Here is a 63416-nt window from a genome sequence, read left to right as displayed (position 1 = left end):
CACAAAAATAGAATTATTATTTTATTTTTGTTTCTTTATTTTTAAAAAATAAAAATATGATTGGTAACTATTTTTGTTTTTTGTTTTTAAAAACAAAAAATAATAAACACGTTTGATAACTTTTATTTTTATTTTTTGTTTAACAATATGATGTGTTGATTTGAAGAAGAGAAGCAAAAAAATAAAGGAAAAATTGAAAACTGTTTAAAAAAAATTGAAAGTGAAAAAACTTTATTTTCAAAATTTTAATTAAAATTTAAAAAAATAATAAATAAAAATAGAGTTACCAAACACATTTTATATTTAATTGTCAAACTTTTAATTAATTAAATAAAACACTATTTTTTTAAGTGTTACCAAACAACACCATAATAGAATCACAAAATACAAGATTAGGGTTTGAGAGATACAACATTTGTATCGATCAACTTGAATCTTCAACTTGGGGAACTTCTAAGGCTTATACACAATATGAATATTGTTGTCCAAAATCTCTATTCCAAGCCTTTCCAATTGCTTGAAGCTTCAACTAAGTAGAATGAGATTTTGGATTGAACAAGCCTTGAAAACTCATGCAAGTCAAGCAAGCTTGATGAGTTTCTTGGAGAAAACTTTGGTCATAGAGAGCTAGAGAGAGAATGAGTTTTAGAGAGAGTTGAAAAGTGTGATCAATGCTTTTCAACTCTAATAACCCATATATATAGTGTAGGCATCATCATTAGTCTAACTCATATGATTAGAGCATTTAAAACACATCATTTGGAGCATTTAACGTAAACTGTAGACCCTAAAAGACTGTCCAGGCGATGGATCGCCTGCTAGGGCTTTTGAAGCCCTTCGCATTTAGGCGATGCCACGCCACTTAGGGGGCGACGTACCGCCACCTCTCTAACTTTGGACCCCTCCAACGGTCGTAAAATTGCTCTAAATGCTACCAAACTTTCTAGGAATGTTTGGATACCTCATTGTATCACTTTAGACCCATAAAAGTCAATTTTAGATGCCTTCTACACAATCTCATGTTTTCACTTCTCTTTAAGTGAAAATCATTTAGTGTTTTGCACCTCAACGTGTAAACAACTTAACCATTATATTTAACCAATATCAGCAATCCCCCACTTGGTTAAATATAATCATCTCTTCTTAGCTTAACAATTTTGGTGCATAAATAAAGTGTCTTTCGATTTGAACTTTATCTTAGTGAAAGTATTACAAAGTCTTATCGAAGTCATTGGTGTCCTAAAGATTGAACCAAGTACTCCTTAATGATAAAATCGGTAACTCTACATACACGTCCACTTGACCATTCATTTTCCCACTTTTCTCGCTAAGCACTCATATGCCCATGTGCTCATCCATTTCATGAACTTTCTAGGGAGAAACTCCAACTCCCATGAGAGGCGGCATCACTTCTAAGTTCACATAGGTGAAGTTCTTCTAGTATCTTTCCTACCTTTAGAAATGCTGTTGCACACAACTGAACTTCATTAAAAGCCTTAGGCTTAACCCTCACTCGGTAGCAACCAACACTAACCATCCTTGGATGGAACTCATGATTTTGTTAGTGTTGAAACAATTCACCCAATAATTTGTTCTTACCCATTGAACTTGTAAAATCATTTATTGGCATATTTGATTAAATTGACAAAATTAATTATGGATGTATTTTCGAAATATATTGTGTGGTATTTTCAAATTGTGTTGTTTCTTGTTTTGCTGTGAAATGTTTTCTAATCAGATTATTCTATATATGTTAATAAAATAAATATATAATTTCCTATAAAAGAATATCTTTTCTTGAATTTTGTATATATGAAATTATTGGTATTTATTTTAATTTCTTGATCTGATTTGTTTGTCTAGAAACCGTGTACAGCTTGCAGAGATAATGTATATATTGTTTCCTTATTTATTTAAGGAAACTAGGTTTAAAAATTGTCCAGGTTCAATGAATCTGTTTGAATGGATTGCCAGTTTGTTTGAACAGATTCAGACTTTCCTTTTTGGGAAGATTTTCATTTATTGGTTGATTGGTTTCTAATTTGTTTTCCATGGCCTAAAGGGATTCTAAAGGGTATTGTAACGACCTGAATTTGCTAATCGGGCTTAGGGCCCTGATTAGCGTGCCTGGAGGGCAATAAGGGGTTTAATATGCTTATATGTGGATTTATGTGTATATATGATTATGATGCATGTTTAGTTAAGTTAAATACGCATGTGGAACCCATCTGGATATTAGGGGTGTAAACGTGATAAATGTTATATATATGTGATATGTCTGCGCAGCACGATCCGAGACAGTCCTGGGGAGCGCTTGGCCAGAGAGTCACAACGGGGTTGAGATTCGGACTCGGGGTGAGTCGAGGGGTAATTTGGGTACTAGGTGTTATGGGATTATCGGGACATGAAAATAAATATTTGGAGATATATTTGAGGATAGAATATCTAGGCGGGAATATTTGGGAAATTTACCATTTTTCCCTCGGGGACGTTTTGGTACCCCGAGCCTTGAGGTAACCCTTTAGATTTAAGTCAAATAAAACAAAAAGGGGAAATTACTTAGGAACTCTAGGGAAACCGACTTACTCTCTTTTCTTTCAGCTAAGGATAGTTTTATCTCTTCCTTCTCATTCACTCTCTAAGATAAACACAAGGGAAACTTAAGGGAAATTAACTTAAAGCTAAGGGATTTCAGCTGGGGAAAACCAAGGGAACTTAAAGCTTGAAGATTGAAGCTTAGGAGGGACTGGTTCAGAAGCTTAATTCAGCAAGAGGTGAGTTCTAGCTATTAAGGTTTGGTCTTGAATTTCTGCTGGTTTTGTGGATTGCATGTTAGTCAAGCTTAATATGTTTTTGGGTATTCTAGTAGGATTTTGGAGCAGATTTCTGATGGGTTTTAGTGTTGATATTGAGCTGGTATACATGTGTTATTTATCTGGGTTTGTTAAGTAGGCTTTGAGTGGGTTAGCTTGAGGAAAAGGTAGGGAAGAAGATGGAAAATTCCAGGTTTGGAGGTGAGAGCCGCAGCCCTAGGAGGGGTGCGCCGCGGCCCGTGTGCGCACGCGGCCATGGGAGGCCGAGAAGCTCATGCGCGCCGCAGCGCTTGGTGGGCGCGCCGCGGCCCGTGTGGGGGTCAGTGTGGTGCTAGCCTCTGTTTCGAGGCTAGCCACAGCTCTTGTGGGTGGGGTCGCGCCCTTAGTACCAATCTGAGTTTTTAAGGGTATTTAGGCTTGGGAACTTAATGGGTAAGGCTCGGGATGGATTTTATCACCCGGATTGATAGAATTCAAGGTCCCGGAGGTTAGGGTTATGGCTCGAAGTTATTTATTGGATTAGAATTTGATGGATGGACATTGTTAATGTGTTGTGACTAGGGTTTCGGTGAGGCTCACGTTAGAGGACTGTGCTCGGGGCATCGGTGCTCAGAAAGCTCGGAACTCAGGTAAGAAAACCCTTGTTCCCATAGAGCTTGTGTGCAGGGCTGAGCCCAATGTATTTGAATAGAATTGATATGCAGGGCCGAGCCCAATATGTTAGAACTGCTGGGCGTAGCCCTTTAACTGAATATGCTAGAATTCTATACTTGCTTGTTATGTTATGTATATTATGTTGTGAATGGTCGGCTTGAGCTAGGAACGGTGTAGACCGAGAACGGCAAGGGGCCGGGAGCAGCGTTGAGCACGTGGAGTGCGAGTTGCCAGGGCGAGTCCCTAGAAGGATACCTGGGATATCCTCACAGCGTGGTCCGCGAACCCAGGGCTTGGTAAACGCCTAGGACGGCTAGGCGTATGTGTTTAGCCATTGGTGGCCTGTTTATATGCTAGATATATGTGTTGCATATGTTATATGTTTGTGGGTTTTCTTGCTGGGCTTCGGCTCACAGATGCTCTGTGGTGCAGGTAAGGGTAAAGAGAAGATCAACCAACCATGAGTACAGCAGGCGTGAGGCGGCGTGTACATGTTTGGCCAGCCTGGCTGCCACAGCCAAAGGATTTTGGGAGATGCTTGTAAATGAATTTAGATTTTGTCGTTTAGTCGACTTAGTACAGTTTTTATGTTGTAAATATTTCTAAACTGTATTTTGGGATCCCAGGTGTCAAACTTTTACGATCTTCAAAGATATGGAGTTAATTCTATATTTTTCTTCTGTTTATGGCTTAATTACACTGTTTGATTTAAAACCTCGATTAGCGAGTTGAAAGCACGTTTTTAAACTCACTTAGTAACGACTCTAAGGAAGTAGGGCGTTACAGGTATATAGTCATCCTTAGGTCGTTGGATTTTTTTCATCTCTCTTGGGTATTATTTTCCAAATAGTTTTCAAGTTTTAGAGAGAGTTTTTATTGTGTGAAGAACTTGAGTCCAGCAAGTTCTTAGTGGTTTATTACAGTGTAATTCTGTATTTTTTTCTTTGTGCTAATTATGTAGGTTGAACACACTTGGACATTGTTTGTCAAGCTTCGGGAGAAGTCTTGCTCGTGAGTCACTTTTCAGGAGGAAAAGTGCAAGTGTTATGATTTGAAGGGAGTTCAAGATCTTAGCACTTCAAAAATTTGATTAGGAGTTTAGATTACAACAGTTGCGAAAAATTCAAGAGGGAGTCTTTATTTGTATAAGTCAATTTGGTTTTGTAATCGTTTAGATATTCTCCTAATAAATTTCATTCTTTGGGCGTGGCCCCGTGGACTAGTAGCAATCTGCAAAGATTGTTGAAACCACATATAATTTCATGTGTTCTTTACTTTATGTTCATTTTTATCTTCTGATGATAAACTGTTTAAACATATCTGGTTTCTGTTCAAACAGTCTCTGTGTCCGTTTAAACATTTCTATAATAGTTCAGCAATTAATTATTTAATTTGAATAATTAAGTTGGTAATCATAAAAAAACGGAATTTCAAAACTCTTGCCCTTGATGCTCACAAGTTTGGAGTTGGGTTACCATCATTGGTGAATATATTATTCTAGGAGTTTTAGTCCCATCCCTTTTGAAATAGAACTTACTAACCTCTTCGCAAGAGGTTTTGTAAATGGATTCTCTAAGTTCTCACTTGTCTTAACATATGAGATCGATATGATTCCTCCACGAATCAATTGTCTCACATACTCATGTCTTAGACTTATATGTCTAGACTTCCCATTATATACGCCATTATATGCTCTAGCCAATGTGGCTTGACTATCACACAGTATCGAGATCGTCGATACCTCATCCACAGAAATTTGGATCTCCAACATGAGATCCTAAGCCACTCAACATCTTTGCTGGTTGCCTCTAGAGCTATAAATTCGGCCTCCATGGTTGAGTGTGAAATACATGTTAGTTTCTTAGAACCCCAAGAAACTGCTCCTCCTCCGAGCATAAACACCCAACCACTTGTGGAGAGATTATCTCCTACACTTGATATCCAACTCGCATCGGAATATCCCTCAAGTATCTTCAGGAACTTTGAATATTGGAGTCCTAGTTGCTTAGTTCTTTTAAGGTACCCTAGAACTCTCTCAATCGCTTTCCAATGTTCCATACTTGGATTGCTAGTAAACTTACTTAGTTTACTAACCGTATATGCAATATTCACTCTTGTACAATGAGCGACGTACATTAGACTCCCTAATGCACTTGCATACTCAAGTTGAGCCACTGCTCTACCATTATTATTTTCAAGCTTTATGCTTGAATCAAATGGTGTATTTGCCTCTTTGATTTAGAAATGACTAAACTTGTCAAGCACTTTCTCAACATAGTGTTCTCGACTTAAGGCATAACCCCCACTATTTCTTCTCACTTTTATACCTAAGATGGTATCAACCTCTCCAAGGTCTTTCATCTTGAAAGTGGAAGATAGAAACCTCTTCGTTTCCATTATGCCTTTCATATCATTACTCAAAATCAACATATCATCAACATACAGACACACCAAGATGACATAGTCATCACAAGTCTTAGAGTATAAGCATTTGTCCACATTATTGTGTCTAAACCCATCCGAAATTATGGCTTTATCAAATTTCTCATGCCATTTTTTCAGTGCTTGCTTTAAACCATATAATGATCTAACAATCCTACACACTTTATGTTCATTTCCCCTTAGAACAAAACCCTCTGGTTGTTCTATATAAATCTCCTCATTGAGATCTCCATTTAGGAATGCCGTTTTGACATCCATTTGATAAACATAAAGGATATATATTGATGATAAGGCAAATAGTACTCTTATAGTGGTTGTCCTAGCAATCGGTGCATACATGTCAAAATAATCGACTCCTTCATGTTGTTTAAACATTTTGGCTACTAGTCTTGCCTTAAAAGTTTGTAATGTGCCATCAGTGTGATATTTCCTCTGAAATTGTAGAGTCCAACAAGAACTTTACTTAGCTAGTTAGATAGTAGTAGTAATAGTAATAGCTAGTAGTAGTTATAGTATGTTTATTACTGTGGATTTTGGTTCAAGCCGGGACTTAGTTGGAAACTCCTAGCAATAGTTATGGATTTTATAAGTTTAACATATAGTTTAAGAATATTAATTATAACATAAGGTTTGATTAATATTGCTGGTTATTAATATGATAATTATTATAACCTAAGGTTTAGATAGGCCAATAAGAATATGACACTTGTCATGAGCATAGTTATTCCTAAGGTTTAGATAGAGCCAATAGGATCATGACACTTGTCATATGCATGATTATTAAGGAATTATTATTTTAATGATAAAATAAGGGAAATATAAGACTTAGTCTTCACCAGAATCTGTTAGGAGCATGTCATTTGTCACAATTTTATTTATTTGTGGATTAGGTTGTTATTTAGATAATTAAATAGATTCTTCGTAACTTTAGGATACTATAACTTCTGACCTATTTTTGACCCAGTTATGTTATGAATTTCGAAAAATAGTATTTCTAGAAAGTTATATATAATTGAATTAGCTTTCTAACGGTATAAAGATGGTCTAAATCAGAGTTCTACAGCTTTAGTTATGTTGATTTTACTGTATGTGAGTTTAGAGTTACGAGATTTAGGGAGTTAGAAGTTAGGATTTTATTTGTTTTTATTATTTTTGTTTTTAAAAACCAAGCTTTGACTCCTTAAACCTCTCTCTGAACAATTTGACCAAGTCCTAAGCCTTTGGCTGAAGAATATTCAAATATTTTTAATTAAATTCATTATTTTTATTCAAAGCCAAAACGAAGATTTTTATTCTTAGAACACTATAAATAGGACCTAGCACCAAGCATTTTTATTCATTCTTCAAGCATTGATCAAAGCCTTTCAGGTGCTAGTGAGACTATAGAGTGATAAATACTTGGGTTGGGGTTATAAGCTTTATCATTCTAAGCTTATTAGACACTTGGGAAGTAAGGTTCATAGTGTGTATTTCGGTTTCGAGATGTAGTTCGGTCATAGCAATTTCAAAGGCATCTAAGTTCTTTAAACTTGAGGTTCTCGTTGGTAAGTATCTTCTCGATGGTTTAGTTCATTCTTTTCATCTTTTTCTTTTAGAAAACTCACCTCTCTATTAATGGTTTTTAGGAGTGTTCCAAAATCCTGACCTTGTTCTCATCATCCCGGTATTTTGGTAAGGAAAATAGGATAGTTCTTATGTGATATGTGTTATGTGCTATGTTTATTTAAGATGTTATGATTATGCTATAGTATGATTTTATGTGTATGATATATGTATGTTTGGGGCTTATAGTTGTTATATAGCAAACCCTATCACATTTATGTTTTGGGGCTTATAGTTGCTATATAGCAAACCCCAATAGTTATATGTTTTTGGAGCTTATAGTTGCTTGACTAACAAACATCATTGTAGTCTGAGGCTTATAGTTGCTTAGTTAGCAAACCCCAATAGTTACCATGTACATGGGTTAGAATTATGATATATGTGTTATAGTATATGATAGATGTTCATAGTTTATGTGTATGATTATGTTTCATGCTTGTAGTAGATTTTCCTTGCTGGGCATTAGGCTCATTCCTTTATGTTTTATATGTGCAGGAAAATAGTTATGGCGGCGGGAAGATTCTTGGCAGTTTGGAAATGTGTATTGAGGGAGAATGAAATCGGTGGACTGCGCAAACGATTTGAGGATGAAGTTGTTTAAGTCCTTTAAATTATGATTGTTATGTATTTTCGCACATAATATTGTAATCATTTTATTTAAGATTTAAGTTATGCTCTATTTTATTTTCAAAACAATGGGATCCCATATCCTACTATGAATTTTGTGTATTTTAACTTTTTACAGTTTTAATAAAGTTATGGTTATTTCATATATATGTTTTCTTAAGATTAGTATCTGTGTATAGTAGTTATTAATGGTCCAAAGTCTAGAATAGTTGGGTCATTACAATTTGTCAAGGTTGAATACATCAAGCTTGCGGCATATAATAAGAGGGAGTCTATTTATGCATAAGTCAAAACTTTGTATTTTTTTAGATCTTTCTAATGAATCTTATCTCTGGGCATGGCCCCGTGGACTAGTAGCAATCTGCAAGGATTGCTGATACCACGTAAAAAAAACCTTGTGTATTTTTATTTTCTGTACTTTAGTTCTTTTCTGGTTTTCTAGTATGTAGTTACAGCACCCTGGTTTGTAGCTACAGAATATCTATTTCAGTACCAACTTAATTATTTCGCATTTAATTAATTGATTAATTAAATAATAAGTTGGCAATTATAAAATATGGAATTTTAGGAGTGACCAATTATGTGATTAGAATAAGTTACATTTATTTATTTATTATTTTATTGTGTGTGCCGAAATATGTGTGAGTGTTTGTGTGGAATTTGTTTTAATTTTATTTAGTTTAAATTAAGAAAATAAAAAGGGAAAAGATTATTAGTTGTCATTTTTTGGGATAAAATGACAAAGATTATCCATTTGACTTTGTTCACATTTGGATAAGGTTTAGATGGGGTGTAAAGAGAGGAAATTGTGGGATTGGATTTGAGCTTTCACACTTGGGTTCTTTTCACTAGGGTTAGGTCACTAGGAGTTATAAAAAGGGAAGAATGTGAGCCTTGGAAACCCTTTTTGTGGTTGTCGAAATTGAGAGAGAAAGGAAGAGAGTGAGTGCACCAGAAAAAGAGGAAAAGAGAGAAAGGATGAAAGAAAGAAAGAAAGAAAGAGAGAAAGAAGGAGAAGAAGTGTGGGGTTCCAAGATCTTTAGGTATGTGTTCTTGTTTTGGTTTTGGTTTTTGAATCCCTAAGTCTAAGATTCTTCTTCTCAATTCTAAGAAGTTTGTTCCTCTTTTCTTTTGGTGGTGTATTTCGAAATCCCTAGGTGCCCAAGATTGTTTTGCTTTTGTGTACTTGAACACTACCAAGGAGGCAATGAGATTCCCTAACATTTTATTGATTTGATGTTGATTTGATTCTTGTGTTATAGCCATGGATTATTGTTTGATGTCTTGAGAAAATATGTCTATGTTTGATCATTTAGTTTTGATGAGTATTATGTATATGTTATTGCATTATTGTTGTGATGAATACATGTATGGTGATGATCTCTTGATTAGAAGTATGATTAAGGTTTTAATCAAATTTTGGAAAAACAAGAGTGTATTGTTGGATGTATGTTTCGGCCATAACATGTTTTAGGCATAGGGTTCTTTTGTTTCTTTTATTTAATTATTTATTTATAAGCATGATGGTTTAATATTGTAAAAAAAAATGCATGATTTAGTTGTAATTCTGTATGTTTGATAGGGTATTCGAACAAGGCTTTGTTTTGGTGGTTTTATGTTTTTAAAATGAATGAACTCTTTTGATGCATGCTAATTGCATTTTGGAATGCATGAAAATATAGGAACAAATTAGTTTAATGGTTAAACATGAATATGGGCATACTTAAATAAAATAATGTTTGTTGACATTTTGTTTATATTTTATGGTAATGTAGCAATAGTTTAAAAATAACACACTTTATGTTTTAAAAATCCACATTTTAGAATTAATATAAGTAAAAGGTGATTTTTCACATTTTAATAATGTATTTTCTTCAATAAAATACATGCATAATTTTATGGTTTAAAGATTGAGAAAAAAAAACTATTTTTAAAAAAAGATGCTTAGTAATTGGTTTATTAGAAATGTGAGTAATAATAGTCCATTTTACCAACTTTTAGGTCCTTAGAGATTTTTAAAATTTGTTTCAAACATGTTATGAGTTTTAGGTAATGTGAAACATGAGTTTTGGTTAAAATTTTGTAAAACAAAATGTCACATTTTTGTACATTTCGACCGAGTCTATAATTTCAAGTTTGGCTTTGGTTAAAATTCTTATGTGATTAAATCTATGATTTTATGTACAATTAGTAGCATGATAAGTGGTATTTCGTGCATTATGCGTTTTGTGCAATTCTTTGTAACTTATAGGTTTCGGCATAGGCCTTTAGAAAGTGTATAAAGTTCATGCAAACTTTTGTGATATGCTTGTGTGAGTATGAATTGTGATTGAGACCAAATTGTACTTGTTATGCTTAGGCTTTTGAGGAAGTGGTCATGTGTTGTTTGGGTTTTGTGCTTGGACCTGAGGTAAGGAAGGTAGCTAGATTTCTGTTTTGTTTCTGAAAGGACTCTAGTTATGAAATATGTATGGAATTGTTTGTGTTTGCTTAACCTAGTAGTGGATGAGATAGATTCTCAACGAATTTCTTTCTACATGGTAGAAGGAAATAGAGAGGAAGTCATTAGGAAAATTCCTACTGTACTTCTTGTTGAGGATTATCCTAAGACTTATAGAGAATTTATGCAATCAAGAGATAGTGCATTTTGGAAAGAAGTCATCAATGATGAGATGTATTTCATTCTTTCCAACAACACTTGGGAATTGGTAGACCTCCCACCGGGGTCTAAGCCAATTGGGTGTAAGTGGATATTTAGGAGAAAATACCACACTGACAACACTATCCAAACCTGTAAAGCTAGATTAGTAGCTAAAGGGTTTAGGCAAAAAGAGGGTATTGATTATTTCGATACCTGTGCGGCTGTTGCAAGAACAACTTCTATAAGAATTTTGTTCGCTTTGGTTTCTATACACAACTTGTATGTTGATCAAATGAATGTCAAAACGATATTCCTTAATGGTGACCTCAATGAGGAGGTCTATATGGAACAACTCGAAGGGTTTGTCCTACCAAGATATGAACATAAAGTATGTAGACTTGTAAAATCCTTATATGGATTGAAACAAGCTCCTAAGCAATGGCATGAGAAATTCGGTCAAGCCATCATGTCTAATGGGTTTAGGCATAACAATGGAGACAAGTGTTTGTATTCCAAAACTTGTAAGGGATATGTGATCATTATTTTCTTATATGTGGATGACATGCTTATTCTAAGTGATAGCATGAAAGGGATAGAAGAAACGAAGAGGTTTCTATCATCAACCTTCAAGATGAAAGATCTTGGAGAAGTTGACACCATACTTGGTATCAATGTAAAGAAACATAGTGGATGTTTTGCGTTAGGGCAAGCCCACTATGTTGAGAAAGTATTGAACAAATTTAACCATCTCAAGGTTAAAGATGTCAATATTCCATTCGATCATAGTGTAAAACTAGAGAAGAATGAAGGAAGAGCGGTGGCTCAATTAGAGTACGCTAGTGCTATAGGGAGTCTTATGTACGCTGCCCAATGTACTAGACCTGATATAGCATTTGTAGTAAGTAGACTTAGTAGGTTTACAAGTAATCCAAGTGTGAATCACTGGAAAGCGATTGGAAGAGTCCTAGGTTATCTCAAGAAAACCAAAGGACTAAGCCTTCACTACTCCAAATTTCCTTCAATCTTAGAAGGTTATATAGATCCAAGCTGGATATCCAATCTTGAGAATAACTTGTCCACAACTGGTTGGGTATTTACATTGGTGGGGGTGCAATTTCTCGGGGTTCCAAGAAACAAACTTGTATATCTCATTCCACTATGAAAGCAGAGTTTATAGCTCTAGCTGCTACCGACAAAGAGGCCGAATGGTTAAGGGATCTATTAATAGAGATACCCTTAATAAAAGAGAATGTATCCACTATATCGATACATTGTGATAGCAAAGCAACATTGGCTAGAGCATACAACGAAGTGTATAATGGGAAGTCTAGACATATTAGTCTAAGACATGGATATGTAAGAGAATTGATTCAAAGAGGAGTCATTTCAATATCCTATGTGAGAACAAGTGAAAACCTGGCGGATCCTTTCACTAAGCCACTAACGAGGGATTTAGTGGCTACATCATCTTGAGGGATGGGACTTAAACTCCCTAATGAGATTCACGATTGATGGTAACCTATCCTAACACTAGTTATTTAACTAGTGTTAGGTTCAATAGGTAACAACAGTCAGTCAAGTGAATATTAGTTGTACTTAAAACAAGTCCCATCTGAGATATTGAGTACTTGTGAGTTACCAAGTTGAGGGTTAAAACCGAGAGGTTTTTTAATAGAATTCAGTCTTGTGAAGACAAGTATTTTGGTAACAAAATACTGTAAGAGTTCTACCTGTATGGACCTAGGGTTGGTGCCGCCTCTCATGAAAATTGGGAGTATTCTCAAGAACGTCCATGAATGGAAAGTGCACATGACCATTAACGATGCAAAGCGAGACATAGAGATCTCAAGTGAACATGGCAAAGGTGTGTGTGTTATCACCGATTTGTTATCATGGAAAGATGGTTCAATGCCTAGTGTAACCAAATTTTCAACAAATTTTGTGATAATTACACTATAGTAAAGTTCAAGTTGAAAAACACTTTATTTTATGCACCAATGCAATGACTCCTATAAGAGAGAGTTATTATTTAATCAAGTGGGGGATATGTTATATTTTAAAATATAATGTTGATTGATTAAATAAGTGTTACAATAGATAACTATTTAATCTAGTGGGGGATTGTTATATTATTTTATAATATAATGTAATATTGTATTATTTTATAATATAATATTTTAGATTAAATAAATGTGACAAAGAGTGTCACATATTGTAACATATAATAGAGAGTTACAATATTTAGATATATGTGAATATCCAAATATATAACATATTTGGTGTTACAAATTCAGTCACAAATTTGTAACTTCCAAATATTGCCCATTATTGTGTAGATTTGTTGTTACACAATATTGAGATGAATTTCTTAAAGTCATATGTGAAATGACTGTTAGAGATATGATTTTAACCCCAATAATGTGTTTTGGGGGTTACAAAATCAATTAGGAGTGATTTGGAACCGTTTGGAAAAACAACATAATTTGGTGTGCTGAAATTGGCCAGTGGCTATGGCCAGAGGTGTTGGTGGCCGCGACCTGGGGGACAGAGACTAGTGGCCGCAGCCACTGATACTTCTGGCCGCGGCCAGTGTGCTTGACTGACCGAAATTTCAGTTTTTCCAATCTTTTTTTAACGGCTCCAAAAACACAAATAACTCCCAAATCTCATTTTTAATTCCATAAACATCAAATTAATCATTGGTAACAGCCATAGGGGTGGTGGAATTTGAAATTCAAAAGGTATCTTTAAACTCTATAAATAGGAGCCTATTGCTCACTTGTAAGACACAATTGTTCTATCCATTAGAGCACTTGGCTAGAAAACACCTATAGGCTTGATTATTCCAGAAAGCATTTCCAAAATCTGTGAGAGATCCCTTAGTGCTTGAGTTAGGGGGAAATAAGCTTTTGGACAAAGTTTTCAAACTTTGTTCAAGTTGGTGATCCCCAACACTCTTCACTTAGGTTGTGTGAGTGAGAGTTTCTTGTTATTTGTTCTTGTTCTTACTTTTTCTACTATTGCTTTTCTTCTCATTATTCTTGGTCTATTTACTTGTATTTTTGTTTAGAGTTGTAATCATTTTATTTCTTTTGTTTGAAACACTTTTACTTTATTTGTATGCTTTTGCTTAGAGTTGTATTTCACCATTCTCTTCTTCTAATCTTTCTCTTATTTATTTGTATTTTCAGCCATAGAGTTGTAACCCTATTTAATCAATCTTAAGTTTATTTGTATTATTTTGTCTAGTGTTGTAATATTTCTTACCAATTTCTATTAATACAACATATATTTTCCTGACATAAAGTTGATCCACCAGCCAAGCAAAGTGTTTATGCTCCTCCACGAGCCTCGTCTAGCAAGTCGCCACCACCAGTCAACGTGGTTTTTTTATCCCATAAAGCTATTTGCTTGATTAACCGCCTTTTGGGCGTACACAAAGAAGCAAGACCTTGCCCACCAGAAAGTCATATATGTAACCACTCCTCGGCCTCTTCCGTCATTTCTGCCATTTCCTGATGAGCTCCTCCAACCATGGGCAACTGTTTCTAAGCATGATGAAGAAAGAACTCCTCCTGATGCGGAGTCCGATGCGTAATTGAGGGAGTTTTTCTTATCTCAACAATGTTCTACTTATGTTATTTTGTTGTTTTGTCTTATTTTTTTCTGCAAGTTGTTATCTTGTCTCGTTTGTTTATGTTTTTGTGTGTTTATTTTGTTGTATGTTGTTTGCTTCACAGTGAGGACACTACGCTCTATAAGTTTGGGGGAGTTGTGTTGTTTGTGTTTATGTTTGTTGGCTTTCTAAGAGGAATCATATCATTATAGTAGTGCTTAAATTTTGGGGGATCGATGATGCATTCTTAAAAAAAAATCATCAAAGAGCGTATTTTGTGCATGATTTAGACTAGCTTGACTTAGGCTTTAATGTTGTGAACTATGAAATGAGGAAAGTGTGAACCTTATGTTTGTGCACATAACTTTATTATGACTTCTTGAAACCTTAAAGATGTTAAATTGCTGTGAAAGTCTAAGATCTTAGAATTGACTTGTTGATTTCCTTGAGGCGAAATCATAGGAGGCTTAGCAAACTAGAAATGACTTAGACATATTTTGTTGGACTGTTTGAGCCTTTCTAGCCTACCCATGAGATTATTGTCCATTGTTACCCATTTTGAGCTAAATAGCCATTTTTATTGAACACCTTGAAAGAATTTAGTCATATCTCTTTTTTTTATTTATATATTCCCTTTATTTTGTTCCCAAATAATCTCTAAACTTAGTTTGTCTTATATATATAGGGGGAGACTTCGGTGCAGCCAGGGCACGGTTCAGGCATTTAAATAAATTTTTTTCCAATTTTTTTATGACAGTATACATTGTTTTCATTTAAGACATCTTGCAAATTTTCAAAAAAATTCGACTAGTTTACGGTGCCGAAAACAAAGTTGTTGCACTCGTGTCTGTTTTTTGTATGCGCGTGTAAAATTTAACTGTTTGAACCTTATTTTATGCACCGTAAACTATTCAAAAAATTTTGAAAATTTGCAGGATGTCTTAAATGACAACAATGTACACTGTCATAAAAAAAATTAGAAAAAAAAAAAATTTAAATGCCTGAACCGTGTCCTGGCTGCACCGAAGTGCTACCCTATATATATATATTTTGTTTAAGCTTGGGATGGGGGAAAATAGTGTCAATGTGTGTCTATGTATATATATATATATTTGGTGTTGCATTTATTTCTTTAATAATAGAAAGAAAAAAATGTTATTGTGTGTTTAAGTTCATGAATATATATATGTATGTTCAAGTTGCTTATATATTTTTCTCACTCAAAAGAAAAAAAAAAGAGAAATACATATAGTATTGGGCATATATATGTTATATTATTTTATAATATAATGTAATATTGTATTATATTATAATATAATGTTTTAGATTAAATAAATGTGACAAAGAGTGTCACATATTGTAACATATAATAGAGAGTTACAATATTTAGATATATGAGATATATCCAAATAATGTAATATATTTGGTGTTACAAATTTGTAACTTCCAAATATTACCCTTTATTGTGTAAATTTGTTGTTATACAATATTGAGATGAATTTCATAATGCCATATGTGATATGGCTATTAGAGATATGATTTTAACTCCAATAATGTGTTTTGGGAGTTACAAAATCATTTGGGAGGATTTAGAACCGTTTGGAAAACAACACATTTTTTAGTGCTGAAAATGGTCGGTGGCCGCGGCCACTGAATGTTGGTGGCCGCGGCCTGTGGGACAGAGGCTAGTGGCTGCAGCCACTAATGTTTCTGGCCGTGGCCACAGGCTAAAAACTGACAATTTTTTTTCTTCAGTTTTTTCAATCTTTGTTGAACGGCTAAAAAAACCCAAATAACTCTCAAATCTCATTTTTAACTCCATATTAATCCAATTAAACATTGGTAACAACCATGGGGTTGGTGGAATTTGAAATCCAAAGGGTGTCTCTAAACTCTATAAATAGGAGCCTATAGCTCACTTGTAAGACACAACATTTCTATCCATTAGAGTACTTGGCTAGAAACACCTTGAGGCTTGATAATTCCATAAAAAATTTCCTATAATCTGTGAGAGATCCCTTAGTGCTCGAGTTAGGAGGAAATAAGCTTTTGGACAAAGGTTTCAAACCTTGTTCAAGTTGGTGATCCCCAACACTCTTCACTTTGGTAGTGTGAGTGAGAGTTGTTTATCTTTTGTTTCTTGTTCCTTTCTTTCATTCTATTGCTTTTCATCTTTATATTGTTCTTCTTTATTTACTTGTATTTCTTGTTTAAGAGTTGTAATCTTTTCTTTTCTTTTGTTTCAAACACTTTACTTTATTTGTAACATTTTGCTTAGAGTTGTATTGTACTATTCTCTTATTCTTCATCATCTTATTCATTTTCTTTGTTTATTTGTAATTTTCAGTTATAAAGTTGTAACTCTTTTTAATCAATCATTATTTATTTGTAATATATTGCATAGAGTTGTAATTCATTATTATTTCCATTGAGGCAAAATACATATTTTCTTAACAATATATATAGTCAAAATATTTTTATATAGTGAACAAAGGGGGATGAAGAAAAATAATAAGAGGGTACATTATGGGTGAACTAAAAAAAAAGGTAGAGTGTTGTATCATTAGGTATTAAGGCAAGCTAAGTTTAGGATAATTTTAGCTTACACATATCCATATTTCCAATCCCATAGCCTAGCCTTCATTACAACCAAAGAAAGACATTTCGATCTAGAATGTAAAGTGATTCTACATTAGTGGAAATGGGTTAGCAAGTCAGCATATGAGGGAATAGTTAGGCTTAAGGATCAACTTTTAGTTTGACTTTTGGAATTGAGGAGAAATGAGAAGAGCTATGAGCACACGCACGAGTTAAGCACTTAATTCATTAATTGTTCGCTTCATTAATGCTTGAGAAAGGTTGGTTTATGAGTGCACAAAAGGTCAAATCAACTTATTTTAATAATATTGTCTAAGATCATTACCCCATTAATTTAATCACTTTGCTTTTTGAGTTGATTCCTCATGGTTTGTGTTTTGTTTTTGCTTGTGGTGTTGTTCGTATTGTTATTGTTTTGTGTGAATATCCTGTTGGGGTTTTATGCCCTAATTAAAACTCATTCTTTGTCATCTCATATTATTATCAATAAAAGAATAGAAATCATTTTTTTGACTTGGTTAATCACTTTGCTCACATGTTTTATTTTCATAATTATATGTTTAATATAAACTTCTATTAAATCATGAGCATATAGCTAATCTTATTTATAGTGACGTAATCACAGTGGAATATAAATATGATTATATGTTCAAAATAAGTTAGTCCTAAGATTAGTCAGTGCACAAGATTTGCACTGACTTGCCAATCTACGATATGATCTACTTACACATTACAGTGTTATGTTCTTTCCAGAACATTAGCAAAGTAAATAAGATCAGATGTATTTGTTACATCGGACAGGACCGATATTGACAGTTGATAAGATAAGTAAACATACCGTTATTATCTATTCTAGTCATATCATATAGTTGACCATAGGTCAATTCAATCTCAATTCTGAGTGGTTATTATTCTAACTGATTGTATTATTTGAGTTCTTTGACTTGTTGGTTACCAGCTTACCCTACAGACTAGCCCATACTTACATCTTGGGAACTCGGTAGTATAATTGAGTGGGAGTGTTAATCATAGATATGAACATCTATAGCTTCTGATGAAGAAGTGAAACGATGGTTTCCTTTTAGTTTGGTTCAATGTGTTAAATGATAGAGATCTCATTTCAGTAATTAAATTAGTTTATTGAAATATCATTTACAAGGAACTAAGTGTTTTAAGGATAAAATACAATGAGGGGTAAAACGGTATTTTAGTCCTATCTCATTGTAGACCGTCTATAGAGGATTGAGTGATAATTATGGTTGTAACAATGGATAATTAATAGCGTATCTGTATTTGTTATAGAGCGTTCTATGAATTCAAGAGTGCAATTCCGAGTCTATAGTGGAGTCACGAGGAATTAATAAGTTAGTAAATTTATTTGTTAGATTTATGATAACTTATTGGAGCTTGATTTCATAGGCTCATGGTCCCCATTGTACCTTGGATAAAATCATCTAGATAGTCTCAATTAATTGATTTAATCACAATTAGAATTATCAAAGTTGACCATGTCAATTTTGGATAGTTTCACAGAGTTGTGTAATTTTGAGAAGAAAAGAGAAATTATGACAGATTTATTAATTAAGATAAATTTGTATCTAAATTAATAAATAAGTTTAAATCAATGTTCAAATTATAAATAATTAATTTGATAAAGGATTCAATTAATTAAATCGATAGAAAATAATACAGGCCTTGATTTTAAGTCCAATGGGCTTATAATCAAATGAGAAATTTCACGGGCCCAAAACCCATGATAATTTTGACCTAGGGCTTTAAAATGGCTATTATTTTATTGATTTTTTAATTAAATTAAAATGGCCTAATTGAGCCTATAAAAGGAGTGCTTAGAGAGAAGTCAAAACATAAGTCACAAGTCAGATTTTCTGATCGTTTTAGATTCTCTCTAAACACAAGTCATTTTCTAAGCCTCTTTGTTATTTTCTCTTCTTCTCTCTATATCTATCTCATATGTTGATAATTTCCCACACTAGTCTAGGTGGTTCTAAGGATACATTGGAAGGTTGTGAAGAAAATAGAAGATCGGTTCAATTTCTTGATAATACTCTGCAACAGAGAGGATACAAGAGTTAGAGAAACTGAAGGAATGACTCTTTAATTCCGCTGCGTATACTGTAAGTACTCTATTCTTTGTTTCTCTTTGAATTCAATTTTAGAAACATGTTTTAGGCTATCTCGTATTAATTTTTTTAATATTAGATATACATGAAAATAAATAAAGATCATGTATAAGTTTTACTAACATATCCCTTAGGTTGTGTGTTGTCTTGTTGAGTCAGGACTCGAGGGCGAGCAATGATTTAAGTTTGGGGGTGTGATAACTCTAGAATATAGAGTTATATAACATGCTTTTGAACTATAAAAATGAAATAATTGAGAGTGATTTGTATAATAATTGTGTGAATTCTAGTTATGTTGTATTATATTCAATGTGTAGTTGTTCTTGTTGCTTTAGTGTCTTTGCTATTGAGAATGATTGGAATTACCTTGAGAATGCTATAAAAAATAGTTTATGCATGTTTAGGTACTAGCATTTTATTTGGAAGCTAACAACTAATTAAGTGCGAAACTTTTGTAACAAACATCCCAGATTTGTTGTAGCATATTTTTATAGCAAAACTGCATCATGTGCAAAAAGTGAACACATGATGTGTAGGAGTTGAAATTTTAAATGATGTGGAGTCAAGGGAGCTGAGATGGAGTCAAAGCTGATGTGGAGCTGCTAAACTCATCTCCCCATTTTGTAATAGGGGTCACGTGCATACCAAAGGAGGGATGACGAGTCTTTACCCTAATGAGCTAACACAAAAATGAGGCATCATCTTCAAGAGAGAGAAGGAGAGAATTTCAGACCCAAAAGAGGAAAGGAGGCTGGCGGCTGAGAACTTTCTAGACCATTTGGACAACCATTTTGGAGGAGAGAAGCTTACAACACAAAGGAGAAGAAGAAAAGGGGAAAGAACCACATAGAGACATCATTGGGCTTGCTTTCTTAAACCATTGTTCTCTTTTTTTGTATTTGAACTTTGGATTTTTGTATTGTGTTGAACCATGGATGAACTCCTAATTTCTCTTTTGTTGTTTCCAATTACGAGCTAAACTCCATTTTAGTTAGAGTTATCTATGAACCCTAATATGTAGTTATGGGTGATTATGCAAAGGATACTATTACTAATCTAGACTTTGTTTATCCAAATTGTTATATTGCTTATACTTGCTTTTGTTTGGCCATCAAATGTGAGTGTTTGAGATGATATTAATGCTGAAAAGATTAGTGTCATTAGACATAGGATTTGGATAATGCATGTTTAATCTCTTTGGAGCTTAATTTGTGATAATATAGAAATGTATAATCACCTTGCATGACAAAAAAGGAATTGAGCTTAACTGGGTGTACTTAACATTAATTAGACATAGGAATATGTTAATTAATTTGGAGAATCAAATCATAAAAACTTTGGAAAAAGGCTTATGAACTCATTGAATTCCTAGTTGACAAAGTCAGTTTTGCTATAGCATCTCTCTATAGCATTTTGCCGAGAATTGCATATTAGGGGGATTACTGACTCTAACTTCTCACCATCAATTGTTCAATCACTAGTGCTTTAAGTTTGTATTTAGTCCTTGCTGCCATTTTCATTTGTCTTTATTTTCTAAATAGTTCGTGATTCAATCAAATTTTCCTTGCTATATTTTCATCCCAAATTGTGTAGTTTTTGGTTATTGCAATTTTTAGCTTAGCAATCTGTGAGGATACGATATAAAAATACTTACTAGTATATTACTTGCTAGCGATTGTGTACTTGCACACACATATCATGTATTCTTGTGTTGCTGATCATTGGACAATATGAGTGTCATGATATTATGTTGTATGTTTATGTTTATGTTGCAATTGTTCTTACGTTTATGATTATGATCGTATAATGTACGATTATGCTTATGTCGCAAATTGTCTTATGTTTATGAATGACATATGTTGATAATGATTGCTATAAGAAAAGTATGTTAAAAATGTATGAGATATGTCGCTTATGCTTGTATGTCATGTTTGTACTTCCTTATTGGGCTTTTAGCTCACCCCATTACTTTCTCCCTTGCAGGTAGACACTAGGTAGACTTGTTTGGCACACATGGTGAGTTGTGTCAGTTTTCCATAATGTATACATATGTGTTGCGGGGAGCCAATAAACGAGGAAACGATATGGAATGCCATAGTTCCTTAGAGTATTTCCTTATGTTAATTTATCAGTGGGAAGTATTTATTTATTTTAAGACTGCATCAAATTCTCTTTTGTTTTTGAACGTTGGATCCAACTCTACATTATTTTCAATAAGGACTCACTAAGGTTTCAGTCATACTATGAAATCTTTTAAGTTATTATTGAAACTAGTATTTTAATAAAGATAGAAAATTATGGGCATTATAGGTAGTCGACATCAATAGTGATGGAGGAGGTGTCTACGACAATGGGGTGTAACTGAGATAAACAACACAGTCAAATTATATACATATACAAATCTATATATTATATAAACATATATTTAACAAAATTGAAAAAACAAAACAAAACTTAATTTAACTAACATGGTAGTAAACGACCAGCATTGCAAGGCACCGAGAGAGAGAGAGGGGTACTCGTAGTCTGAGAGTCGATTGTATCGTTTGAGAGACTTATGAGCGAGACTGCAAGATAAGGGGAAATTTCGTTTAAAATTAAAAGGGAAGGTTAATAGTTGATGTTTAAGTATCCCGAAACAATCGGTTCACATTAGGGCTGAGCATAAAATCCGAAAAACCGAAAAAATCGTGTACACCGACCTACCGAACACCGAAAAAACCAAAACCGTTTAAACCAAAAACCGAAAAAACCGCCGACGGTGCAAACCGCCACTGTTCGGTCGGTTTTGAAATTTTGGGTGAACCGACCAATAAAACCGAAACCGACCGAACATAATAAAATAATAATATAATATTATATAATTATTAAATTTTTTAAAATTTGTACTTTTAATTATGGACTTTTAATTATGTTTCAAACTTTAAAATTTGTAAATGTAATTATGTTCTATATATTTATGTTTTAAAAATGCACAAAAATGAATTCCAACAATCCAAAATTTTTAATTTTTTAACTAAAACTTAAAAAAAAAAAACAATAATCAATTCGGTTTGGTCGGTTTAACCGACCAAACCGCGATCCAAAACGGTCGGTTTTTTTTTAAACTGGTTTGGTTCGGTCGATTTTTGGATTGCACCAAACCGGACCGAAAACCGAATTGTGGATTTTTTGTTGTGAAAAAACCGTCCAAACCGACCGATGCTCACCCCTAGTTCACATATTAAATATTGTATTGTTTCAATGTATACATATGTGATTTTTTTATTTAAAAAAATGTATGTATACAGTTCGATCTGGATTTGACTATTTGGATAGAATTAAGACCGTGATGGGACCATAATTACATAAATGGTCCGGATAACCAGACCAATGACGCCAGATTCTTTTGGTCTGAATTCAAATGGTTTCGTCCGGATTGGGTGGGGTTCGGGACCACAGTTTACGGATTTTATGAACAGCCCTAGCTAATTTTTTAAGAAATTGAGTATTTAAATGCAAAAATTTAAAGTTAAGGGCTTAAGTACAAGAAATTGGTTAAGTTAGGGATTTTTTCTGCAAATAAGTCTATTTGTTTTGAAAGTTTAGAAGGACTAAACTGCAATTAAAGAATAAATAAAACATGCATTATTCATCTGTCTTCAACCCCTCTGTACCAAATCGATTTAAACTTGCTCGATATGGTGATTAGATTAGGGTTCCCTTTCTCAGTGTCTTCAACCTCATAATTTCTTCAATTTTCGAAGAGAAAAGCTCAATCTCGCCCACATTGTTAATGAATTATGGTGAGTGAACGTTACTTCACAGGTTTTATTATTCTATTTATTAATTAATTACTAAATTATTTGTCTCCATACATGATTCTACTGTGAAATACACTCTTCAATTTATCAATCTTAATCTTCTTTATTTGTTAAGAAAAAAATGGATTTTAGTTTTTTTTTTCTTTTTCAGTCTTGATTCTTAATTAGCTATCATGGCGGTGCGTGAATTACCATTCAAAGTGGGTCATCTAGCCGAATCAAGATCATTTTGCGGAGGCTTTCGTGGTGCGTGGTTCCGCTGCAAGGTAAATTTTCGTATTAGAATTTTGTGGCTTCTTGGGTTTGCCTTTCTATATTCGTTTGTTGGCTCTATTAGTGGTGGTGGTGGAACTGCGGGATTGCATTTAGGCAAATGTTTGCTGGGTTGTTAAGATTCCATATTATATACTGTAGTTCTTTTGTATCACATCACGTTATTTCAGTTTAGTTTTTAGAAGTACAGTACTTGAGTATTTGATCATATACGAATAGAATGTGTAGTTTGGAACAAGTATATTACATGAAGAAGGACCAAATCCTTGCCTTATCACTTACTATATGATAATTAGTTAGTCTTTTCTTTAATTAGGCAAGAGCTGTAAAGTTGCTTAAACATATAGTTGGTTGAGGGTCAATTACTACTTTGTGATACCTTTTCGCTCATGACATTGCTTGGCTGGATGCTCTTCTGTTAAACTGCATGTTTACTTCAGGCATGTGATTTGGTCCAACAAGGACTGAGGGTCCGAGTTCCTACTGTACCTACATAGCAATTGTTATCATTTCCTAGTCTCAAAAAATTGTTAGACAGAGCTTAGTTAAAAAAAATTGCATGTTTTCTTTTTAATCTCTGGAGGCATTGCGTTTTTGTGTAAGAATATAATGTTGGGTTCATGACATTGCTTGGCTGGATGCTCTTCTGTTAAAATGCATGTTTACACCAGGCATGTGATTTGGTCCAACAAGGACTGAGGTCCGACTCCCTCTTGAGTACCCACATAGCAATTGCTATCATTTCCTAGTCTCAAAAAATTGTAAGATAGACAGAGCTTAGTTAAAAAAAAATGCATGTTCTTTTTAATCTCTGGAGGCATTGTGTTTCTGTGTAAGAATATAATGTTGGGCTAGAAAAGTAAAGGAGTAAAGGGTATTAGGTAATGTAACTGTTAAGGATACTGCAGTCTTTTTTAATTCCTTTCTCCCTTGTGACTAGAGGTAGTCAACCATTTGAAACAATTTTTTTAATTAATTATTAATATAAAATCTTTACCTTAATTTGAATACACATTGGGAGCTTTTTGGGTGTTTCATATTATTTTCATTGTTTTTGTTTATAGGTAGGGTCATTATTTTTGCCTCTCTACTGTAGGAGTGTTTTCTATTTTTAGGACTTGGAGAAATTATAACATATTTTTTTTTTTTGCATGATGACGTACATTATAGCTATAACAGGTATCCCGCTAATTTTCAAGAAATTCCGATCAATTTAAAGTGCTGAAATCAGAGTTCAAATAATATGTTTTCCATGTGTATAAAAAAAGTTAAGCACTTATGTAACTGATTGTTTGACCTCTGATTTCACCATCGTAAATAATTTGGAATTTTCCGAAAATTGGTGGAATGACTATTCTAACTATTATGTACAATGTCATACCGTAGGAACGTTTTCAAATTTTGGTACTTGGTGAATTATAGCCTAATTTTTTTTGTATAATGGCGTACGTTATAGTTATTACATTCATCCTGCCAATTTTCGAGAAATTCTAAATAATTTGCAATAGTGAAATCAGAGTTCAAATAATCTGTTTTTCACGCGTATAAAAAAAAAATAAGACACGTGTGCAACTGACTGTTTGAATTCTAATTTTGTTAATGTAAATTATTCGAAATTTTTTAAAAATTGGTGGAATATCTGTTATAAGCTATAATGTACGCCTTGCAAAAAAAAAATAGGTTATAATTTCTCCAAGTGCCAAAAATTGAAAATGCTCCTATGGTAGGGGCAAAAGTGATGCCCTACCTAGGAAAATTCCCATATATATATTCCCATTTTGTGTTATTTTTTGTCATATCAGTTAGTAAAGCTTTAATGACACAAAGTTTATGCATGTTGTTAATTTTTTTTTATTCAGATAAAGGGTACTTTAAAGGAAAAAAGTCAGAAGAAGTTCGTTCTTGAGTATTTTGACTTTCCTGGTGAAGGTAAAGTGCTAGGATGTGTATGATCCTTTTGTTTTGTATCAAGAAACCATTCACACACAGTTGTATATATATGGTCACAAATATGCATATTCATTTTTGTATATTTTGTTCTTTTTAAACATCACTTAAAGCTAATGGTTTTTGTTGATATTCATGATACTATACAATTTGAATGATTAGTTTAGATGCTCAGACACTATGTGTGAGATAAACCACTTCTTTTTAAGTGTCTGTTGTTTTACATCTAGATCTTTCTTAAGTGTATGCTAATTATGTATTTATTTTATTATGTGGACAAAGGAAGCCTGTATGTAGCTTCTAGGAGATGGGAAGTTTTTCATCATGTTACAGTTTTCACCTTAAAGCATCGACAGCCCTTATTAGTTGTATATTATGTATATTTTAAGAAGTGATGCACAATTCTATCAGGTTTTTGCACTTGAATTTGTTTTAATGAGTGATGTGTGATTTTTAATAGGTTTTGTACTTGTATTTGTTTCAATAAGTAGTGCATAATTTTTATAGGAGGTAATGTTTCTTTAACGGAGCAGAATGGTATCTGGCTCAAGTGTTTTTTATATTTAGTATGTACAAGGATGATAGTTTATTTTTTAACATATATGCTACTGTATTTACAAGGGATGAGATGTTTAATATTCGTAATTCTCTGTCATTTGTTATTTTTATTTGCAGATGCAGAGTCAATTTTGTTATATCAAAGGCGCCCAACTAAGACTGGGAAGTTACAGCAAAAAAAGGAGATAATGCTGCGACCGCCCTTTCCTACTGTATATCGTGAAAGTCAAATGCCTAATGTCAATAACATCTCAGAAGTGTCAGTAGTTTTCAAGGATGTCAGGAAGGTTGGAGATTTAGTTGATTGGTTTACTGATAGTTGTTATTGGTCTGGAAGAGTAAGTGAAATCTTGGAGGATGATATGGTTAAGGTATTATCTAGCTACTGTTATTTACTTGAATTTTCTACCTATTTTGTGTGGTGATCTATTTTATTTGTTTGTTTGTTCTTTTGTAACATTACTCTTTCTGTGTTTTTTTCCAATATTTGATGGTTTATGTCAAGTCACTAAGAGATGCTTTTGCCAAGTCACTAAGAGACGCTTTTGGAGTCTTGTACATTTTAACCCTAAAAAATTGCTAATTTACAAGTGAAAAATAAGAACAAAAATTGTTGGAAATATGGAGCCTAATTATATTGTGCACTAATTGTGTAAGGATGCAGAGTTAAGCAAAAATTGACCTTGGTTGTCATGATGTTTATTTAAGAAGATTATATGGGATATTTCTCTTTTTAGTAAATTTATTTTGTAAGTGCTAGGGGCTGGTTTTGGGGTTCTGGGCAAGTTACATGATTAAGAGAAACATATGTTTTGAAAGGTGTGTGGCTTGAAATTTGGTCGTATTCTTCTTTGGAAAGGAATATATTTGGAATACCAACAAATCTTACCCCCCCCCTTCATTCATTTTTATGCTACATATATAATGTAACTAACAATATGATAGGCCTCCACTTACCTATATGTATGCACGTAGGATGAGGAATGGTGAGGTGGTTACTCAATCATCATCAGGAAGTAAAGAAGCAGTGGGAAAGCAATGGTGTGGTAAGTTGTTGTATAGGCTAGGGTAGACTAAGGTTGGGGTACAGATTTGTATGGTGTACCTCTAAGAGCAAGGAATAAAGGGAGTGTAGAGAGTTTATGGAAAGGTGTGGATTGTTTGAGTAATTTGTAAATGGGAGAGTTTCAGGCTCTCGAAATCCTGATAAGTGCAGTTATTCCATTATTTCTTCTATTATCCTTTCTTCTATCTAGTTCTGTGTTACTAAATTGGCAGGGAATCCTTATCAATTGTTATCAGAGACTAACGATCCTCCATGGCTAAGAAAGAAGCTTGAGGCGGTTGTTGATTCTCTTGAGGGGTGATTTTTAGATTTGTAGCAGGGTGTTCAATCGGAACTTGCTGCAATGAAGTCCGATATCTTTCATTGAAGGAGGGGATCTCTCGGATGTCGGCTGTGGAAAAGGCGTTAGAAATGATTGGTGCTCAGCTGAACCAGCCAAGTTGTAAGGATGCTTGCGATCCTTTTGCCATTAGTGTTGATTAGTCTTGTCGGGCTCTTGATGGCGACATGGCGTTGGGAAGTCAACTGCCTACTTTGCAAAAATACATATCTGTTCCACTTCCTCCTTGGATTCTCCATTTTCAGCCCCATGGTTTGGGTGTGACTATCGTCCACCTCTGATGAAATTACCATTGTTTTCCGGCAATAATCCCTAGGGATGGATTTACAGAGTTGAACGTTTTTTTTCGTTGTCACATATGACCGAAGCTCACATGTTGGAAACAACCATAATAGTCTTGGAGGGTGACACGCTGACTTGGTTTTAATGGGAGAACTAGCGCTGTCCAATAACTTCATGGGTGACTCTGAAAATTTTGTTGCTATCTCAATTTCAGGCTCAGCTGGTTGGATCGTTGTCCGAAGAGTTTTTGTTGGTGCGACAGGAGATCACGGTGAATGATTATCGAATTCGTTGGGAGGCACTAGCCTCTCGAGTTCAGGATGTGCCCGAGCATATCTTTGACGGTAATTTTGTCAAGGGTTTTGATAGAATAATCTTAGAGTAGAAATTATCTATCAAAGTATTGAACACAAAATACTGGAAATCCCTCGTAGAATTACATTATTTAAAAACGAAGACAGTAGTTACACCTAGCTTTCGAGAGGCTAGTATTTCCAAATATAACCTTTCGAGAGGGCTGTTCTCTCCTAGAGTACAATCTCTTCTATTTCCAAGCTAACCTTACAAAAGGAATACTAGACAGATTGAAACCAGTTGCCAGCTAGGATTAATACAAATCAGCCCTCTAAAATATAACCTGCTAGATAAAACAAATTGCCAACTAGATAAAAGAATAAACTAATTACAGCTTCTGTCCAAGAATATACTAAATTGATTGGAGGCTTATCAACCCCCCGTGGTAAGGCTCCCATGTAGCTTCATAATTTGGTATAGTCTTCCATTTGATGAGGACTTCCAAAGGGTAGGAGGCATTGGGAGCAGCAAACTGGAGATTAAGTACTGTTTCAGGCTCCGTTTGTAGTTCTAGGTCAGATGTGAGCTGTGGCAGAATGGTTGGAGTTGCTGGTTCGTCGCCAATAGCTCGATGGAGCTGAGAGACATGGAAAACCGGATGAATTCGGGCATGATCAAGGAGCTGGAGCTTGTATGCCATAGAACCAATGCGCCGAATCATAGGAAAAAGCCCATAATAATGAGCTGAGAGCTTTTTCGTCGGAGCGTTTAGCAAGAGAGCGTTGGCGGTATGGTCTTAGCTTGAGGTAGACCATGTCTCCAACTGAAAATTCAAGCAACCTTCTCTTGGTGTTTGCTTGGAGCTTCATTCTGTGTTGGGCTCGAAGAAGATGCATCCGAAGATCATCTAAGATGGCGTCTCTAGAATCCAGCAGGTCATCCACAGAAGACACTATTGTAGTCCCTTTCTTGTAGGGTATAAGGGCAGGAGGGTCTCGACCATATAGAGCCTTGAATGGGGTACTTTTGAGTGAGGAATGGTAAGATGTGTTGTAGGAGTATTCAGCCCATGCCATCCATTTTGACCACTGCTTTGGCTGTTGGTACGTAAAACACCTTAGATATATTTCTAAACAGCGATTTAGCACCTCGGATTGCCCATCAGTTTGTGGGTGATAGGCAGTGCTTTTCTTCAAAGTAGTGCCTTGTAGTTTGAAGAGATGGCTCCAAAACAGACTTAGAAAAATTCTGTCTCTATCCGAGATGATGGATTGAGGAACACCATGTACTCTAACTATTTCTTTGATGAAGAAATTAGCCAATGTAGGAGCAGAAAATGGGTGCTTAAGTTTAATAAAATGGGCATAGTTAGATAGACGGTGAACAATCACCAATATAGTATCCTATCCTTTCAACTTTGGTAACCCTTCTATAAAATCCATAGTGACCTCATCCCAAACTTGTGTCGGAAGTGCTAAGGGCTGCAATAAACCAGTCAGAGATATAGTGAGAAGCTTGTTTTGTTGGCATTTGGAGTAACACTTTGAACAAATCGATAGACATCCTCTCATAGACCTTCCCAAAAGATTTTGGCAGCCACTTGTTTGTAAGTCTTGAGCTCCCCCGAGTGTCCACTAAAGGGAGTATTGTGGAATTCCGCTAATATTCTAGGAATTAATGTGGATTTCTTTGGAATAAACAAGTGATGTTTGTAATGGAGAAGGTCGTTGTGTACTTGAAATCTATGATGTACCTTACTGCCTGTTTTGACATCATCAAGTAATTGTTTCAACACTGGATCAACCTTTATTTTAGTTGCTAATTCAAGCCATAGATTCCATTCCGAGGTGATCGTGTTATCAAGGGTAGCCATGTCCACTTGTCGAGAATCGAGATAAGGCATCAACGACTTGGTTATGGGCACTTGGTCGATACTCAATCTCGAATTCCATCCCCATTATCTTGGAAACCCATTTTTGATACTCCGAGCCTATGACTTGCCTCAACAGAAATTTTAGACTCTGCTTGTTGGTCCTTACTATAAACTTGCGGCCTAGCAAGTAAGGACGCCATTTAGCTACTGCATAGACTATCCCCATCAATTCCTTTTAATAGATCGATTTTCTATGAGCTTGGGTGCCCAAAACTTGACTGGAAAAGGCAATGGGTTTCTGATTTTTTAATAGGAAAGCCCTAAACCGTGACCTGAAGCATCAGTCTCTATGAAAAAGGGCTGGGAAAAATCAGGTTAATGCCAACACCGGAACTTGAGTCATAGTTGTTTGGAGCTTGCGGAGTGCTTGGTCAGCTGCTGTCCCCCAAGAGAATTGATCTTTTTTCAGCTGATCTGTTAAAGGTTGAGCAATTGGAGTATAATTTGCCACAAAATTTTGTAGTATCCCCGTAAGGCCCAAAAAACCTCGGAGAGCTTTGTTGTATTGGGTACTGGCCACTCTAGCATTGCCTTTACTTTGTCAGGATCGGTTGTAACTCCTTGCTGAGAAATGATGTGGCCGAGATACTCTACTTTGGGTTGGCCAAAAATGCATTTCTTTTGGTTGGCGAAGAGCTGGTGTTTGCGTAAAAGAGTCGGGACCTACTCCAAGTGATGCTGGTGTAGCTCGAGTCTTGCTGTACACTAGTATATCATCGAAAAATATAGTACAAATTTGCACAAATAAGGCCTAAAAAAGTCCATGAGTGATTGAAAGGTGGCAGGGGCATTGGTCAATCAAACTGAATGGCATGACTAGGAATTTGTAGTGGCCATCATGTGTTCGAAATGCCGTTGAACTCACAATTCTGCTCTTAAGGACGGAATCAGCCCATTCATGAACGTGCTTAGTTGTATAGCCGATTCCACTGTCTTCAAGGGTGCCAACAACCTTGTAAACTTCTTGTAATCGGAAAGCGACCCCTCATGTTTCACAGTCAGAAATTGATCATACAAGGATCCGTCTTGGGAGTCTCGGAAATGACGGAGCATGAGCCTCTTCATTTCTTCCCAGCTATGAATGGCCCTCTTGTTGCTCTTGTACTGGTACCACAGAAGAGCATCACCCGAAAATGAGATGAAGGCAGCCTCAATCTTCTCTACTTTGTCATAGTCATGGAAAATGAAAAATCTCTTGGCCTGCAGTATCCATCCATCCGGGTTTTCACCATCAAAAGTCGACATTTTCAATTTCTTAAGACGATGTTCATGGCGGAAACGTGTCCCTTGCTGTCCTTGGTCAAGGGAACCCCCTTCATAATTCCAAGTTCCCTTGAAGCCTGCTGTTGGAGATGTTCCCGTAGACCAACGTTGGAAACTTGGCTGTGTTCCGCTCTGCTGGGGCTCAAATGGTGCTGCCGAGTCCTTGTGTTTCCCTTTCTCTTGGCTGCCAGTAGCTCCATTAACCTCTTCCCTTGATTCTTGTAGAGTTCTTGATCTTTCTTGAATGTCCAAGAGAGTCTTGAACTGTTGCTGCAGTGTTTCTTGAAGCTGTTGTTGAATCTTGTTTGCCATTTCCTTCATTGAGTTCTGAATTGAGCCTTTGATTTCAGAAACTTCAGTTTTCAGAGCTTCTAAATCATCTTCGAACCCAGTAACAGAGTCACTCTTCTCCATGGTTTTCTTTGGCCCCATCTCTGCAGTCACCGCACCAATTTGATAGAATAATCTTATAGTAGAAATTATCTATCAAAATATTGAACACAAAATGCTATGAATCCCTCACAGAATTACTTTATTAATGATGAAGACAGTAGTTACACCTAGCTTTTGAGAGGCTAGTCTCACCAAATACATGTTGTGTTCTCTCCTAGAGTACAATCTCTTCTATTTCCAAGCTAACCTTACAAAATGAATCCCTCCCCTCCCCTATTTATAGGTACTGGACAGACTGTTGCCAGCTAGGATTAATACAAATCAGCTCTCTAAAACATAACAATGAGCTAGATAAAACAAATTGCCAACTAGATAAAAGAATAAACTAATTACAGCTACTGTAATAAATACATGTTTCGTGGCCTCCTAGAATATACATGAGGAAGGATGTCCAAAAATTTGTCGTGCAGTGTGCCACCTGCCAACAAAGTATTTGGCCCAAACTCCAGCTGGCTTGCTACAGCCACTTCCCATTCCTGAGCAAGTGTGGGATGACATTTCGACGGAATTCATAGAGGGCTTGTAGAGGGCTTGTCGATTTCAAATGGTTCTGATACAATCTTTTGTGGTAGTTGACAGGCTCAGCAAGTATGGCCATTTTATTCCACTCGGCCATTCGTTTTCAACAACTACGGTAGCCTCATTCTCTGTTCGAGAAGTAGTCAAGTTACATGGATTTCCGCCCTATAGTATCAGATCGTGACAAGGTATTTTTGAGCTTGTTTTGGAAGGAGTTGTTTCGCTTGCAAGGTACTACACTAAAGCATAGCACCTCTTATCACTCTTAATCCGATGGACAGACTGAAGTTGTTAATAGATGTTTGGAGACATATTTGAGATGTTTTGTCAACACAAAACCTAAGCAATGGGTAACATGGTTACCGTGGGCTGAATTCTGGTACAATGCTTCGTACCACACGACGTCGGCAGGGATGACTCCTTTCCTAGCTGTTTACCACCGAGACCCACTACATTTGATTCGATTTGAGCATGGTAGCATGAAAGTCTCAGAGGTTGAGGACCATCTCAAGGCTCGGGATGGTGTGTTGGAGCTACTCAAGCTTAATCTTCAGCGGGCACAACAGAAGATGAAATCTCAAGTTGATCACAAGCGCCGAGACGTCCAATTTTTAGTGGGGGACATGGTTTATGTGAAGCTTCGTCCATATCAACATAAATTAGTTGCGCAACGCCGAAATGAAAAGCTAGCACTGTGTTTTTTTGGGCCATTTCCTATTCTTGCATGCATTGGCACAGCTGCCTATGGCCTCTAGCTCCCTCTGACTCAGTTATTCATCCAGTGTTTCACGTCTCCTTACTGCAACAACAAGCTTCAGCCATACTGCCTGAATTGACAGCAGACTTGAGTGGATTTGGACTCCTGAGAAGATATTGGATGTGAGCTGGGACACACAAGACCCCACCGCAAGCCCTTGTCAAATGGACCAACCTTTCGGAGTTTGGAGCAACTTGGGAAGTTTTTTCAATCATCCAGCGACAGTTTCCTCAATTCCACCTTGAGGACAAGGTAAGACTTTGGGCAGGGGTATTGACAGGCCTCCACTACCTATGTGTACGGTGGCTGCTCAGTCAGCAGCAGGAAGTAAAGAAGCAGTGGGAAAGTAATGGTGTGGTAAGTTGTTGCATAGGCTGGGGTAGACTAAGGTTGGGGTACAGATTTGTGTGGTGTACCTCTAAGAGTAAGGAATAAAGGGAGTGTGGAGAGTTTATGGAAAGGTGTGGATTGTCTGAGTAATTTGTAATTGGGCGAGATTCAGGCTCTCGAAATCCTGATAAAAGCAATTATTCCATTATTTCTTCTATTATCCTTTCTTCTATCTGTTTCTGTGTTACTAAATTGGCAGGAAATCCCTATCACAATACCACTAACCCAGCTCATCCACTAATTACAAATACCAATATACCCCTCCGCTAAAATAAGTCTATCAATTCCTATCCTTTAGTGGATTCCTATCAATACCCCAAAATAACCTCTATGCCTATCAGATATGCTTTTTGATAATAATTAGTTTGAAGATACAATTCATTTTTGTAATACGCTATTTCTTAATTTGACAAAATTTTGCTCACTGACTTCCATTTAGTGCTTCAGACGGGTATCTTTATTGCTGCTTGTTATAACATATTTACCCACATCATGATAAACTGATTGCTTAAGCGTTTTTGCACATCAAGATCATCGTGTCTATCTGATGGAAGTTTTCTATACTATTGCATTTTGAACATAAAGACCTATACTTCTATGTTCTTCCCTTTATCACATTATCTATTGCTTATCTATAGGTAAAGGTCTGTAAATTATGAATGTAGAAAAGGGTTGCGGAATGAATTTGTTTATTATTATAGAGTTTAGAATTTCTACAATGTTTATAAACTTGTTTGATTATCTTTAGTTATTTACATTTATAGATAGAGCTGCTCCGGCCTCCCTTGGGTGAAGGATCATTTTACAACGTTCTCTGCAAGGATCTGCGGCCATCCTTAGATTGGTCTCCTAAATCTGGCTGGACTGTGCCAACTTCGATGGTGCCTCTCAATCTTTTGTGTTATTGCATCTACATATGTTTGCTTTTGTTTTTCTTTGCACACTTTACTACTTAAACTATGATATATAATTATATTTAGCACTTGTACTTGATAAAAAAACAGCTTTTCTGGGAACTCTAGATATATTGCGTGCATTAATGTAGTCTGGAAAAGCAAAGAAAGCTAAGACATCAATAATTTATGCATATGATCATTGTACGTATACACATGCTCTTTCTGGGGATGCAAATTATAATTGAACTTCTCACGAACTATAATTAAAAGAATGCCTATGAAGAGTTAGCAAGGGCCACTGTACGAATATGAATTTTTTATGGTCATATAATGTCTTCAGAACTTTAAGAAGCAAAATTCATAGACTTAAAAGATAGAGAAAAATAGGCCTACCTCAGTGATATATAAAAGGCATTTAACTTTTTTTTTTTAAAAAAAATGTAGCTGATTGATACTTATTTAATTTATTATAATATCAAAAAACCCACTTTAGCCATTTAATTTTTATTTTAGTTGTCATATAGGTTTTGATTGAATTTTTACTTGTCGTCTTTGAGTGGTTCTACTAATGCATTATAGATAATTTCTGGCCTTACAAACATTTATTATACATTTTGGTGATTACAGGACAGTAAACATGGTCCTTCTTGTGCTCGGATACTTAAACCTGTCGATCAAGGTCAGGTAACAGTAGGGGTGCATTATTAATTTCTCTTCTGAAATTTTGTAATTAAGCCACTGTTGTAAATCAAAATTTACTTCTGGCCTCTTGATCTAGGAGTGTGATTGCTCAAATTCCTATTTTATGACTGGGATAATTTGAAGGCAATAGAGTCTGAAACAAGTTGAATGGTTTTTGACCTTCATGTGTTTTTGATCTATATTCATGTGAGTTCAGAATTTCAAAGTCTAAGGTGTAGGGTCAGCCCAAACTTTGCATCATTTTCCCCTAAATTTGCTTTATTTTGGGCTCTTGGTATGATGAGCCCTAGAGGAGGCGAGCTATATTGCCTAAAAATTTTAGTCACTACATTTATTTTGGACATCCAATTACTTCTAATGTTTTCTGTCAATACAGAGGCCAACAAATGATACTACATTCACCTAAAGTCTGAAAGACCAGTTGTTTGTTCTATAAGAAACAAAAGATGTATGAATAAAAGATAATAGGAAATCATCTAGATTACATCCTAGAATGCCAGTAATAAGTACTTAATACTAAACCAACATATAAAGCAAGACTAACTGAAAGACCAGTTATGATTCGGCTGTGAAATCTGCATCCTCGGCTAAGCCTGTGTAGGTCATTTTCCTTATTTTTGGTGTGATGATTGTATTCACTGCAAGTAATTGAACCTTATAGAGAAATATAGAGGCAGCAAACATTAAAAGCAAACTGATCCAAACTTGTAATGGACAAGACATGTCATGTGTGTTCTATCAAATCTAGACATACCTACTGTGGATCAGATTTTCTATTTTGCATTTTTACCCATATGGTTCCCTTTGTTTTGCTAATGTAAGAAATTGAACTGATTTAGTTAGGCTTGTCATGTTTTCAGGCAGAAGTTCTACCTTGTTGGCACATTCTGCGAGTGCAGATACAACTGTTGTTTCGGGTGTTGGTGAAGCATCTCAATCTTCATTTGTTTCTCATGCTTCATCTAACTCATCACAGCCTTCTGATAAGTTGGAAGATAAGGAAAAGAATAGAGAAAAGGAGATGCACACTTCGGTAACAGATATCAACTCAGATATGGCAAACAATAGTGGCATTGGGAAAACCGGTTGCTCTGATAATGATTCAATTTCACATGCTAAATCTACACCAAACAAAATTTGTGGAACTCCTGTTTCTCAGATAATGATTCTACCTCCTGATCAGTTGGAAGGAAACAAAAAAAGACCTCTGTCTACTACAGTAGTAAAGAATATGCATGTGCCAGGAAAAGATATGAAGTCAGATATGACTGCTGATAGTGGCTTTGGGAGAACTAATTTCTCTGATAATGATTCAAATTCACATGTTAAATCTGCATCAAACGAAATAGGTGGGACTACAGGTGGGAAAGACAGATTTGATGATGGTGGTTCCTTAAAGAAGATGAGAACTGATGGGAACATTCTCCCAAACTTGTTGTTTTCCAATTCAATGGAAGCTGCCATTGTGAACTTGGAAGACCTTGTAAACCGTGTAAAATGGATGAAGAGTATTTTACAAACTGATATGCCATCATCAGAGTTTTTGGAACATCCTTCGTGGAAATTTTTGGAACATCATGCTTCGTCCACACCAAAATGATCTTTTCTCTTAACTGTAAGTTGACTAACGAGTTTTGAAAGTGGCTTTTGGTGCTCGAGAAGAAAATGATTCAGGTCCATGCTACCATATTATAATATTAGGGTTGATATTGGACCTAACTTAGCTTTCTTTTATTACGAGCAATGCACAATTATTCAGCACCAGACTAATACAGATAAACTTCATAATATTAAATTGTCACGTCTGTATTAGTCTAGTACTGAGCACTAATCATCAATCTTCTTTATGTTAAAGATTCAATTCACAAGACGTTTCACTTGTTGAAAAGGTCAACTATCAGAAATTCAGTCCAATGAATGTTCATGAAGGAATTTTGCTCACCTTGGTGTAAAGCTTCTTTGTTGAGTAGAATAATGCCCTTAGGACAATGGTTTATCTTCTCAGTCCTATTGTATGTCATTAATTTTGGGCATTATAGTATCTGATGACTCATATCTTTAGTTGCTCCATCTGCAACACTGAACTTATTGCGGTGTGGTTTGCGATTGAAGATTGGAAAATGCAAATATCATAGTATGCGTGAAAAAAAAGCACAAGTTTAGGATATATAAGTTCAACAATATGGCATATTTGTTAGCTGTATTATGTTATATAAGAATTAGGTATAGCTTAAGGTGAAAAAAGTTAAAATATAAAATTATAAGTTTAACAACATTGTATGTCTATTCTTTGTAATATGGTGTATTAGAGTTGGCTATAGCTTAATGAGTATAAAATACATGATTATGACATAATTTTAACATGGCATGAATTTAAATATATATTACTATGATATATTTGAGTTGGCTAATTTTTTTCCTTCAAAAGAAGTTAGAGTTGATTATAGCATAGGATGAAAATTTCACAAGTTTATGGTATATAAGTTTTAAGAAGATATATTTTTGTTAGTACGAAGCATCCAAAGAAAGAATAATGTATCATTAAAATTAAAAAAAATATATATGATTTAGAAAAAAAAAAGATATACGACAATATGTCAGATAGATATACCAAACTCATAAAATAATATACTACTTAGATTTAAATAGAAAATATTAATATAAATTTGAAATATGATTGACTAATTATAAATGATATACCATAATATAGAAATTACATATACTAAGCAATTAAAATGATATACCATTATAATTAAATAATAATATTATATAATTTTGAAATAAGATTGATAAAATAAATGATATACTACCATACATAAAAATAATATATCAAGCTTATAAAATAATATACCACTTAAATCTATATATAAAATATTAATATAACCTTCAAATAATATAAAAAACCAAGTTAACAATATCTTATATTTGTTTTTGTACCATGGTATATTAGAGTTGGATTACAATTTATGGTATATACATTTAACAATATGGTTTCTTATTATTTGTGTGATTTTATTATTTTGAAATGTGCATTCAGCCATTTTCTTAAATTTTTTAAAATAGAGGTATTTATTTAATTAACCAATAAATTTGGGGCTATTATACTCCCAGTCCCCTTTCTAATTTACTTTGCAAAATAATTTTCTTTTCATAATTTTTTACAAAATAATTTTTTAGACGTAGTGTTGATTGTGCAGTAAATGCCAAAACTTGTTTTGTAAAAAGTTATCAACAATAATTTATCGGCAAAGTGACTGAAAAAAAGTTATTTTGCCAAATATCATTTAGTTTATGTATATATGATTACTTAAATGCCTTTTTTTGGGTGATAAATTAAGCATTATAATCTAATGTATACGGAACATTTTTTCTAAAAAGAAATTCTTCTTTCATCTTTGTTTTGTAGCATTGTAATACGAAATTATTGCTTCACCCGTCGAGCATTTTCCTATCATAGTCCAAAGTGGAATCTTTCTCTATTCAATATAGACTTTATTGTATTAGATTATTTGTTTTTTTTGTTTTTTTCTTTCTAAATAGTATATATACTTTTTTTTCCCTTAGTGCTAAGTTTTCTAAAAAATGCAGTCGCAACTAAACTCAATTAAAAGAAAAGAAAATAAAATAAAAAGTTAGATGAGACTGACACTTCTCCTCAATGCTGCTTAACTCGATTAAAGAAGAATTTTTTTTACATGAAAGCCACTCTTACTTCGTCTCCATTGTAAACCGTGATTCTATGTTACATTCACACTCAATAAAATAATTTTCGATTGCCACTTTATCGGCAACCAAATGAAGAACTGAAGTAGCATAAAATCAAATTCTTTCCAAGTTTATGGAAAACCTAGACAAATAAAAATCCAATCTTTCACATATTTGATTTCGAATTTATTGATTTAGTTCTTTTTGAGGAAGTCCAAGTCATAATTTATTGTAGGAACTCAAGACAAAGAACAAAGAAAATAGGAAAGATAGAAAAAGTTGGAGTGAAAGAAAATCTCAAGGAAAAGAAAATTATTTTCCATTTTAAATTGTTTGGTTTTGAGTCAAAAAATGAAAGGAAAGAAAGTAGTGTATTTATGTTTTTTATTATTTTACTTATATTATTAATTTTATTTTGTTTTAAATGAAGGTTATTTTACTAAATTTTTAATGTCTTATATTTTAAAAAAATCATTCTCTTTTATCTCCATTTTTAGGTAGAATTTTTTTTGGGAAATTTACATATATATGTATATACATATGATGTTACTTAATTCTAAAAATATTGTAGAAAAATTTAATTACACAAATACTGTCACGTCAACATTGTATATCAGATTTTGAAAAAAAAATTATTAATTCCCGCTTTCCAAATTTTTTTGTTTTCTGGGTTGTAAAAAGTTACTTTTTGGTTACTTACGATATTGATTGGTTACTTTTTTATATGAAAAATATTTATTTTTAGATCATATAATATTTGAGATACCTTTTGGTTACCTCCAAAACTTATTTATAGATCTTAATATACCAATTAGTTATTTTAAGGCTGTTGTTCGTGTTTTCACCATCAGACACGTGGAAATTAGGAGTAATTGGTGACAAGGCAATTCGTGAGGTTCTCAGAGTGTGAAATCTTTGAGAACCCAATTCGGCCAAGACGTGGGTGCCTTCGAGTGAGGCCACGCCCTGAGGTCTATCCTTGAGGTGAGGATGTCTTCGATTGAGGCCCTGTCCCGAGAATGACCTGAGCCAATCTCTAGGTCATGGATGTCTCCAAGTGAGGCCTCGTCCCGAGGTCTGTTCTCGAGGTGAGGATGTCTCTGTATGAGACCACGTCCCGAGAGGCTCTCCTTACTCACCCATCTCCGTAGTCTAGGATTCTGGTCCTCGGACCCAGAGTGGCTGCCAGGTGTCAGTCACTGCGGGCATGGGCCACTGGAAGATCATCTGACAATTGTTGGTGAGCCTCGATTAGTGGTGTCGAGTTAGTACACTCGACAATCAACATTTCCCACAACACCGCCTAATATGGGCAAACGTGTGCCGTACCCTGACAGTCATAGATATGTTCCCCATAAAGTTGGTGCGTGGCGTTCTGCAATGGGCGCTGTGCAATCCACCTAGGTCGTAGTCCTTATTTAGTGCACCCACTTTTTGTATTAACTCAAGGTTAATACCCCAGGATGGGGAAAATTGTATTAATGGTAGATGATTAACACTAATGATCTCGGCCTCTATAAATAGGGTTGGGGTATCTCCTTGTTAAGGGTTCAGATTTTTAAAGAGAGAAACTTTGTAACTCAGTGAAATATATACGCTTCCTGAGAACTATCATTGAACCTTGCTAAAACAAGCTTCAAGCTCACTAAATACCAGAGACTCATGGCTAGGACTCTTTTATAGCCTGGACCACGTAAAATCCCTGTGTTCTTTTATATTATTTTCTTTATACTCTCAAATTTAGTTGATAGCGAAAAAGGCAGTCAACATTTTGGTGCTTTCGTTGAGAGCCTGAAGAAAGCTTGAAGAACTTAATCGTGGTGAATACTCGGAGAAACACACCAGACGATCCAGCTCTTCCTGCTGAAGTTGAGGGAGGAGAAACCAGCCTTCCACCACCCCAGAACCTCCCTGAGATGGTGGAAGACTATGTCGAAAATGCCAAATATGACACTATGGATGGCAAGTATTACGAGGAGGAATATCTTCAGCCCATGGACGCGGAGGAGACGCCAGAGGTGGTGGCGCTTCACGACTAGGTGGCCACTGAGCAGCAAAAGCTCGACCCCCAGGAGGGTAATATCACCGCCATACAGAAGATGATGCCACGAGGGCTACTCTGGCGGCCCAAGGGATGCGAGTGGACCCCCTTGGAGAAGTACCATCTAGGAAGCCAGCTGGTGTGCCACCTGTGCACCTAGCTGGGGTGCCACTTGTCGACCCAGCCAGTGTGCCTCTAGGACACCCGAATGATGTGGCGCAAGATCTGCTAGCTGGCGTGCCCCTCGTGCTCCCAGTTGGAGTTGGAGCCCCACCTGTGCCACAAGATCGTGGCAAGGGTATGATCGATGACAATCTTGCTCCTAAGAAAAAAAGGCTCATCGGAACCCCAATGACAACTTGGCCCAGAGGCCTGCCGGTAAAGGTAAAGGCCTAGATGCCCGAGGACACCAAAAGAACGTCAGAGCTCGTGGAGCCCAGGGCGTTTTGCCCAGGCGCACCAATACAGATCGTGCGAGGCCCGGAGGTGGTGTCCCCCCAACACCTTGCCATCACCACAGGAACAATGGCCAAGGAGCCAACAAGCGAAACTTCTCCGTTAGCGGAGAGCGCGACATCAGCATCTTTGTAAACAACGAAAACGTAGAATCCGACGGAGAAACGAAAGTAGCATACCCGAGGGCAGTGGTGCATTCCAAGGCCAAACTGACATGCGAGAAGGCCTGAACGCTCATAGGTGTAATAAGGCTTTCAGACATAAACCTGGGGGGAAGGACCATTCAGACCTCTGGAACAGCCTCAACACCCGAAAGAGGGATAACTCAGCACAAACTGCCAACCAAGACCGTGACCCCCTCCACAAAAAATTAGAAAGCTTGAAGAGGATAATGCTCAGAATGTCCCGACATCAGGGCCATGACTCCGACTTGGAGGATGAGGATGGGGAGCCATGTACTCCTCACATTGTGGAAGCCTCGTTACCGTGAGGCTTTAAGATGCGTGCCATCACATTCTATAATGGTAGTATGGATCCCACCGACAACCTTTCAAAGTTCAATAGGTTGATGTCGATGCATCGCGTCTCCGAAGATGCCGAGTGTCATGTGTTCTCGATAACCTTGACAAGGCCAATAGATGAATGGTTCAAGAAGCACAGGTAAGGATCCATCCATTCGTGGCACCAAATGTCATCTTCATTCTGAAGACAATTCATAGCAGCTCGAAAGGTGAGCTTTGAGCTCAATGCTTTGGCCAACATAAAGCAAGGATCCTTCGAGACCCTTAAAGCTTACATCAAGCACTTCAAGGAGGAAGCTATGAGCACCAAGAGGGTTGACGATGGCCAGCAGCTAATGGCCTTACAAGCCAGCATCCTTGCGGGGTCCTCGTTGTGGGATGACCTCCAGCAGAGAGGGTGTCGAAGGCTCGAAGACTTCATCCGATGAGCACAAGAATATATCAGCTGGGAAGACACCCAGTGTAGCGTCCCAAATTTTCCAATAAGGCTTAGGAGCTTAGGGCCTTGATTAGCGTGCCTGGAGGGCAATAATTGATTTATTTTGTTAATATGTGAATTTGATGAATATGTGAGTAGAAATGCATGTTTAGGTGAATTAAATATGCATGTGAGCCCCATTTGGTTATTAGGGGCATATTTGTAATTTTAGCCCGCTGAGGGCATAAATGCAATATTGGTATATATTGTGATTGATACCACGTGTGAGTGGTGATATAATTATGATGCACGATCCAAGACGGTCCTAGAGGGCGGTTTAGCTAGAAAGTCACAACGGGGTCAAATACCCGGCTCGGGAGGAGCCTAGGGGTATTTTGGGAATATAACTTATGCTCGGGAATTATTGAGTAATGGTTAGTAGTTTATCAATAATTTGGTATGTCGGGATTAAACGGGGATTTTTAGGTGTACTCGAGGATTTAGCGGAATATGTCAAATGACTAAACTACCCTTGGTGATACTTGAGGATTTAGTTTTACTTAAGGGGTAATTTTGACTTTTGGCAAGAGGTTATATTCAGTGGGAGCTGGGAGTTTTGGAATGTGTTAGACAATTGAAGAAAGGAAGGAAAAAGGGACCAAAACCTCTCTCAGCCTTTCCCAATCGGTTGTCCCCTCCTCTCCCTCCATAGTGCTTGATCTTGGGTGCCTGACTTTGGGAGACTTTAGGCCAAAAATTCAAGGGTAAGTTTTAACTCTTTTCTTTGTTGAAATTCTGCTGAGAATGTTAGGTTAGTAAGTTGAATTGTGTTATTTTCTTGTGGATTATTGGAGTGAAATTCAGCTTGGGAATCAAAGGATTTAAGCTTGGAGTTGGACTTGAAAGTAGCTCAAGGTCGAATTCCTGCTTGAGGTAAGAATTCCATGCATTTATGAGGTTTATATTCTAATATGGTTTAAGTTTTGTAAAGTGTGGTTTAAATTTGTGGAGTTTTAAACCACTAGGTGATTCTTGGGTTTGATTGTGTGTTTGAGTTTGTTGCTGTTGTTTCTGAGTTGCTATACTGTTTATTTGAGGTTTTAGGCCGAATTGGGACTTGGGTATACTTTGGTAGTGATTTGGATGAGTTTTGGCTTGAGAAAAATGTTGGGAAAAACCCAGTTTTCTGGGCTCGGGTATGAGCGCTGCGGCTCTGTTCTTCTGTGCTGCGACAGTGGGTTGAATTAGGACAAGGGAGCCATACTGGGCGCCGCGGCCCCTATAGGGTCGTGCCGCGACGCTAGGCCATTTTCAAGATATGGAGATTTTGTGTTTTTAGGGTTTTGGCTCAAGGGGCTCGGGGGACGCTTTCGCTACCTTGTGTGGGGAAACGGGAGGTCCCGAGAGCACGGGATTGGTTCCGGGGGTATGATTATGAATTGGTTCGTAATGAGAGTGTTATGTAAGTGTTGTGACTAGGTTTTCAGCGAGGCTCGAGTTAGAGGACTGTGCTCGGGATTTCGGTGCTCAAGAAGCTCGGGACACAGGTAAGAAAACTGTCGTACCCATAGAGCAGAGCACGACCCTATATGATTGTGTTGCAGGGCGTAGCCCTATTGAATATGTTTATACATGTTTAAGTATTTATTTAATTATGCTATGTGTGCATATATGTGAATGAATGGCAAGAGCCGGGAACAGTGAAGGCCGAGAATGGTGAGGGCTGGGAACGGCGAAGACCGAGAACGGCAAGGGGCCGGGAGTAGCGTTTAGCACGCGGAGTGCGAGTTGCCAGGGTGAGACCCTAAAGGATACCTAGGATATCCTCACGGTGTAGACCGCGAACCCAGAGCTTGGCAAAGCGCCTAGGACGGCATGGTCGTATGTGTTTAGCCTGTTGGCAGATTTGTTATATGTGGAATGATTGATATGCATATGTTATTTATTTGTGTGGAGTTTTCTTGCTGGGCTTCGGCTCATGGGTGCTCTATGGTGCAGGTAAGGGCAAGGGGAAGGTCGACCAACCATGAGTATGGAGAGCGTGGAGCGACGTGTACATGTTCGGCTTGCCTGGCTGCCACAACTAGGGGTATTCTTGGGAGATGTTTTGTACTAAATCATATTTTGTCGTTTAGTCGACTTTAATCATATATTTGAGTTGTAAATATTTCTAAACAGTATTTTGGGATCCCGAATGTTAAATGATTTATAATTTTCAATGAATGATTACATTTTCAAATTATGTAACTTTTATTACAGTTTAGTTACACCTTTGACCTAAATCCTCGATTAGCGGGTTAATTGCACGTTTTAAACTCACTTAGTAATGAATCTAAGGAAGTAGGGCATTACAACTTGGTATTAGAGCGAGCCAAGGTTTATGGTTCCTGGAGATTGACCGAACATGTATGCTCATTGTCAGTGACAAGCTCGACTCAGGGTTGGTTGGTGATGATTGGATTATATGCTTGATTATGTGCTTAAATGCCTTGTTTGCCTACTTATTTTATATAGAGCATGATGAATGAGTTAACATATGCATGATGTCAGGGCATGGCCCGTTGAGTGTTATATGCTATTTGTATGGTATGTGGACTGTTGTTTACAGTTAGTTGTTGTGGATTAGGAGGTGGTTTTGGATGTTGTTATCATGCCTAATGAGCGACTTCGTTGATTGCAGGCATATTGTTGAGATGCCTCAACAATCATCGAGACTCCGTGGAAGTAGGGCCGAGGATGACAACCAGGGTCAGGACCCTCCACCTGCCCCACAGAATTGGCAATAGATGTTTGCCGATATGGTAGCCAGACTACAGACTGTGGCGCTAGTGCTGGTGCAACCTGTTATGGAGAATAGGTGGGAACCTTTGTATGAGATGTTTAGGAAGCAGCATCCTCCCACCTTCAAGGGTGGACCAGACCCACTGCGGGCAGAGTAGTGGATGAATATGATTTCCTCCATTCTGGATTTTATGAGAGTGGTAGGGAACGAGAGGGTAGCTTGTGCCAGCTACATGTTTAGAGAGGATGCCAACATCTGGTGGGATGTAGTGATCCAGAGAAAGAATGTTGCCGTTATGACCTGGGAAGAGTTCAGAAACATATTTAATGAGAAGTATTATAGTGTTGCAGTCCGAGCTGCGAAGGTTAATGAGTTTATCAACCTAACTCAGAACCAGTCGACAGTTACTGAGTATACCTTGAAATTTGACCGGTTGGCGAAGTTCGCACTGGATTTGGTGCCGATTGATGCGACAAGAAGGGATAGGTTTGTGCGGGGATTGAATGTCATGATCGCCCGTGATGTTAAGATTACCTTGGACCTAGAGACTACTACTTATGCTTAGGTAGTGGACAAGGCCCTTACTGCTGAGGGGGCCAAGGATCAGATTTGGAGAGAGGGCGCTGCTAGGCGCGATGCCAGGAGGACGGTTCCCCCTTTTACTGAATCTAGTCGAGGTAGTGGCCCCAGTGAGCAGAAGAGAAAGGCCCCAGATTCTTTCGTTCCTCCTAGCTTGGTAGGAGGGCCTGGTGTGCATTTAGTGGCCGTCAGGGCGGGGGTTGACAACTGGAGGGGTTTTCCAGTGTGTCCTTGATGCAGACGACGACATCAGGGGGAGTGTAGGGTCAGGGCCTGCTTTACTTGTGGGAGTGTCAATCATCTGAAGAAGGATTGTCCATAGGCCAAAAAAGAGGAGCCGAAGCAGGGTGACAGCCTCACTCCTGCCAGAGTATTCACCTTGACTCAGACTGAGGCAAAGGCTGGCCCCTTAGTCGTGACAGGTCAGATTTCTAATGCTGGTTCTCTTTTACTGCATTGATTGATTCAGGGGCTACCCATTCATTTGTGTCTGCTAGAGTGATAGATCAGCTGTGTAGACCTAGTGATTTGTATGCTAGGGGTTTTCAGACTTTGTTGCCAACTGGAGAACTGGTAGTCTCTAGGAGATGGATTAGAGCATTTCCAGTAGAGATAGACGGTAGGGAATTATCTGTGGATCTGATTGAGCTAGTGATGGATGACTTCGATATGATTCTAGGAATGGATTGGTTATCAAAGTATGGGGCGATGATTGACTGCAAGCGCAGGATGGTGACTTTTGAACCAGAAGGGGAGGTACCCTTTGTATTTGTGGGGACAGTCGGTGGACCGCGGGTACCTATGATTTCAGCACTGAAGGCTAGAGACTTGAGGCAGGAAGGTTGCATAGGATTCCTAGCGAACATTGTGGATACCTCTAGGGTTGTGTCGGTTGGGCCGGGTGAGACCAGATTGGTATGTGAGTTTCCAGATTTATTTCCAGCAGACCTGCCAGGGTTGTCGCCGTAGTGGGAGATTGAGTTTGTTATAGAGTTGGTGCCAGGGGCGGAGCCAGTATCTAGGACACCTTACAAAATGGCTCCGACGGAGTTGAATGAGTTGAAGATTCAATTGCAGGAGCTACTGGATTTGGGGTTCATCAGATCGAGTTTCTCGCCATGGGGTGCTCCAGTGTTGTTCATTAAGAAGAAAGACGAATCTCTTAGGATGTGTATTGACTACAGGGAGCTGAACAAGTTGACCATTAAGAACAAATACCCATTACCTAGGATCGACGACTTATTTGACCAGTTACAGGGGAAGACAATGTTCTCTAAGATCGATCTCCGGTCAGGTTGCCATCAATTAAGGATTAAAGAGGAGGTTTAAAAAAATTACTTATTTATTCTTGCAAAATGTTACTTTTGAGTCAATTTTTGTTATCTGTATTACTAAGAGTTTCTCTAGAGTTACCTAATGCACATGCGAAACGTTGTGGTAAGATGGTTGTTAGCACATATTTGCTTAGAAATTTTCCATGTTTAAGAATTCATTTTTTTCTGTGAGAGGTGAGACTTGAGAAAACAACTTAAATTTTTTTATTGATTCTTAGAAATTGTTATAATTATTTGTATAGGGTATTGTGGTATGAATGGATGATGTTTTAGGGATAATATTTTCTATAGACAAATCTTATTAGAGAGCCTTTTATTATGTTCTTCATAAAAAAAAGAGACGAAAAAAGAAGAAGAAAAAGAAAAAGAAAAAAAAAAGAAGAAAAACACAAGAGCAATAGTTTTATCATTTTCAATTATGTTGTCTCTTATGTTAAAAATAAAGCGTGTTTATTAATTTCATGTTTTATTTTATGGCTCTTAGAATAAATGTAAAGATTGTCTATTTAACTTAGAATTCCCGAAAAACTGGTTTTGTGGTACTCTTTATGGTGGTTGTCCAAATAGTTTATTTCCTATCTTCGTTTCAATGATTATTTAAAAGTTTGTCCTAAATATGTATATATATATCCATTTGATGAGTGCTTACTTCTTTATTTCCAACTCCATGAGCGAAACTCTTAACTTTTAATATTTTCAATTACATGAGAGGTTAATGGAGTTGAGACTTTTACTTGGCATAATTTTGAAGGCTTTATGTGCTATGGTTTGCGGTAAGAAGGTTCAAGTTTGGTGCACACACTCACAACTCTAGATTTATTCAATGTAATTTTGATAACTCTTGTTGACTTGTTACTAACATTTTGTGTTAATATTTAAGTTCTTTTATAATTTTTGACCGGAAATATATCATGTTGACATTTATTATTGCGCTTGAATTGCTAGAGACTAGCAATAAGCTGGTTGGGGGTTGTGATTAGTGTTCAAAAGTATCATTTTATTAGTCTTAAAGTTTAAAATTAATTAAGTTTTAATTAATATTTTCATGGACTTATTGTCATATATTTTATATTTGAAGACATTAATTTTAATTTAATTTGTGTTTAATTTTCAAGAAATAAAATGTATTTTGACACAAAGAAAAAGAAAGAAGAAAGAAAGAATTAAAATTGAAGAAATCATGAAGAAAATGGCCTTTTTGACAAAATTAGGCCTAAAACGGAGCCCAGGCCCAAAGTCTTCAGCAGCCCAGCCGAGCTGAGCTGAGCCGAGCGAGCCAAGCCGAGCCAGCAGCCGCCACATGTCCCTGCGCCTGCCACACTTGCCGCCTGACACGCACCTGCCATGCCTGACATGCCAGCTGCCGAGCCAACCCGAGCCCGCCACCTGTCCCACTCGCCTGGCAGCTGTCTCCCACGCGCTTGCCATGCCGCCTACCGAGCCAATCAGCTTCCGCCACATGGCCCAGATGTCCCCCACGGCTCAACACCACTTGCCCCATTTCCATAAGTTTTTATGCCACTTTCCCACTATTTTGTACACGATTTTACACATTTTGGGTCCTATTTCCACTATAAATAGAGAGCCAAATGGAGAAAAAAGGAGAATCAGATTGTGGAATTAAGGGTGGAGAGTATAGTGAGAGAGAAAAACATTTTTTTGTTCTTATTTTTCTTTCAGTTCTTTTTCATTTCTTTGAGTGAAAACAATGCCTATTTTAGGCTAAATTCTCTTAAGGAAATGCTAGAGTGAAGTTCAGGTTTCACATTATATTTTTAATATATTGATTCTTTATTTTGTTCTTCATTTCTATATCTTTGTTACAATTAAATTTATTTTCTTCTAATTTTTATTCTAAATTTATTAGTGTCTTTTACATAAGTCTAGTCATGCTCTTCTTATGTAATTTAGGCTCTTGATTTGATTTAGGATATTTGTTATATGATATGCTTTTTACTACATTCTGCCATTGGTATTTTGTCGCTCTAAGTTATATAATATGATAGGTTTTTAAAATTAGAAGTTAGTATAATTTAATTAAGAACATATTTTAAGGTGAGCTTTATTATATATATTTTCCAACTATAATTAACGGTGTAGAATTATAGTTGAGTAGAATGAATCAATTTTATTAAAATTTATATGTTTGCATGAATGAAACTTATGCCTTCCATATTTTATTTCTGATTCTAATTCCTCAATTTTGTTTATTTAGTGTTTTAAAAAAAATATTATTTTTCAAAGTTACATTATTTCAAAGTTTATTATTTCTAATTTACTAATCTTTCTTTTTACTTGTATTTGACCTCTCTGTGGATACGACATAGCCCGATACTACTGCGACCACTTAGGAGTTTATTGGGCGATATCAATCATCGAACGAGAACGGATCAGGAGCTGGGATCATACTAATCTCCCTAGAAGGGCATTGATTCCATACAACTCTGAGATTCAGATTCGAAGCATCTAACAACGAAGCCGAATATGAAGCCTTACTAGCTGGACTGAGAGTGGCAAGGGAGCTCAAAGCGAAGTCCATCCAATGCTATAGCGATTCTCAGCTCGTGGTTAATCAGGTGTTGGGAGAATATGAAGCTCGAGGTACCAAGATGGTGGCCTACTTAGCTAAGGAGAAGGGAGAGCTGTCCGAATTTGAGTACAGTACTATTGAACATATACCCCACAAGCAGAACTCTAATACTGACGCTTTGGCAAGGCTTGCCGCCACCAAAGAATCTGTGACCTTGAACGTAGTGGCAATGGAGTTCTTGGAGAATCCAAGCGTGACAGAAGAAACGGTAGAGGTCGAGATGATAGACACAAGACCGACCTGGATGACTCCCATAATGGAATACCTCACAACAGGAAAGCTACTTGAGGATATAAAGGATGCAAGAAAAATACTGTATCAAGCTCCAAGGTATGTGATAGTGGATGGGACATTGTACTGACATGGTCATTCATTGCCTCTCCTACGATGTGTTCTACTCGAGGAAGCTAAAAACATATTGCAAGAAGTGCACAGAGGCTTTTGTGGAAATCATGCTGGGGGGCAAAACCTAGCACTAAAAATACTGAGGCATGGATATTTTTGGCCCACTTTAACAAAAGAATTGATCTCGTTTGTTCAGAAATGCGACAAATTCCAGCGTTTCGCCATAGTTGCCCGAGCTGCTCTAGTCGAGCTAACGATGATCTCATCCTTGTGGCCATTTGCAGTATGGGGAATCGACCTAATAGGATCCCTACCTATGGGAAAGGGAGGAGTTCGTTACGCGGTAGTGGTGATCGACTATTTCACGAAGTGGGTAGAAGCCGAACCTCTGGCAACCATCACTTCAAAGAAAGTCCTAGACTTTGCGGTGAAGAGTATTATATGTCAGTTTGCGCTTCCTTAAAAGATCGTGTCATACAATGGGACACAGTTCGACAGTGATCTCTTCACTGACTTCTGTGAAAAATATGGCATTATTAAGAGTTTATCCTCAGTAGCATATCCACAGGCCAATGGACAGGTCTAGGTTGTAAAAAAACCCTAAAGGCGAGCCTGAAGAAGTGGTTAGACGAGGCGAAAGGATTATGGTCTGAAAAACTTCCGAAAGTACTTTGGGCATACCAGACTTCTCACAAAACCTCCATGGGACATACTCCTTTTTCCCTAACTTTTGGAAGCGAGGTCGTCCTTCCAGTTGAAGCCATGGTAGCCGCTCACAGGCAAAGGACATTCAGCCAGGAACATAATGATGAACTACTTAATGCATCTCTCGACCTGATTGAAGAGAAACGAAAGGAATCACAGTTACAACTCGCCCATTATCAACAAAAAATCACTCGTCACTTTAATTCTAAAGTTAAGACACGAAGATTTGGATTGGGCGACCTAGTTCTCCGAAGGGTCTTTCTTGCAAATAAAGGTCCCAAGGATGGTGTGTTAGGCTCGAATTGGGAGGGACCATATCAGGTCGTTGAGGTTTTGCGAGAAGGAACTTTCAAGATAGCTCGATTGAATGGGGAAGTGGTCCCACAGACCTGGAATGCCTTACATTTAAAGAAGTATTATCAGTAGTACCATCATCCATGTAAGGCTTATTTATAAAAGCCATTTGATTGAATAATAGATGGATTATTAAATAATTTCTTGTTAAGGTTGTATTAGCTCGTGTATTAATGTTTTTAAAAGCAACCAAGAAAGTTTCTACATTCTGGTTACTTGGGGGGCATATAACCCATACAACCCGAGGTTGGCCAGATTGAGATCGCTTGATAAGTTTAATTATTTAAAACCTTGGATACAACCAGGTCCGAAACTTAGAAGCTTGGAAAGTTGATTATTCAATGACTTTTTTAAGAGCTCGAGTTGTCAATAAACCTAGCACGAACTAAGTTTAAACATTTAAAACCCTGGATACAACCAAGTCCGAAACTTAGAAGCTTGGAAAATTGATTGTTCGACGACTTTTATAAGAGCTCGAGTTGTCAATAAACCTAGCACGAACTAAGTTTAATCATTTAAAACCCTAGATACAAGCAAGTTCCAAAACTTAGAAGCTTGAAACATTGATTATTCGATTGACTAGGTCAAAAAAAAAAAAGGGCTCGAGTTGTCAATAAACCTAGCATGAACTAAATTTAATCATTTTAAAACCCTGGATATGACTAGGTCAAAAACATGGAAAGTTGGGAAAATTGTTTAATATCAAGGGCCTTTTTTTTTTAAAAAGCTCGAGTTATCAATAAACCCAACACGAACTAAGTTTAAATTACTTAGAAAGTTGGGAAAACTGTTTAATATCAAGGGCTTTTTAAAGCTCGAGTTATCAATAAACCTAACATGAACTAAGTTAAATTATTAAAAACCCCGGATATAACTGGGTTCAAGGCCTGATTCTTAACAGGTATGGTACAAATCAACACACAAAACTTGGATATAACCGAGCTCAAAACATCTATCCCGATCTAAAAATCGATTCCTAAAAACTTGAATGTACAAGTCTAAGGAGTCATAAACATGAGGGAGTAAAGGAATGATAAATGGATCAAAAAGTTAGATATATATTGAAACAAAGTAGGCATTATCCCAAGGAGAAAAACCTCAAACCAAGCCTGAAGGCAATTGTTTAATAAAAAAAATGTTAAACAATTATAGACAAATAAAAAAAGAAGAAGCTATCATTGAGTCCACTAGTTCGCCCTATCGAGTTGACCTCCTCGCCATCTCCCTTAGCTGCCCCGGAAACCTCATCAGTCTCTAACGGTTCTTGCAAAAGCCAAGCCTTAAATTTTTCAAGGAGCGGATCCCACAGTCCGGTTTGCATGAAAGAAAAGTTCCCATCTGGGTTGAAGCCCCATCACTGGTATAACATCTCTTCCATGGAAGAAAATGAGGCCGCCTTTTCTTCTTTAACTGCGGCCTCGACCTCGAGCAGTTTGGTTTTGGCTTCATCAAGCTCGAGCTGAAGTTGTGTAGTTTGAGCCTGGAGGGTAGATAATGCAGTGTTCATAGCCTGCTCATTTTCCTAGGACGAGGTGAGAATGCCCTTAGCATCATGCTCACTCTTTTGAGCGGCCGCCAAGGCAGCTTTGGCGACCTGCTCGCCTTCTTGAGCAGCTGTTAGGGCAGTGTTAGCGGCATTTAATTTGGCCCGGAGCTCATCATTTCTAGCCCTAGCCCGGGCTATGCTACGATATTGGGCCAGGAAAAACTGCAAAATAACAAAACAAGTCAGAGATATACCCTTGATCACAATAATACAGATTTTTTCACAAAGGAAAGATAACTTACAATGAGGTTCATCCCCATAGCTGACCCCAAGACATTCTCTAGGCTGCGCTCCTCGATGGTCCTTAGATCCCTCGAGCTAGCCTTATAGGCGTGCCCCACCATATGGCTTGCTGTCTCATAAATGATGCCCCAAAAAGCTTCAGGGATCTTTTTCAGATCCTGGGGATCTACTAGAATTCGAACGGTGGGGGCTGGAGGATCAGCTTGTAGTACTTGGTCTTGAGGAGGCGTGAATCGAGGTGGAGGAGGAGGAGGAGGAGGAGGAGGAGGAGGAGGAACCCTAGCGATAACAATACTCACCGGAACTGATTCCTGGGTTGAGCTCGCGTCTTTCCCCTTGGCAGGGGATCTGGAGGTGTTGCCTGCAGCAGGGGGGTTTTCTTTGAGATCATGAGCCTCTTTACGGTGGGGCCCAAGCTAGTTTTTTTTTGTCTGAAAGGCAGTTCGGAGGTCAGGAGCTCTGGATTGTTCCATCTCTTTGCTTGAAAATAACAAAAAGGAATTAGTTCTCAAATAAGGTTGTCAGAAATACACAAAGAAAGAAAATAAACAAAGATCCTACCCTTCGGGCTGGGGGAGGAGTCTATTATCACGACCTCCGGCCTTGGAACTAATGGAGGAGAGGGAGAATTTATGGTTAATATTTCTAGGATCCTAAGGGACCCAGACTCAGGTCCTTCCTCCGGGCTGAATTCATCTACATATTGTCTAAATCTAGGGGCAATGGAACCTTGGAGCAGAGAAGACTAGGTCCTACAGTTGGTTCCATACTCCTAAAAAATGGCAAATCTAAAGTTTAAAGTGTTGTCAACAACTACTGTGCCCTTAGGGTAACTAATGTCATGGAGTACCACTAGGTGGTCTATGCATTGGAGTAGGGTGACACTACGATCTGGGATATAAGGATGACGAATGGACGAGATGATTTGGGTTAAATCAAACTAACCTAAAATTGGCAACAACCTTATCTAATTCCCTACAGGGGTATGGGTTACCTTGGCCGGAGGGGCCGACTACTACCCCAGACGCAACTAGTTCTAAGTCAGGTGCCTGGACAGCCTCGGGAGCCCACCTTTTCCTCACAAGAGGCACCTCGTCCTCTTCTTCCTCCTCGCCTTTGGTGGTTGGCAAGGCCTCCTCTTGAGACGATGGGAGCTCCTGGATCACTGGAAGGGTAGCCCAAGTCCTTAAGGCCAATGTTTGACCTTTGCCAATCAACTTACTTGCTAGTATCATGACGTCATTCATGACCTGGCGGTAGTCCTTCGCGCTGGGTGGAAGCCCAGACGATTTCTTGTATTGACCCTCGAGGGTCACGAACTTCTACATCCTTGCAAATATGGCTGCACGAGAAACAAATTTAGTTAAGACACGAACAAAAGAAACACCTTGAAAGGAATAAAAAATGTCATGAGCTGAGGTTTCAAAAGTAAGGAACTTACGAGAACGGTTGAAGTATCTGTGTTCGTAATTCCGGAACCCATTTGACACAAAGAACATGTCTTTGTAGTCGTTGGGGTGAGTAGGAAGCTCGATGATGGGAGTAGAGTTGGGAAATCTTGTTAGATAGTAGAACCCGTCACCTCGCCCCCTCTGTTCCGGGATGGCTTTAAGGCAGAAGAAATATAATATATCTGCTGGAGTGGGGACCTCCCATTCATGCTTCAAAAACAAGTATTTCAGCCCCGCCAAAAGCCTATAAGAATTCGGGGGGAGTAGAAATGAAGCCAACTTCACGTAGTTCAAGAAATCAGCAAAATATTGGTCCAGGGAAAGAAGGGCCCCCGCCTTCAAGTGCACGTTTCTCTAAGCCGCGAAGTCTTCTTGGAAAGGGGAGCAGCTCCGTTCCCCTTCGAACGCAGGTCAGGCAAGGAGAGCTCTGGTCTCGACCTCTATGTTGTGGCTCAACATGATCTTGTTCACCCTCCCTTGGGTCGTGATCTTTGATACGATGCATTCAACCTCGAAGTAGGCATTGGGGTCAACTGCCTCCTCCTTCTCCACCACCAGACCGAAGTGGGGGATAGGAGACTCTGGGGCGATCTGCTTCCCATTGTTCTTCTGTTGAGCGGACGAACTTGAGACATTCTTCTTAGGGGCGGTTTTCTTGTGAGGAGCCATCAAATCGCCTAACGAGCCAAACGACCTAGTTAGTAGGCGACCTAAGAGGGTTTAATGACTGACGCAAAAGTACGAAGGGGGGAAGGTTTACTTTTGTTATATGAGCTGAGGTTAACCTCAAACCCATCGCATGATGCCACACGATACCCTAAGTTATGCGCCTCGGTTTCCTAACAGACCTCTGATATTTAGGGATCCGTGTGTCAGACTGCCAGACCACTACTTTCTATGGGAGGCGGTTTAATGCAAAAACCACCCAAGAAGTGTTGCCCCTAAGCTACCTGGTTTGAACCCTAAAAACCCTTCGTCTTATTTATCCCGAATGGGTATTCTTTAAATTAATTTACCATAGAAATTATCCAGAAATTTCCCAGTTTTATGAATGTCTTATTTCTAAAGATATTTTTGGACTCACCCGTTGAACCTAAGTCGAAGCCTATTGGCTAAAAATGTTTAGAAATAGCCTAACAGTGCATACAGTGAATATTGCGGATGAACATGGTGAAGAACAAAAGTCTAAAATAAAAAAAAATTCTTCAAACCAAAAAAGAGAGATACTTACTATAATGTCCCAAAGTTACCTAATAAGGCTTAGGGCCTTGATTAGGGGGCTGAGATGGCAATATGTGAAAATATGTGTTTAATTGCTATGTTAATTGTAATTATGTGAATTACGTGATAATATGACTAGATGTGCATATTTAGGGGTGTTAAATATGCATGAGGGCCCGCTTCTTATTAGAAGGGCAACTTTGGTAATTTGGCCCATTGTGGGCATAAATGTGTATTTGTGTGCATATATGTGATATATGTGAGAGACCACATTATTATGTGGGTTTATTTGGATTATTCAACACGAGGCGATCCTAGGGAGCAAGTTAGTGGGAAAGTCACAATGGGACTCGATACCCGACTCGGGGCGAGTCAAGGGTATTTTGAGTATTAGATATTTATTTGGGTTATTGAGTTATGAAAATAAATATTTGGAGATATATTTGAAGTTAGAGTGTTTAGGAGGGAATATTGGGGAAATTTACCATTTTTCCCTCGTGGACGTTTTTGGTACCCCGAGCCTTGGGATTAACTTAAGTGACTTAAGTTAGATAAGACAAAAATAAGGGAAAAAATTTGAAGCTGCCTAAACCGACCCCCTCCCTTTCTCTCAGTTCCTCTTTTCTTTTCTCAAAACTCTCTCAAGCTAAACCATTGGAAATCAAGGGGATTTTAACTAGAAGTCACAAGAATAAAAGCTTAGGACTTGGGGATTTATCTGTCACAGCTTGTGGATTCAAACAGTAATTGAGGTGAGCTTTGAATTTTGATTTCTGGCCATTAAATTATGAGTTTTCATGGATGGTTTTAAGTGTTCTTGAGCTCTTAAAGTTTAAAGATTTAATTGGTGGTTTAATGAGTTTTGGGACTAGTTTTCTGTTGGGTTTTGTTGCTGGGAGCATATTAGAGTTGTTGTATTGATTTAATTGTGTTGTTGGGATGCTTTTGGGTTAAATTGGATGGGATTTGGCTGCTGAAATGAAGGTTTTTCTGGGTTCGAAGAAGTCAGGCCGCGGCTCAGTTCTTGGTGTGCCGTGGACCTCTAGAACTATTAGGAGCCAAGGTGGGCTCTGCTGCAAGGGCGGGCCGCAGCGCTACCATGGCTGGGCCGCAGTGCGTGTCTGATGGTTGGGGAGGCTGAGCCTCTGGTTGGAGGTGGGCCGCGACATAGAGGCATGGGGCTGGGACTCTTAGGGGGTTTTTGGACCCCAAGATGATTTTTAGCATGGGAACTCAACCTTAGGGACTCGGGATTGTTTTCACTACCCGGTATGGTGGAACCCAAGACCCCGGAGGCTAGGACTTGGTCCGGAAGCCTTTGATCACTCGATATTATTAGAATCCTATTTTATGGTTGTGACTTAGGCTATCGCTAAGGGCTCAGAACCAGGATCATGCTCGAGGGTCGTTCTTGTTTGCGCTTGCTTGGACTTAAGGTAAGAAAACTGCACCCGGAACGTGTTGTATGTGAGCAGGGCTTGGCCCGTTTGTTATATATTGATATGATTAGGGCTTGGGCCCTAGGGTTGGTTTTATTAGGCTATTATTCTAAATGCTTGTTAATAAATGCTTAAGTGCTTATATTCGTTACATGAATTCTATGGTTAGGGCATGTGGGTCCGTTATGTGAATATGTTTAGCATTGTGGAAATGGTTATTTAATGAGATTATATGATTAGCATGGATATGTGCTTAATTGTCGGGATGTGCCTATCCACATCTATTTATTTTAAGTAAGGTATGTAATCCTGGATCAAGGCTTGACTTATAAGTCAAGGACGAAAATATCGCGCCATGCGCTGATCGAAAGGCAGTGGCCTAAACCAGCAACATACTATTATGTTGATCGACTCTAAGGTCGAAGGTGAACCACGAGGGTTGGGATAGCTCTATGGCTAGTGAGATAGAGCTAAGGGCGAGGCCCCAGGTGACTCTATGGTCACGTGGCTAGGGCATAGGCCCGAGAATTGGCTTAAAAGCCAACCAAGTAGGGCAGCGGCCCCAAGTTGATCTAGTGATTGAACGTATATGATACTGGCTATGAATTAATGTTATTGATTACCATTGAATGGTTATTTTAAAGTTATATTCTCTGTTGTTGTACATTTTGTTTTCTTACTGAGCCTCGGCTCACGGGCGCTTTGTGGTGCAGGTAAGAGAAAGGGAAAGCTTGACCAACCATAAGTTGGAGAGATTTGGTGGCGACGTGTACATATGCGGCTGCTCGACCATCACGACCGGGGTTATCTCAAAGGAACTAGGGTTATGGCCCTGTTTTGCCGCTTAGGCCGACTGATGTAACTTTTGATATGTATCTATCCATTTGAATAGTTGAGTTATAATATTTTGGGATCCCATGTTATATAACACTTTTGGAATAAAATTCAATGGTTCCTTGACCAAAATTTTTAACTCTAACCCTTGTCATTAACCTTAGTTACACGCTTTAAGCCAAATGACTTGATCAGCAGGTCTGATACAATTTTAAGTACACAGTGTAACAGTCCTGGATTAGGAGGGCGTTACACTTACAGTATGTTCTTCGACGGTAAGACGTAGACTTTGCAAGGGGAAGTTCTTGGAAAACTTATGAGTAACTAGGTACAATGAACGAGTTTTGGGGATTTCCGGGAAAGAAGGAAGTTTCGGAAGTGCAGAAGAGGAAATTTTTTAAATGAAAGGTGGTGAAGTCTGAAACTTGGCCATTCCTTTTATACGTAAGTTGTGTAAATTAATCTGGGCCATCTGTTTGAGTTGGTTCAAGATCCAAGGGCCAAGGTTAAATAGACAAAATGGCGGCAAAAAGGTGACAAGACAATTATTGCAGTCATCGAAACCCGAACATACGCCAATTGCAGTATACCACGTGTCCAGTACTCGAGTAGTGGGCAGGCATGTTTTTGTGTAACAGAAGACTAAAAGCCCCTACTGTGTAAGTCAGAAAATGACGACGTCATATACGAGCAGGAGCTTGGGGGCAAATGTTGTACCCTAATTTTAGCTTGAGTCATTCACTCAATTTGGGTACAGCTGGCAAATAAATATACGAAGAAATAACAAAGGGAATGATATCTGCTTATTATCCACGTAAGCAACTCTAGTTTCAGATGGGTACGTGTGGTGTTAGGCGTCTTGGGTTTAACCCGAGCTACAGAGACGAAGGTTGTGAAGTATGAGCTCATAATATTCAAACGTCGTTCGAAATATGAGCTTGAAGGAGATGTTTAGCTCGTGTTAACTCGAATGTATTGCATACTCAAGGATCCCTGGAGACTCGGAATCCCATTATACGGTTATTTATGACCAGACTGTCATATTTAATGTCCCAGATATTAGGAGAACATTTACTGTATGATCAAATTATATCCCATTAGAAATGGGAAATATACGTATTAAATGTAATAAATATGTATTTGCGTGATTGACTCACGCGGTTACCCAAACCTGTCCATGGAATTTCTCTATAAATATTGAGAATATTGGATAGGAAAATGGACCGATTATTCTGTAATACTAAAACTCTGCCAAAATAGAGAGTGAAACAACAATAATATAGACTCGTGGACTAGGTGGATCTTAACCACTGAACCACGTAAAAGATTTGTGTTCTTGTGAATTCATTTAATTTCTCATTAAGGTTTATACTAAGCACTAATCTACCTTGTTATTTCTTAATACACTGTTGGAAAAAAACCGCATCAACAATCTCGATGAAGCTTTCGAGTACCTCGACGATCTTGCTAAAATTTCCTACACATGGAATGGACCGAGTCCTATGGACAAGTCACGATCAACTGGAATCTACCAATTGAGGGAAGATGACAACGTCAAAAGCCAAATTGAATCATTGAGAAAACAATTTGAGGCTTTTAAAACTCAAGAGGGTAGAGGAATCCACATGGCCGCAAAAGTAGAGACACGAGATCCATGCTTCATCTGTGGAGGGAGGGAACATCAACCGCAAGAGTGCCTTGCTCTTGTCGAGTTAAGAGGAGGAAATGAGGAATAATGCAATGCTTTAAGGGATTACAAGAAACCTTATAACCCTTTCTCAAACACTTACAATCCCGGTTGGCGCAACCATCCAAATTTCAGCTGGAAGGATTCAAACCAAGCATCTGGGAGCCAATGGAGGCCTGAGCAACAACAACCACCAAAAGCGTACATTGCTCCGCAAAATAACATGTAGTCAAGTAATTCTCTTGAGAATACCTTGCAAATGCTTGCAAAAACACAAATAGCCTCAACTCAAGAGCTCAAATCTTGTCTCACACAAATGGTGGAGAAAATGAAAGACATAAAAGGCAAAATGACAAAGTTAAACACTACGTTGCCAATTCGAGAGCGTGGTAGACTTTCCGCTCAACCTCTAATCCATCAAAAAGGGAAACACATGGCACAAATTGTAGGAAATACATATTGCAGGATTTGTTTTATGTGATTAACATATTATCAAATAAACATGCAAATTCCTAGAAGATGCTCCTATGAAATTGATACAAATACAGAGTAAAGTAAAAACTTACATTACGCAGTGGAACTGGAACAACTCCTTCCTTCAATATCTCTAACCCTTGATTCCATTCTGTAGCAGAGTATTATCAAGAGATTGAACTAGATCATCAACACAATCTTCCTCACCAAGCCTTTGGTCAACCTAGAACTAGTGTGGGCTGGCTCTCAACACATGAGATAAAGATCTTGAAGAGAAGAAGAATAATGAGTGGCCAAGAAAGGATTAGACTATCTAGGTTTTCACTTACCCAATGAATCAATTGAGACTTCCTTCTGAAAACCATAGATATCATATTCCTTATATAGGCAACTTAATGGGCTTTATTTAAATTTAAATTATTAAATAAAAAATAAAAGCATTGGGCTGCCATAAATGGACTTGGGCCCAATCTCTTTGTTTTGAATTTAAATCCCAATTGGGCCTAAATTCAAAACCTTTTATTTATTTATTTTTCTTAATTAATTAATTAAATCCTTATTCAAATTAACTAATTATAATTTGAAACTTTATTTAATATTATTTATTTATATTGACACCAATTTATCAATATTAATAAATTTACCCAAATAGTCTCTTTTATTCTCTAAATCTCACATCTCTGTAAATTTTCCAAAATTGACCTAGTCAACTTTAAAAATCCAAACCAATAATTAAATCAATTAATTGAGACATTCTAGATGATTTACTAAAAGGTGATGCGGGGACCATGGATCCATGAAATCAAGCTCCAATAAGTTACCGTGAATTTATTTACGAATAATTTCACTACCTTATTAATTCCTCATGACTCCACTATAGACTTGAAATTGAACTCTTGAATTCATAGAACATATTTTTCAAACCATAAATACGTTATCCATTGTTATAACCATTACAGTCAGTCAATCTTCTATCGATGACTTACTAATGAGATGGGTGCAAATTACTGTTTTATCCCTCATCAGTATTTTATCCTTAACTCCTACTAAGTTCCTTATAAATGATATTTCCGTGAACTTAATCACATAAATGAGATCTCAATCAGTTAACCTTTTGAACAAAGCAATTAAGGACATCATTTTTTCACTTCTCATATAGAAGTTATAGATTTCATATCTATGAATAATACTCCCACTCAATTACACTACTAAATCTCCAAGATGTAAATATGGGCTAGACCGTAGGGTAAGCTGGTAACGAACAAGTCAAAAGATTTAAATACTATATTTAGCAGAATATTATCATTCAGAATTAAGATCGACTTAACCTATGGTCAATGCTGTGACATTGATTAAATTCGATAACAACGATACTTATTTCTCAATCAATAATCAATATCGGTCCTAGTTCGATGTAACTAAGTGCATTTGATCTTATCTACTTGGTCAATGCCTTGGACAAGACATCACACCCCGAATGTGTAAGTAGATTATATCGTAGATTGCCTAATCAGTGAAAATCCAATGCACTGATCTAATCTTAGGACTTGTTCTTTTGAACATATAATTACAATTAAAATCCATTGTGACCTAGTCACTATAATTGTAACTATCCATATGTTCGGGATTTTATAAATGTTTGTATTATTTCAATAATCATGTAATAAAATAAGCAAGCAATACAATTGTCAAACTAAATGATTTATACTACTTCTATCGACAATATGAAATCGCATTACATGTCCGACATGGTTTTATAAGGGCATAAAACCCAACACAACCTCCTCCTCTACAGATACAAATCTCAAAGAGGTTAATGCCATCACTACTTGAAGTGGTCAAAGTATGGTTTCACCGTTAACTAAGACAACGAGTACGTCAATGCCTGCTCCAGATGATGATGTGTTGATAAGCATTCCAGTAAAGGTGCCCTTTCCTCAAGCTTTTAAATCCACAAGAAAGGTATTAGAAAATCACGGTGAAATCCTAGACCTTTTAACACAAGTGAAGATCAACTTGCCATTGTTGCATGTGATAAAAAAAGTGCCAACTTATGCAAAGGTTATCAAGGATTTGTGCACTGTTAAAAGAAAGCACCATGTCAAGAAAACTACATTCTTGGCAGAACAAGCTAGCACAATAATTGACTGTAAGACACTGCCTAAGTACAAAGATCCTAGTTGTTCCACCATCTCATATAAAATTGGGGAACCAGAATTTGGTCAAGCCCTTCTAGACTTAGGAGAAAGTGTAAATCTCATGCCATATTCAATATACTTGCAATTGGTTCTAGGAGAACTCAAGCCCACATCTGTGGTGCTACAACTAGTCGATCGATCATTCAAGAAACCTTGAGGAATAGCTGAAGACGTTTTGATTCAAATTGAAAAATTCTATTACCTCGTTAGTTTTCTCATTTTGGACACTCAATTTGAAGTGAGTATAGTCCAAAATTCCCATCATTCTCGGTAGACCTTTCCTTGCAACAAAAAATGCACTTATTAACTAGAGGAATGGTCTCATAAAAATATCTTTTGGGAACATGACTCTAGAAGTGAAGGTTTTCCACATTGGCAAACAACCACCTGATAACGATGGGTGTTTCCAATCATATTAGATCGATACACTTATTTCAAAAGAGGTCAAATCGAAATACACTTTTAATCATTTTAACAACCTCTTCCAAATTTCTGATAGTTCTGAGCTCGATGAGTCTAAAATCAACCCTGAAATCATCAAACACTCACAGGCTAGAAGAACCATGTTTTGGAATCCAATCTTTGAGGAACTCCCTCAAGATCGAGAAACACCAAAACCTTCTACTGAAGAAGCTCCTCAACCAAATTTGGCCCAACTTCAGGAGGGCCTTAAGCATGTTTTCCTAGGAGCTGACAACACTTTTCTTGTCATAATATCTTCTAAGATCAACACCACTCAAGAGCACCAGCTCATCAATGTGTTGCAAGAACAAAGAGATGCATTAGGATGGACGATAGTTGACATCAAAGGTATTAGTCCTTTGATTTGCTCCCATCACATTCAATTGGAAGACGAGGCTATACCACATCGTGACCCTCAAAGAAGATTAAAGCCAATGATGAAGGAAGTAGTTAAGACTGAAGTCTTGAAACTTCTTGATTTTGGAATGATCTATCCTGTTGCCGACATTAAATGGGTTAGCCCAACTTAGGTTGTTCCCAAGAAATCAGGAGTAACAGTGGTACAAAACGAAAAAAAGGAACTCGTGCCTACCAAGGTCACAACTGGGTGGCACATGTGCATTGATTATAGACAATTAAATGCAGTCAGCCACAAAGACCATTTTCCACTTCCATTTCATCGATCAAATATTGGAACGTGTGGTGGGTCATCCTTTCTATAGTTTTCTTGATGGTTATTCAGGATATTACCAAATCGAGATTGCCTTAGAAGATCAACATAAGACCACATTCACTTGTCCTTTTGGTACTTTTGCCTTCCGGCGTATGCCATTTGGCCTGTGCAATGCTCCAGCCACTTTCCAGCACTGCATGATGAGCATATTTAGTGATATGATCGAGAAATGTATGGAAGTATTCATGGATGATTTGATAGTCTTTGGAGATTCCTTTGAATCAAGATTTCTCAATTTAGAGTTTGTGCTTAAATGATCCAAAGAGAAATGCTTGGTACTCAACTAAGAAAAGTGTCATTTCATGGTGCCATCTAGCACAGTCTTGGGGCATGTCGTGTCAGAACGAGGAATGGAGGTTGATTAATCAAAGAATGAACTCATATCAAAGTTGTCTACCCCCAAAACTGTTAAAGACATTCGATCTTTTCTTGGGCATGCAGGATTCTATAGGAGGTTCATACAAAATTTCTCGACAATTGCTCGCCCTTTGTCAAACCTCCTAGCAAAAGATGTCATGTTCAATTAGACACCTAAGTGTGAGGAATCTTTCTGAATGCTCATTGCAAAACTCACTTCTGCCCCTATCATTTAGCCACCAGATTGGAACATACCGTTCGAAGCCATGTGTGATGCTAGAAATTCTGCTATAAGGGTCATCTTAGGTCAAAGAAGGGAAGAGAAGCCCTT

General features: G+C 37.2%; 1 protein-coding gene across 3 annotated transcripts; it reads left to right on the top strand.

Annotated features, from left to right (window-relative positions):
- The first annotated feature begins 22785 nt into the window (after positions 1-22785).
- Positions 22786-36551, top strand: LOC133819029 (uncharacterized). Of its 3 annotated transcripts, none has more exons than XM_062252168.1 (7): positions 22786-22919; positions 23089-23203; positions 25070-25139; positions 25833-26053; positions 33777-33893; positions 34536-34587; positions 35471-36551. In XM_062252168.1, exons 2-7 carry the CDS (start codon positions 23111-23113, stop codon positions 36208-36210), a joined length of 1293 nt encoding a protein of 430 aa, XP_062108152.1. In that variant the 5' UTR covers positions 22786-22919; positions 23089-23110; the 3' UTR covers positions 36211-36551. The 3 variants fall into 3 exon arrangements, with proteins under 3 accessions (XP_062108152.1, XP_062108150.1, XP_062108153.1); XM_062252166.1 differs by having other exon boundaries at positions 25833-26086; XM_062252169.1 differs by lacking the exons at positions 22786-22919; positions 25070-25139 and having other exon boundaries at positions 25833-26086.
- The last annotated feature ends 26865 nt before the right edge of the window (positions 36552-63416 follow it).

The sequence above is a fragment of the Humulus lupulus genome, chromosome 2 (assembly GCF_963169125.1).
Source record: "Humulus lupulus chromosome 2, drHumLupu1.1, whole genome shotgun sequence".
Lineage (NCBI taxonomy): Eukaryota > Viridiplantae > Streptophyta > Magnoliopsida > Rosales > Cannabaceae > Humulus > Humulus lupulus.
The sequence above is the reverse complement of the archived record's forward strand: the minus strand, read 5'-3'. Positions and strand labels throughout refer to the sequence as shown.

Bases quoted from the DNA above. Each gene is read 5' to 3' on its own strand.
- LOC133819029 (XM_062252166.1), top strand. From the start codon at position 23,111: ATGGCGGTGCGTGAATTACCATTCAAAGTGGGTCATCTAGCCGAATCA. The intron at 23,204-25,069 runs GTAAATTTTCGT...TTTTTTATTCAG, and splicing joins GTGCGTGGTTCCGCTGCAAG to ATAAAGGGTACTTTAAAGGA. The intron at 25,140-25,832 runs GTAAAGTGCTAG...TTTTATTTGCAG, and splicing joins TTTTGACTTTCCTGGTGAAG to ATGCAGAGTCAATTTTGTTA.